Here is a 72,089-nt window from a genome sequence, read left to right as displayed (position 1 = left end):
ACTAAAAGTAAAATTTTTTATAGTGAGATAATTATAATTTTACGTCAAAAATAAAGCTCAAATAACATATTGCATGTATATTTATGAAATAAATTATTTACACTATTATCTTAAATAACTATTATATATATAAAAATTAAAACAATTCGGATATTAAAAAATATAGAAGAAGTGTATATAGTTACACCAATTTTTTGAAAGGTTTTATTGTAGAACTATACTATAACTAATGTATTAATTAAATCATCATCACTTGTGGTTTCATATATGCTTAGTAGTATTAATTACTTATTGGTTTCGATATACACACCAAATATCAGCAGGTATGAGGTAATTAAAAAATCATGCATCGTTCGAGCCAAGACCAAAAAAGAAAAAAGAAAAAAGGGCCTAATTAGATCGAGCCATTTACTTTTAATCGACATTATATATTTATTAGTTTTTTTATTTTTTATTTTTTTGGTGATTGAGTCATTTTTGCTTTTAATCAACATAGCTAGATTGGTGCTATGAATAATCAACATTGATTGAGCCATTATATATATATATATACACAACAAAAAAAAGGGGTTCCACTTGGTCTTATATTATATATACAATCTCAATCTCACCCCACTATGTGCCTGAATACGGCGCAACACACATTAAGGTCACGCCCCATCGCCTTGTCCATTTACTCTTTTTGCTATGTAAGTATCCAAGACTCAAGGTCCCCTTAGTTTAGGTTAATAGGTCATGCATGCATGCATGCGTGCAAGTGTATTTGTTTGTTTCCCCCGAAAGTTTTTTCTAGCTAGTGCCAATTTCTTTTCCTTTTTGTTTGGGAGAGAAAAGAAATTATACACAGCACTAGGTATATCCTCAAACAAGAGAAGATATATGATCGATAGAAAGAGCTGAAAATGCATATATATATATATATATAGGGATATGATATTGTCCCGTGATGTAGTTTTACGGAATATATTCCATGATACATTAGATGGGTCTCAGGGTACATTAAATGAGTGTCAGGGTACGTTTCTACTTTTTAACCCTAATTACCCCTAGATCAATCTCAGCCGTCAGATTCAAATAACTCCCTCATCTGACGGCTTCCGTACATCACAGATTAAAATCCGTGAAAGTACAATAACGAGACAAAATCATATCCCTATATATATACATAAGGAAGCAATTCTTTTGCACGAAGATCATGTTTAATTAATTAGAAGTATTGTTATTTTGTGTTTTAAGATGTTTAATATAAAATTAATAGGATATTTCATATCAATTAACAGTTTATAATATTATTTATTAAATTAAAATATATAAATACAATATAAAATACACAAACATGGCCGTCTCAGAATAAGTATTCGTGTATTTTGCCAGTAATATTGGTTTCAGTGTGTATTGTATGTTAGGTGAAGCTATTTATAGGAGTTAGTTACTTTTATGTTATTTCGGTTAGGACTGATTAGTTCGTGGTATGTCGGTTTATGACAGTTGGTCATTCACTATTTATGTACTCTAGTTCTTCATTGTAATTCATTCAAGACAAACCATCAATAATATTTTTCTTTTTTGTTCACACTCTAATCCGCAATATGGTATCAGAGCGGGAAAGGAAAGCTTTCCCACGATCTTGACCCTTCTTCTTCATCGATGTGTTCTTTCCCTTTGGCGATCACTGCAACAGAATTGGTGTTTCTCCCATTTCTGTGTGCTCTGTTCTTGATCAAGTCTTTCTTCACTTGATCATTTTTTGTTATGTCAAGTGACAATCAGACAAATCCAGCTGTCACTACAACAATTATCATAATTAGCAGCGGACCCTCTCCGCCGCTAATAGTAGGGGTATTAGCGGCGGACTCCACTGTCCGCCGCTAATTGTGGCCGAAATTTTTTTTTTTGAAATTTTATTAGCGGCGAGCAGTCCGCCGCTAATGCCCGTCGCTAATACTAGTAGCGGCGGACCCCTCCGCAATTACTCCGCCGCTATTACTATTAGCGGCGGACCCCGCCGCAATTGCTCCGCCACTAATAAATGGGTGGGATAAATCCCGCTCATCTAATTCAAAATTATTAGTGGCGGACTATTAGCGGCGGGGGTCCGCCACTAATACTAGTAATTATTTTTTTATTTTTTAATTACTATTAGCGGTGGAACCCCGCCGCTAATAGTCTGCCGCTACACCCATTATAAATACCCCATCAGACCCATTTCCCCCATTTTTCTTTTTTCTTTCCAAAATTCAAAAACCTTTTCCCCTTTTCCCCCCTTCAGCCCGACCCCCCCTTTCCCCCCTTCAGCCCGACCCCCCCTTGGCTGCCTCGACGCACCACCACCCCGATGGCGTTGACGCACCACCACCACAGTCGGAGCAGTCGACAGTGAACCACCGACCACCACCACCGGCGATTTTTGGTAATTATTGTTTTTTTATTTTAGATTTGTTATTATATAGTTTTAGGTTTTAGATTTGTATATATAATGTGTATTTAAATTTCGAATGTTATATATTTTAGGTTTTAAATAATTTTTGAGTTTATAAATATGAGTATTTATATATAAAAGTCTGTGTATATATATATATATTTTTGCATATAAAAATAGGTATATTTATATATAAAAATCTGTATATATTTGTGTATATACAATATTTGGGTATATGAGTTTTGATTTTTTTAATTTTTTTATCTGTGTGTATATTTCATAATCTGTGTATATATATATATATATTTGTGCATATAAAAATACGTATATTTATATATAGAAATCTGTTTATATATATATTTGTGTATATATAATTGGGTATATGAGTTTTGATTTTTTTAATTTTTTTATCTGATATATAATCTGTGTATATAATTATTATATATACATTGTATTGTATTATTTTATGAAATATAGATACTGTATATTATATATATAATGTAAATAATATATTTTGTAGTATATATATTGTATATATTAATCTATATATATATATATTATTTATATATATATGTCTATTATTAATGTGTTGAAGTTCTAAATATATATATAAGATTGATATTTTTTTTTATTTATATATATGTATATAAAATATATAGTATATATTACTGTGTATATAATTTATATATATTGTAACAGTGATATATATATATATATTGGATTAAGAAAAATGTATGTTTTTAATAATGTGTATTTGTTTATTTTATATTAGATTTTATTTAAATTAAAAAGTTTGTTGGTAAGTTAAGTAAAAATTTGAAAATTAAGTTTAGTAAATTTAGAATTATGAAAAAATTTAAAAAATTAGAAAAAGATATATATTAGAATAATTGATTTATTTTTTTAATTTAAATTAAATGAATAAAACTTTTATTTAAATTTTTAAAAAATAATTGTTATTGCATTTTTGAGGTGGTATAAAAAATTAAAAATTATGAATAAATAAGAAAATGGTAACTTTTAATGAATTTGTTTTATAAAGAAACATTTATAAATTTAGGAATTAAGCATAGAACTAGTATAAATTTGAATAACTAATATGAAGTTTTTAAATAATAATAATTTATTTGAAAAACTAATTATTTTATATTTATTTAAATTTAAAAAATAAATGTTTTTATATAAATAATAAATAACTCAAAAATTAAAAAATTAGTAATTTAATGAATAAATTTTTTATTTAAATATATTTTAATTCATAAAATATTCATAAAATTTTATATTTTATATTTATTTAAATTTAAAAAATAAATTTATTTTTATATAAATAATAAATAACTCAAAAATTAAAAAATTAAAAATTAAAAAATTAGTAATTTAATGAATAAATTTTTTATTTAAATATATTTTAATTCATAAAATATTCATAAAATTTTATATTTTATATTTATTTAAATTTAAAAAATAAATTTGTTTTTATATAAATAATAAATAACTCAAAAATTAAAAAATTAAAAATTAAAAAAGTAAAAATTTAATGAATAAAATTTTTATTTAAATATATTTTAATTCATAAAATATTCATAAAATTTTATAATTATAATTAATAATAAGTAGTTGAAAAGAGCGATGGATATACAAGAGCGATGGATATACATGGCATAATTTTTATTCATAAAATTTCATAACACTTAACAAATCATTCAAATTTTTAATACTTTATTTGTCGCTTAAATTGTAGATGGCGACAATCGATAAGTCTTGGACCAAAATCAGAAATCGTGGTTGCCATGAATTTTGGAATGGTCTACAAGCCTTTTTAGCAATGGCATCAGAACATAAGGATTGTGATGGAAGAATTCGATGTCCTTGTGTGAGATGTATAAATAGTAGGTTTGAAAAAATAGATAGGGTTAGAGCACACGTATTTGATCGAGATTTCATGCAAGGATATGAGAAGTGGATTTATCACGGCGAGCCTGAGGATGTTGTCAATGATGTAGCAGTTGCCGATGTTGAATCAGAGGATGAAATGATTCCTATTCTAGAAGACTTCTTTCCCCCAACAACAGAGGATGTACAAGGAGAAGATGAACAACCAACCACAAACCCTCATTTTGATGACTTATTTGAGGAAATTGAAGCTGAATTGTATCCCGGTTGTGATTGGATTTTGTCTCTCAACTTTTTAGCAAAGCTATTGCATTTAAAAGTTAGAGGAAAAATTCCTAATAACATCTTTGAAGAATTGTTGAAGCTTTTAAAGTTTGCATTTCCGAAGGAAAATAATATTCCAGCAACTTACTACGAGGCAAAAAAGAGATTGAAGAAATTAGGCTTGGGTTATGACTCTATCCATGTCTGTTTGTATAATTGTTGCCTATTTTATAAGGAGAATGCATCCAAGGAGGCTTGTCCAGTTTGCGGAATTAGTCGTTGGGTTACTTCCGAGAACGGCAAAGCAAAAAAAGTTCCTTGCAAAGTCATGCGATACTTTCCGTTGACACCTCGACTTAAAAGATTATATAGTTCGAGGATTACAGCGAAGAGCATGATATGGCATCATACTGGAAAATCAAAAGATGATGGGGTGTTGCGACACCCGGTCGATGGTTTAGCTTGGAAAGACTTTGATGCAAAACATCCCGAATTTGCAAGGGACCCAAGAAATGTTCGACTTGGGTTAGCTGCTGATGGATTTAATCCATTTGGCAACATGAGTCTTGCATACAGCATGTGGCCAGTGGTGTTGGCTAACTATAATCTACCACCTTGGTTATGTATGAAAGATAATTATTTTTTGCTATCTACCCTAATTCCTGGTGCAAAATCTCTTGGTAAAGACATGGATATATTTTTAAGACCTTTGGTGGATGAATTAAAGGAGTTGTGGAATAATGGGGTACCAACGAGAGATAGTTCGACCAACTCGATGTTCACCATGCGTGCTGCGCTTTTGTGGACAGTGAATGATTTTCCTGCTCGTAGTAGCTTGTCTGGGTGGAGTGGTCAAGGTTATAAAGCTTGCCCTACTTGTAATGAAGACACGACGTCCATTCGAGTGATCGGGAAGACGTCATATGTTATTCATAGAAGGTTCTTGCTAAGTAACCATGCAATGAGAAGGGATACTCGATTTGATGGTAAAGTTGAAAGAAGACCTCCTTCAAGACGATTTACTTGTGAAGAGATATTATCACAAGTTAATACTCTCGAACCCCGAATTCCCGGACATCATGAAAATTTTGGGGGCGTGAAACGTAGAAGAGTTGCAGAAACTTGTAATTGGAGGAAAAAAAGTATTTTCTACGAGTTAGAGTATTGGAGCACGAATATTTTAAAACACAACATTGATGTCATGCATGTTGAGAAGAATGTGTGTGATAGTCTCCTAGGAACCATCTTGGATAATGATAAATCAAAGGACACAACCAATGCGCGACATGATTTAAAGAAGATGGGTATTAGGGAATCGTTGTGGATTTATGAAGATGGGAATGGGAGGCTAATGAAACCGCATGCTCCTTATGTTTTGACTCGTGAGAAAAGACAACTTTTTTGTCAGTTTGTTAAAGGAATAAAGTTTCCCGATGGCTTCTGATCAAATTTAAAGAGCAAAGTTTCTCCAGATGAGTCTAACATTATTGGGTTAAAATCCCACGATTGTCATGTCATTATGCAACGAGTACTAGCGGTTGGTGTCTGTAAATTTCTACCGCGTGACACTGCAACAACTATTACGGGAGACGATCGTGTTCAACCTGCAATCGAGAAGACAATGAATCCTGTTGTTCATAGCAGTCAAGCTCACCAAATCATACAACAAAGGAATCTCTTGGAAGATCCTTCAAATCCTTATTATCTTCATCATGCAGATAATCCAACTAATATCCTTGTTTCTCAATTCTTAACTGGACAAGATAACTACATGTCGTGGAGTGGAGCCATGTAATTAACCATCTTTATCAAGAACAAACTCGGCTTCTTGGATGGTTCGATTCCTAAACCCTCACCTACTAAACCGAATTTATATAATGCCTAGTTTAGAAACAATAACATTGTCATTTCTTAGATCTTAAATTCTATCTCTTAGGAGATTTCTTCTAGTATTTTGTATGATGAATCTGCTGCTGCCATATGGGATGACCTTAAGATTAGGTTCCATCAAAAGAATAGTCCACATATATACAATTTGAGAAAATGTTTGATGAATCTAAAGTAGGATAGCCAGGGAATTAGCATGTACTTTACTAAGCTAAAGACTATTTGGGAACAATTATCGCATTATCGACCTTCGTGTGTTTGTAATGGTTGCAACTATGGTAGAGTCAAGAAACTCTAAGATTACTACCACATGGAACACATTATCTCTTTCTTGATGGGATTATTTGATTCTTAATTACTCTCAAGTCAAAAGTAGCATTCTTCTCATGGGCCCTCTTCCTAAGATCAATAGAGTTTTTCATTTGGTTACTCAAGAAGAGAATCAAAGAGAAAATTCAAACACTACTGTGGACCAATATACCAATATGGCATTCGCTTTTCAAGGTGACCAGAGTAGTGCGAACAAGCCAGATTCCAATGGTAATAGGTCTCACCAACAAAAGAGAAACATGCCTTTTGACACCCACTGCAACATCCATGGCCATATAATAGAAAAGTGTTACAAAATACATGGTTACCCACCAGGCTACAACAAGAACAATAAAGGAAAAGATGTTGTGGCCAACCAAGTTCAAACCAGTAATGACACAGGGGTTGCTACAGGTGATGGCACAACACTTCTTCCTCAACTCATCTCGACACAAAACCAGCAACTCCTGAACTTACTTGTTGGCCAACATTCTGGTATGACTACATCTGATCCCAGCACATCAACAGGTAACACAGGTATCGTACTTTCCAATGTGTTTTCTATTCCCAATAATGAATCTTAGATTGTGGATTCAGGGCTACGATACATATTTGTTTTGAAACTAAACTTTTCCAATTTATTTATAATTTTCACTATACTTTTATTACCTAATAATGAAAAATTGGTAGTCAATAAAGGTGGTACAGTCACCATTTCACCCTACATCACCCTGAACAATGTACTATATGTTCATTCTTTTAAATATAATATCATTTTTGTAAATTGTCTCGTTAATTGAAATTCTCTTCATGTTAAATTTTTTACTGATCATAATTTCATCATGTAGGATAACATCCACAAGAGAATGATTGGCAAAGATGAATCCAAGAATGGTCTCTACATCCTTGATTCCACATTTAGTGATTTCATTGCTCTGTCTATTAGTGCAGATACTTGGCACTCCAGGCTTGGACACGTCTTCAATAACTACCTGTATTTACTTAGAAATAAATTGAATTGTAACACTATTGATTTCCATAAAGATACTCCCTGTTACAATTTTCATTTGGCTAAACAAAGAAAACTTCATTTTCATAGCAATAATAACTTTGCTTGTAATATCTTTGATGTTATACATTGTGATATTTGTGGACCAAATCTTGAAGCCTTATATCAACTTCAAACCTCCTTGCATCAGAAGTTCAAGCTCAAAGCACTCGGGCCTTTACGTTATTTTATTGGTTTTGAAATAGCTAAAGGAAAAGATGATCTTTTTCTGTATCAACGAAAGTATACCATCAAGTTACTTAAAGACACTGGTTTTGTAGGGTGCAAACTATCCAAGCCTCCCATGGATCCGCGAGCAAAATTGGATGATAACAAGGGAGAACCCCTCACTGATCCCTCTTCAGAGAAACAACTTGTTGGAAAATTACTTTATCTCACTCTTTCAAGGCCTGACATCACATACGCAGTGAACTGTGTCAGCCAGTTCATGGCCAATCCAACAGGCTCTGAACCATTTGCTCTGTTATCTCAAAGGTTGTCCAGGAAAATGTCTCATCTATTCACCAAACTCTTCTCTGCATCTCAGAGGCTTTTCTGATTTTGACTGGGCCTCTTGTCTAATTACACGACATTCTATTATGAGATTCTGCATCTTTATTAGTGATTGTTTAGTTTCATGGAAAACCAATAAGCATCCAAAAATTTCTAAAAGGTCTGCTGAAGCTGAATATTGAGCTTTAGCTGTCAGCACCAACGAAATTACATGGCTGAATTATCTTCTCAACGACTTGCATCTTCCTCAAACTAAATCTGCCTTCATCTATTGTGACAACCAGTCAGGTATACACATTGCCAACAATCACACCTTCCACGAACGTACAAAGCACATCGAGCTTGATTGTCACTTCATTCGTGACAAAATCAACAACTCTACAGTTCACCTCACCCCAGTTTCCAGTAACTTACAACTCGCAGATGCTTTTACAAAACCATTACCATCTACCACACTCAACTCTCACATACACAAGATGTCAGTATACAATCTCTACCGTCCATCTTGAGGGGAGGGGGTAACAAGTATTCGTGTATTTTCCCAATAGTACTTTTTAGTGTGTATTCAGTTAGTTGTATGTTAGGTGAAGCTATTTAGAGGAGTTAGTTACTTTTCAGTTATTTCAGTTGTGACTGATTAGTTGGTGGGATGTTGGTTAAGACAGTTGGTCATTCACTATTTATATACTATGTAGTTCTTCATTGAGACAAACCACCAATAATATTTTTCTGTTTTGTTCACTCTTTAATTAATCTGCAATATATCAAGCTTGAACAAGGCTTTCGGTGCAAATTAAATTAGTTTTTTTTTTTGACAAAATTGTTAAGTTTATTGAGATTTATTGAAATTTTATTTTTACACATTTATTAATTAAATTCTTATTATTAAGATTTTTATTTTTATTTTAATGTAATATTATTCTTCACATGTTTTATTAATAGTAATCATGCTTATTTCCTTTTCATGAATAAACTTTATTTTATTTATAAGAATCTTTCATAAAAATAAATAAATATAAATAAACCAATATTAGTGATAAAAATGACAATAATTATAAGAAAGTAATATGATATTATTTAGAGGTGATTTATACATAAAATTTTTTATTAAAATGTAGACCTTAAATTCTGTAAGGTTTTTGCCTAAATTGCCTTATGGTTAAGCTATAATATATTATAATTCTTGTAGTGCTTTACTATTTAACGTTTCTCTTTAATTCGATCAACTTCAACTTTGCCATCTATTTTGATATAATAATTAGTTATTTTATCTTAATAATGTGTCAACCTTTTACCACTCTAATAATAACTCTTTTAACTAGCTAACTATAATCTAAATTTGTTAGGCAAATTATTTTAATAATAAAAAAATTATTAAGAATATATATGTATGAGATGATGAAAATCTAAATTTGTAAGAATTATTATTAAATTAATTAACTATTATTGAAGGCCAGGAAGCAAGTTTACACTTTACACGGCTGTAATAACATCTTTAATTCATCACCTATGGTCTAATCGAAATCAAGCATAATAGAGTCAAAAAATTTCACATACCAAGTGTAATATTTAAAGCTATTAAAGCAGAGTCACTTATGATGATATCATTTACATATACTAAAAAAAAAAGAGTAATAGATTTAGTGGTATGTTTAATATACAAACTATGATGAGGCTTTGAGGAAGTAAAACCAAATGATTCTAAGCACTGATGCAACTTCTTAAATTAGGTTCGAGGAGCTTGCTTGAGGCTATAAAGAGCTTTCTTTAGCTTGCAAACCAGATGAGGAGCATGGGGTAGTTCAAATCCTAGAGGCTGAGCCATAAACACTTCTTTTTGTAAGTCTCCATTAAGGAATACATTATTGACATCAAACTGTTGAATGGACCAATTTTGAGCTAATGCAAGAGAAAGAGAGAACAACTCTAATTGTCAATGGTTTCACAGCTGGACTATAAAAGTTTCAGTGAAGTCAAAACTAGCATGTTGATGAATTCCTTTAGCAACCAATTGAGCCTTGTGTCTATTGACTGTCCCATCAAGATTAAACTTTTCTTTGTACACCCATTTGCAACCTATGAGATTGGGAGTCCTTCCAATTGGCAAAGGAACATAATTCCAAGTACCATTTTTCTTAAGAGAAACTGTTAGGTTGTTTTTAGTATTATTTTTAAGTTAATTTTTAGTGTGTTTTTAATTTAGTTCTATTCTTGTTTGGAGCAATTTTATGTTTTTTATCTTTTATTTTTGCAGATTTAAAATAGAAGAAGATTAGAAAATATCAAAGGAATAAGATGGAAAAAAGATAAAAAGATCTCACAAAAAGATGATATATAAAATAGAAAAAATTGTGCAGGAAAATAAAGCTGAAACTTCAAGCCTGAAATCGACTATGTTTTGATTAGATTTTGGAAAAAGTCAAAACATAAAAGTTCTATATCTCTCTTTCATCTTTTCGAAACATCTTGAATCGTTCAATTCTGAGCATTATCGAGAGAGTTGTGACTAAATTACTATTAGTCGACGCAGTAGAAAATTGACTGCCCCTTCTAATCCTAAGCAGAATAGGTTTTTCTGTTCAGCGTTTTTTTATTTGTTTTATCATTTTTCAGCTATAATATAAGTGGACTTCAATAGTTTTGTGAGAAGCAATTCAGAGGGAAAAAGGAGTACGGATTTCAGAGACCAAAGTCAATAACTAAGGCATTCTATAGAGGGTTTTCAGCATTATTTTATTCTCTATCTTCTTCTCTTTCTTAAAGTTAATATGTGTGATTTTGCTTCCATGAATATGTGTAGCTAAATTCTTGATTAGGGTTAGATGAATATTATTTGACATTACTTTATGGTTTTAATATGATTTATTTTGCTCTTAATTTCTATGTATTCTATTTCATTCGTGCTTAATTACTTTTAATTATCTGGCCATCAATTAACTATTTTATGATTTCGATACGAGATTTGAGAAATGAGTGTCGATTATGCTATAATGAAATAGAACTGAATTTTGATATAGGACGAGAGTACCTGTATGGTTTAGATAGCTTATAGGGTTTCTGTGTTTAATGTGATTAAGATTTATATATCTGAGAAGACTATAAATTACCTTAGTAAACCTGCTATTGCATAGAAATTGATAATAGAAAGATAATCATATTAAGACATAATCAATAAATATAACTGAAATCGAAACCCTAATTTTTATTAACTGTTAATATGCTTAAATTGTTTCTCCTTTCATTTTTTTTTATTTTCTAGTTTTAACCTATTCTTAATTTTTATTTAATCAAATAGAAATAAAAGTTTAATTTTAACGTAGTTAACTACAATTCTCATGGGATCGACCTCACTCTTGGTGAGTCTAGTACTTGTAAACGATATGTGCACTTGTGTGTGCAAAATATCACAACAAGTTTTTGGCGTCGTTGTCGGGGATTGTTAGTCAATATTATTAAAAATCAAATTTTATTCTAATTTGGTTTTTCTTCTTAGTTTTAGTACTAATTTTGTTGTTTCAAATTTTTATTTTTTTAGTACTAATTTAGTTTTTTTTTTTTTTTTAATTTTACTAATATTTTACTGATGAGTTTGACCTGCAAGATAAATCCAGATGCTATACCTTGAGAATTTTGTCCAACAACATAATGAGCCATTCTATTATGCTTGGAGGAGATTTAAAGAGCTTAGAGAGAGATGTTATCCCACTCTCTCAAGTGGATATTTTACGTGGCTCTTCTATAACGGACTTAATGATAAAACTAGAAGCTGGGTTGATTATGGAACAAAAGCCACTAGAGCGCCTCTATTAATGAGAGGCTATGATGTAATAAATCTGTAGAATAATATGGCAGATTTTGATTACGACTAGGGCCGACCCTGAAAATATATGGGCCAAAGATGAATTAAATTTTGGGGCCCTCAAAAATATTTAAAAAAAAAATCAAAAGAAGAGTGTTATGGGATTAGAATCCATGACCTTAGACATAATGCCATCCACCTCAACCAACTAAGCTATGAATATTTATTGCTTATAATACACTTAAATTTTACTTAAATAAAAGCCTAATAATTTTTTTTTTTTATTTTGGGCCCCCGGAAAGTGTGGGCCCTAGGCGCGGGCCTAGCCCGCCTATGCCTAGGGCCAACCCTGATTACGACTGGCATTGGGATCCATCACTTCAGGGTTGGAGTCACCAATACCCACCTTATTGCCCAAACTCTCCCCAACCAACTGAGAAAGAGGAGAAACTACTATCACTTCTACAATCACTTTCATAAGAGATTAATCTCTTAACTGACATGGTGAGATCATTATGCGATAATTCAATGGCCCATATGATTCAGAATGTAATAACTTCAATGATGAAAGTTATGAAAGTTATTGGTACAATGAAGAAGGGATAATAGTTGAATACAAGGAAGATAATGAGCCTACAATTGAAGATCAAGATCCTTTTGAAGAGGAACTCATTGAATATGAAATCACAAGTAAGGGTATGGATAGCCAAGTGGAGAGTGAGCAACAAGAAAAAAGGTTGTTAGATGAAAAAGTAAATACTGTGACATTGGAGGATGAGGAAGCACATGGCATCATTGATTCGACTTTATCAATGATATTGACTAATAAATCACCAATGAATCCATATATTTCATCAACACCATATTATATTCTCTACGATCTACGAAAGACTTCTCCCAAGCTCATCATCCAAAGTCTTATGTTGTAGGTGACTTTGGTTCAAACTCATCGCTTGCCAAGCTTGAAGGTAAGTACAATAACAATTTTCAAGTTGTCTTGCATGACGCTTATTATGGGCGTCAACCGCTTATTGAAGTGGCGCTTAGGTAAGTTTCCTTTCCTTTCTCTTTAATGTCACATTGGGGACAATATGTCACTTAGTTTGGGGGGTGACTTCTTAAATTTTTATTTTTAGTTTTTTATTTTAAGTTTTATATCTTTTAATTTTTAAATTTAGTTTTTATTGTTGTGAGTCAATTTGCTTAATGTGAGTCAATTACAATTTGAAAGTAGGTAGATTGCATATGGTTTGGAAAGTTCATTTATTTTTCGAAAAATTCGTGTGCTTGGTGATATTACATTCTTGACTAATTTTAATTTTTGCTTTAAAGGAACATGGAATCATATTAGGTAATTTTCTAGTAATTGAATTGGTTTATGTATGCTAATTTGACATGTGGAAAGTTGTTTGAAAAAAATTCTAGAACTTGCTTGCTTGCTATTTGAGATGAAATAATAAATTATGCATGACTAGGAAAGTGATTTAGGCATTTTTTTGATCGATTGTGCCTTTCAAGTCATCCCTATAATTTTATCTTAGTTACCCTTTTTGAGCCTAAACTTATTCTTTATTTCTACACATTCTGAACCTAGAAAAGATAAACCTATGAATATCCAAAATTTAACCTTAATTATACCATAAGTAGATCTTTAGTTTAGAAAAATTTGGATGGAGAGTTTGTTGTATGTGTGTGAAAAAAGTGTGAAAATTGAGAGAAGATGAAAAAAAAATTTAAATAGCAACAACTTGAAAAAAAAAAAAAAGAAAGAAAGAAAAATCGACAACCTGTGTCAAATCTTAAAAAAAAAGATAAATATAAAGTTGTTGCAATCTTGTTGAAAAAAAAAAATATATCTCTCTCATGTAATTAGAAAAAAAAAATAAAAAAGGTATTGAGATGGTGTGAAAAATATTTTGGGTGACATGATTGGAGAAGCTTATGGCATAGACAAGCCTAAATGACCATTTCAACTACCTTTACCCTAAGCCTAACATTACAAGCCTAGAAAGACCTTCTGATTCTTGGTTGTGCATTAATTCATATTAGTGGAGAATAGTAAGTATTGCAAGCATATAAAATTTTGGGTTAGTGGATTGATGATTGTAATTGGCATGCGTAAAATGGTTCAACTATTAGTATAATTGTATTCTATTGTTTCATGAGCTGAATGAAAATAAAGTGAAGTATGTCAAGGGTGTTGCACGCGTGACTATTTTATTTTATACATATGTAAAATAGATTGTTTGAATATTACTTTCTATATTGTAAATTATTTTGAATTTCTCAAAGTTTTGTAGGATTTCTTAAATAGCTACATAAATATGAAAAAAAATAAGATTAAAAAATTATTCTAGTTGTCGAAACAAGTAGAAGATGTATCAGTACATTCATTTTAAGGGGATGCATTGTAGAATCACTTTAATTTTTTTTAAGTGAAATAATTTTTTTTAAAATTATATAAACTTAATCCTTTAAGTACATAAAAAATGGTGCTTTTAAATTTAATTTTTTTCTTTACAAATCAAATTTAAACATTTAAAATAAGACATTACATTTTAGCATTATTATAATTTTATAAAGATTTTTTTTTGAACCATGAAGAAAATTTTATTGAAAAAAATCATTATGTAAAGAAAATTGTATGATTGAATTACAACTATAAGTGATCAAGGGGAGATATTTAGTATTGTTAATAAACTCATTATGTAATCATCTTTTGTTAAACATATATATCTTTATATATTAAAAGTGTCTATCTAACGACATTTCTTGGTTTAACAGAATATACCTTAAAAATAAAAGGAATATTCTGTTAAATTTAACAATGTTGGTAGGTTTGATCCTCCCGTTAACTTTCAAAAATATATAAATAATTAAACCCAACAAATTAAACAATTTTTTTTTAAACGTTTAAACCCTATAATTAAACCAAAAAATTAAACAATCTTTATTTAAAAGTTAAACAATCTTCATTTAAAAGTTTAAACCCAATAATTAAACCAAAAAATTAAATAATTTTTTTTAAAATTAAAAAAAAACTACACCGATACCCACCCTAAATAACAATCATCAATATAAAATTTAAACTCTATACAAAAAAATCGTTTATAACATAAAACATTTGAATAACAATCTGTATATTATAGGTTTATATACACAATTATGACATTCTTAACAATTAGTTTTATAAAACATATCGTTTATAACATAATTTACAATTAGTCACTAAATTCTTAAACAAAAACCATAAGAACTTAAAATAAAACTAATATTTACGTGGCTTGCCACGTAACTCGCATCTAGTATATATATTATATATTATTCGACTTTATTAATATTGGCTCACAAATGATGTAAGTGTAGGGTACCTTGCATTATTAGGGACCCATAATTCATGAAATTAAAAGAATCTGCCCCATATATATATAAAAATTTATTTCTTAATTAAAGTCTCTAATTTATTAAACATTTATTTCTTTTGATAGCAAATTAAAGGCAATGCCGATCAATATTATTTCAATATAGATAGATCAATAAATATACTTTATGAGATTAATGCAAGTATTAAAAGTAGTACCTAAGGGATCACTCATACACATATATATTATATGATACTAAACTATAACATCGATCGATCACACATGGATAATATCATAACTCATATGTGTATTTATTAATTTGTTTAACGATTGAAATAGAGTGGACCCAGCCAAAAGAAAAAAAAATGGAGTCATTGTTAATATAATCAATGCTAGGATTATAAAAAAGTCTATATGTGAAGAAAAAAAAACATGGAATAAGTCTAAAATAATATGATGTGAAATGTGTCCATGAACATGACCTTCAAGCCTTCAACTGCCAAGAAATTTTCTGATTTTTTTAATTAATTAAAACTTTTTGCCGCTCTAGCTAGCTAAATAAATTAATACTCCACCCATAGTGTTATTCCTAATTATAGAAATTTTAATTTTGTATTGTTAGAGAGTTTCATATTAATAACGTAAAGAATCATATATAATAAACGCAAAATTATTTCTTTCATTATTAATTATTATTAATTGATGATTTTGAGATAAAATCTCATACATCTTATCACTCTTCTTTTTTTTAAATATAGATTTAGAAATTATAATATCATTGCTAGAGTTGTTAATGAATTTATTTATTTTTTAAAATAGACGATAGTAATATTCTGGCAACCATGCATGCATAGGCAAATTATTTTAGTCTGGTTTTTCTTCATTACACACCAATAATATACAAACGTTTCATGTTCATGGGCCATATATGCCATTAATGAATAACAAGGGTGTTTTAGCTATTACCAAAAAAGACAAAGGGTAGTTTTGATATTTCACTTTTATTTATATAAACCTCTAATGATATTAATAATAATAATATTTAGTGTGGATTCTGGTGGCTGTAGGTGGAGGATAGTTAAAGGCATTTTGAAAGTGATACACATATCCTATTCCTTCTCTTACTTTTTTGTTTTTATTTTTTGGGTATGCTTTGTTTTTCACAAAAGTACCAATTATAATTACCATTCTATATAATACTTTTCTTTAGTTTATTTTCTTATTATTATAAATTTTAGTTTTAAGCTAATATTCCCTTATTATGGAATTGTGAGACGTACGATGTTGCGTATAAAATAGTGTTTGACTAAAATAATCACTATCCATGTACTCTAATTAACAAAGAAAAAAAAATTCAATTTTTATCACCCCTATACATATATAAATATATTTATATATATATTTTAGAGAGTGGCAATGATGAGAGAGAAGGATAGAAGTGGGTGCAGGATAAGCACGTGGGCGTCTTCTCTTTAGAATTGCACGCTGGCATGGCATGTTGCTGTAGTTTATACTAAGCTCATAGAGAAGATTAAAAAGAAAAAAGGTTAAATTTTTATTGCTATTCTTCAATTTACAAAAGAGAAGAAAAAAAAATGATACATGGGATTTTCTTTTTCTTTTTTAATTTCTTTTTTTCAGATTGAGTTGTCTGGTGAATGATTGGCATATCTGCAGCTAAGAAGTATCACAAACTTTTTTAGATTTCAGGTTGTCATATATTATATATTATTATCATTATTATTCACTATATACTTTCTAATTTAAGTATTATTCTCTAATGTATTCTGGTTAGTATGCTTGTTTATAAAGCACAAATATTTCTTCTTTCTTCTTCTTCTTCTTCTACTTTTGATATGTTTTTCTTAGCTATGTGGGTTGGTTTTTGAGTGGCTTATTAGGAAGACTGAAGTGTGTTGTTGTGATTGTAGTGAATTTGATTCTTTGTTTGCATGTCAAAATCAAAATGGGGTATAGTATAGAATATAGTAGATAGATAGAAAGAAAGAACAATTTTTTTGACTGATAAGACATGGCCCTTCTTCTGGGTTTTTGTCATTTTTGACTGTTATTCTGTTATATATATATATAGATATAAATTCCCAATTACATTAAACTCATTTTTTTGTATCTTCTCACCACACCACTCACAAAAAGCTCTTGTCTTTCTTTCCTCTATTCTTGGATATCCCTTAACTCTTACCTATCTTTCTCATTCAAAAATACTCTCTTTATTAAGAAAAAAAAGGTAAAAGTTAATTAAATTCTGAATTTTTGGGGTTGTGGTGTGTTTGAGAAGAATTCTAGTTAGTTAGGTAAACTTAGTGGGAAAAAGCTTTCTTCTCCTTTAGTACAGGAAATGGTTGGTCTTGACTGTTTTCTTTTTCCAAGAGCTTTGTGATTTGATTACTGTTAAAGAAGGAACCATTCTTATTTTTTTACTGGCTCCTGGTGTACTGAAAGGGTAGTCTTTTATAAATCAGGAAGTGTTTTTTTTTTATTTTCAATTTTTGTTTTTAATTTTTTCTTTAATTTTTGATATATAAAATCTTTATTTAGATACCTTAAGAAGTGTCTGATGAACTACTCATAAGGAGAGAAGGAGAATAAAAAAGATTCAGTAGTCATGAAGTTTATGAAGCTTGGATCTCGCCCAGATACTTTCTATACTACTGAAGCTGTTAGGTAAAAACATATCATTATCATATATATGAATATATGTATCTGTATAGACTTAAAGGTGTTTGAAGAAATTCACCAATGAAAGACTGATTTTTTATTTTATTTTCAGGTCTATTTCCTCTGAGGTTTCTAGTGATCTTATAATTCAAGTCAAGGGAAGCAGATATTTGCTTCACAAGGTAATTAAGTTCAAGTTCTTAAATTAAAAGAAGTAATTAATTAAACTGTTCCTTTAATTAATTGATGTTCTTTGTTTTTTTGCATACAGTTTCCTCTTCTGTCCAAGTGTTCTAGGCTTCAGAAGCTATGTTCTGAATCTCCCGAGTCATCACAACACCAAATAGTACAACTCCCTGATTTCCCAGGTGGGGTTGAAGCATTTGAGCTCTGTGCAAAGTTTTGTTATGGTATAACCATAACACTTAGTGCATACAACATAGTGTCCACACGTTGTGCTGCTGAGTATTTGCAGATGACAGAAGATGTTGAGAAAGGTAACCTTATTTACAAGATTGAAGTTTTCTTCAACTCTTGCATCCTTAATGGTTGGAGAGACTCAATTGTGACACTACAAAGCACAAAAGCTTATGCTTTGTGGTCAGAGGAACTTGAAATTACAAGCAGATGTATTGAAGCAATTGCTTCCAAGGTCTTAACTCACCCCTCAAAGGTGAGCCTTTCCCACAGTTACTCAAGGAGAGGTACTAGAGATGATGTGTCATCATGCAATGGTGGTGGTGGTGGAGAGAGCCAAAGACATAGGACAACATCCAAAGGTTGGTGGGCTGAGGATTTAGCAGAGTTGGATATAGACCTTTATTGGAGAACTATGATAGCTATTAAATCAGGTGGAAAGATCCCCACCAATCTAATTGGAGATGCCTTGAAAATTTATGCTGCTAGATGGTTACCAAACATTCCTAGAAATGGATTTGTTCACAACAAGCATGGAGATTCCGAGTCTGATTCTGATTCTGAGTCAGCAAGTGAAGTAAACTCTAAGCATAGATTACTGTTGGAGTCTATAGTGAGTCTACTTCCAGCAGAGAAAGGTGCTGTTTCTTGTAGTTTTCTCCTCAAACTTGTCAAGGCAGCCAATCTTCTTAATGCTTCTTCCTCTTCTAAAATGGAATTGGCAAAAAGGGTGGCACTCCAATTAGATGAAGCTACTGTCAGTGATTTGTTAATACCTTCTGGTTCTTACTTAAACGGCACACGTTATGATGTAGACATAGTGATGACTATATTGGAACAGTTCCTGTTACAGGGGCAGAGTCCTCCAACTAGTCCTCCCAGGTCTAAGTTTGGGTTTGAAAGGAGGAGGTCTCGTTCAGCTGAGAATATTGACTTTGAGTTTCAGGAGAGCAGGAGGTCTTCTTCTGCATCACATGGATCAAAGTTGAAAGTGGCAAAGCTTGTGGATGGTTATCTTCAAGAGATTGCTAGGGAAGTGAATTTGTCACTCTCCAAGTTCATTGTTATTTCTGAGTCTATACCTGATTTTGCTAGGATTGACCATGATGATCTCTACAGAGCTATTGACATTTATCTTAAGGTAAAAGACAAAACTACTGATTTTCACTGATTTTTGTTTACATTTGAATAAATTTTAATATCTGAGCATGCTCACATTATCATTGTTTAGGATGTGGGTCATTATAGCAGTAGCTAACCAACTCTCTTGACCTTAAAAAAAATCTTGTCACGTTTGCATATTTAATTAGCAGTTGGGATTAGGATGACCCACCAGAAAACTAATCAACAAAAGGGGTTTCTTGATGAGTTTAGTAATGCCTGAAGTTATTTGATTCTGAAAGTTAATCTTAATTAAAAAGGTCTTATCTTTCTCTGTTTTGAAGATGATGTTATTATATTTATCTTTGCTAACATAAATTCTTAATGACTGATATCTAGGCACACCCAGATCTCAATAAGAGTGAAAGAAAGAGATTATGTCGAATTCTAGACTGCAAAAAACTATCTATGGAGGCTTGTATGCACGCTGCACAAAACGAGTTACTCCCACTAAGAGTGGTGGTCCAAGTTTTATTCTTTGAGCAAGCTAGAGCTGCTATGGCAGGTGGTAAAGTGGCTGAACTACCTAGCAACATAAAAGCACTTCTAGCCTCACATGGAATTGACCCATCAAAGCCTCCACCACCATTAAGTACCACAACCACCATAGCAGGTGATGATCAATGGAGTGTCTCTGGCCTTAAGTCACCAAGGTCCAAGATCTCAACTTTAAGAATGAAGTTGGCTGAAGATGATGGTTTAGATGAAAATTACATCAACCCTGATGGGACTGCAAGAAGCTCTAGGCTTAAAAATACTATATGTGCTCTTCCCAGTAGACCCAAAAGAATTTTCAGTAAGTTATGGTCAGCCAGCAGAACTCCAAGTGAAAAAAATTGAGTGAATTTTCTTCTTTCTTTCCTGGCTGGGTAATATGGTAATCAAAAGGGTAACATATACTCTGCTTTTTCTTTTTGGTTTCTTATAATTCATGCAAAACTCAATCCCATGTAACTTGTAGTAGGAAGAAAAGAAAAAAAAAAGGAATCCCAATGCTCATTAATGTGATCAATGTAACCTAAAGTAATAAGTAACAAGATTTTCAGGAGTTGAGATGGAAAATCTCTTGCTGAATCTTTATTAGTTGTAAATGACTAATTGTGGGACCAATTTTGTTGTGTTTGTCTATAAATCTGCAACACCTGTCTTTGTCTCTTATGTTTCAACTCATTGGATTCTCACACCAGTAAATCAAGATTTATTTTTTGGTATTCCATGTGTATGAATTGAACATAATGCATTGCTTTGAATTGGATTTCCCTATCTTTATTTCTTTCTTTTGTTTTAAACCAATTATTAAGCTCCCATCTAAATTCTTTAAGACTGTCTCTGTGTTTCTCATTTGATCAAAAAGAGAACTTATACAAAATTTAAAATGTATAAAAAAAAAATGATAAAAAAGTTATTAATTTTTTTCTCCGCTTGTATTGGAATAATTTTTTTTTTCTATTTTAAAATAGAATAGTCATACTACCGAAATGATAGAAAAATTATTTCGATATTTTAAATTACAAATTTACAATCGAACAAAAAAAAAAATAGAATAAAAACTATTTCATTACCACTAACAAAATACCACTTTATTTTATGTTTAATTTAAGATTATTTTAGGAATTTGCTAAATAAAAGAAATGTCAAAAGAGACTAGTGTAGTCTAATATTATTATGAATTGTTATATTATTAGTGTAATTTTATATTAGTTCTACATATTTAAATTTAGTAATTATTTTGAACAACTGGTAACTATGGTGTGTTATATATTGATGGTGATTAATAACAAGAGAAAACAAGAAAATAATATAAAGTTGGAAAAAGTTGTACAAGTTAGTAAAATGTCCATCAATAAGAAGTATCAATGGGTTAAAGATCCAACTTTTCTCTTGTTTTGTTTTAGGGGTAAATAAAAAAAAGATCTTACCTAACAAAAGAGTTAGTAAAAATAAGAAAACACCATATTGATTGAGTAGTAAGATGAAATAATTGAGGAGGATAGTTATCAAAAGCACTATCTACCAGATTGACTAATTTGTAGCCATGAATGATTACATATTCACTTACTTTTCCCCCACATTTGGCATTGACTTGATAAATCCAGAAACTGTTACCAATGGAAGGTCATTTTCAATGTTCTGAATTTTGATGTAAACTTACAATTGTTGTCTAAATGCATTATGCACTGAGCCATAAAAAAAGAAAGAAAGAAAGATCTTACAGTCTGAAATAGACATCTCACTAGGCCTGGTTTTTATTCTAAGTATAGTTTTCGAAGGTGGTCTTTGGTGTTTACTTACTCCTGTTCATCATCATATATAGTTATCTTCCAAAATGAACAACTATAATTGTAATTCAGATGCGTGGATTTTATGTTACCTTATCATTTTACTTTTTTACCATACATATGTTTTTGATTGTACCTCTGTAAAATTTCACCCTTTTTTTTTAATTATTATTAAAAACTTGAAAAACCAGTAACGAAATAATGATGGACACAATCATTTCAATTGTTCCGCATGATTAAGAAAATCAACAAGTAGAGATCCTTTGTTCCCAGTCCATTTCTAGCCGTACACTTTTGAATAACATATTTTCCCTTTTTATTTAATTCTCTGCTTTTCACCTTAACTAAAGCATTTTCTCTTTGAGTACTTAACCGTTGGAGAGATCAACCAAATGTGGGGTGGTTATGGTTTAAATACTATTATTATTATTATTATTATTAAGGCATAATAAGTACAAAAGCCAAAGTTGGCAAATATGGGGTCTAATTAAAACAAGTTTAAAATTAGAATAGCTAAAAATACACTTAGTTGGATGGTATTCAACCATGTATTTTTGACCATTCTATTCAATGAGCATTGATCATTTATTTAAAAAAAGAACCAATTTATATTATAACAAATTAATTATCCACTTCCCTGCTTACAAAATAAACACACAAAACTAAACAAGGGTAAAAAAAACTCAGAAAACACACTGATAATATGATAACATATAGATATAGATATAGTGATAACACATAATAGAAGCTTGTGATATAAATACAAGCACTAATTGATGATGAATAATTTTGTTGAATTTTCACTGAACATTAGTAGTAGTGGAAGTAGTAGTAGTAGTAATATTGGGCTTTGATTCACGAAGGTTTGCATTAGTGTCAATACTTTTGGTTCTTTGGAGACTTGGTGCTCTATGAAGCCTGCACCTGAACGACCCTGCATGAGTTGTTGGGGAACATAGGCAATTGTTCTTTGTAACACTTGCCTGCCTTGTAAGCCCTGACCCTGAACCCGACCCGGATCCGGACCCGGGTCCAGATCCACCCATGATCATTTCTGTTTCTGATGGAATCTCAACCTTCATCTCCATCTTGTTAGTGAATTGTCCACTGAAATCCATGATTGATTTAGTCTTCGTATATACCTGGACATATTAATAATTTAAGATAATTGAGTAGTGTTTGGAAGGAAGGAAAATAAACAAGTAAAGAAAATTAAACAGAGTATATATATGTAGAGAAGTTTGACCTGAAATCCCAAGTAGAAATTGGCAAGAGAAAAAGGGTGTTTGGATTTTAGTTTCTTTGATGAGAAGAAGAAGAAGAAATATTGAGAGAATTAAAGAAATGGTTGTGGATATTTGAGTATTATTGAGATGAACAAAAGTAATAAGAAGAAGAAAACTTTATTATGGGCATTCATTCAATATTATCTTATCTCTCTTTTTTTTTCTTTTCCTTTATTTCTCACTCACTCACGGGAGTGATCACTGATCATGATGATGATCCTTTGATATATCATGTATGATCAACTACACCTATTAAAGTGTCACACCTATACTTGTCACTTTTAACAAATAAACCCATCATGCACATATTACCATTATAATATCATTCAATATATGGAGATCATATCAACAATTTTTTTTTTTCTTTTTTGTAATTTGTTTTAATGCAAAGCCTAATATTTGGGCAATTACAATGTGTTGAATGAATGACCATGATAGAGTCTGGCAGTGGGAGTGGTACCCTCTAAGAAGCTTTTAGAGAGTAGGGTCATACTCAATTTATATATATAAATGTGTATATATATAATATATATATATACCCCACCATTTTTATGATGCATGCTTATATATATTATGCTTTCTCTATACATTCTTGTGGGTGTCAATTGCCTTATCATTTCTTGTGTGGGCCTCTTACTTTCATCATTATTCAATATGAAGATATGTCATTCCAAATTCTTCTTTCACTCTATTCTATAGATACATATTCAAATTCCATTATATGACATGAATATACATTATGTATTGGTGGTTGATTATATAAGCTCTTTATAGCTTAATTTGGCTACATTAGGGTGTGTTTGGATTGATTCGATTATAATATGGAAAAATATCATGTATATCATCAAACATTTTATTCAACCAACCAAACAAGTACTCTCCTTGGATTTATGCTTATGATTAATAAAGTTCCATATGGCTTTTGAATATTTTATTTCGAAAAAGTAGTCTTTTGATCCCTGTGATCTATCACTTTCTGGGAATAAAACACCACACAAGCTAAGCCATATCCATTGAATTAATTATGTTCAATTTTTCTTTTTCTTTTCATTTAAATACAGATAAGAATTATCACATATGCATTTGGGTGATTGATCATGTTTTGATTTATCACATCAAAACTTTTCGCATGTTAATTGCTTGTAAGATAAAAATTTGTGTTTTTACTTGTCTTTTTTTTACTATTGATTCGATCCCACCAAAAAAAAGGTTTTTTATATCATAATTTTAACTTATGTTCTGATTTTATCTACTTGCTATATACATATGATTTAATTTTATATGTCATTGCTTTATACACGAACGAATGTTTAACATTAGAGAATCTTGTTTTTTGTTTGCATAAATGCCAAACGACATCTCGTTTAATTGATATCACAAAACGACACGTCGTTTAAGTGGGAGGATTCATCTTCATGGATTGCACGGACCGTGTCCTCTTGAACGACACAATTTTATTTTCTTCAAGAAAACGACATGGCACAAGTCGACGTAGTGTTGCTTAGTAACGACATACTAAATGAAACGTCGATTGTCGTTTATCACAAATTCAAACTTCATTTATTTCCTAAAACAAAATAAGATACATTATGGAATAAACTACATGTCGTTTATAAAGATCAATTTAAAGCAAGATAGCTTTTTTTAACTTTTGCATATTAGCAGCAAAATAATTTTAACAGTACTTAACTATATAAATTCATTTTTTAACAGCAAAAACTACTAAATTTCCATTTTAGTTTGGTATTTATATTTCTGTCTAAAATTAAGTAAATACAGTAAACTGCTCAAATCTACACAAGTATAAACATGGCAATTTTTTAGTGTCCACGTAATATTAATTATTAAAATTTTATAAAAAAAATATTTAAAAATTATAAAAATAAAATAATAATAAAAATGTATATTTTTAGAAAAAGATAAATTGCGTCATAAATACCTATTGTTTTAGATTTTATACACATAAATACCTAATATTTATTTTTGGAGGTAAAAATACCTAATGTTACAATTCTCTTACACCGTTATCACCACTTCCGTTAACTCATAAATATAGACATGTGGAGGGTTCAGATGCATTATATTTATTTTTATTTTATTTTAAAACTTAATATTCTAAATATCAGAAAGTACTAAATGCTACTTGTTTAAAAATACAGTTCTCATAACAATTTTCACATGATATTGGCACTTCAATTCGATAACCATGTTCCATATACTGCACTGGTTCACTCAGCTATGGTAATTTAGTATTGCATCTCTCTTATTTTTTTTTATTTTTATAACAAGTAGCATTTAGTTTTTAATATTAAGAATATTAAATTTTAAAATAAAATAAATAAATATAATGCATTTGGGCCCTTCTAGATGCAAGAGGTGGACTTTATCCCAATTGAATTTTGTAAGAGAAAACCAGCATCCGGTTATATTACGTTAACGATAGTGCTCTTGGGAGGTACCCCAGGTAAGTTCTCTTTTTTAGTCTTTAGGGTCACTTAAATTTAGGGGTTGAACTTAAAAAATTTTAGTTTTAATTTTAGTTATTTTTGTGTTTTTATGTTTATTGCGTGTTATGAGTCAATTTTCTAAGTGTGAGTCAATATGAAAGTAAGTGGATAGCATGGTTTAAAAATTTCATTTATTTTCAAAAAAATTTGTGTGCTTAGTTAGATCACAGTCTTGACTAATTTCAATTGTGTGCTTTAAAAGAACATAGAATCATAATAGGTAAATTTCTAGTGAATGAATTGGTTAATGTATGCTAATTTTGATATGTGGAAAATTCTAGAACTTGCTTGCTATTTGAGGCAAAATAATAAATGATGCATGACTAAGAAAGAGATTTAGGCATTCTTTGGATCGATTGTGCCTTTCAAACCATCCATAAAATTTTAATATTAGTTACCTTTTTTGAGCTTTAACTGGCCGGATTTCTTTGTTTCTACACATTTTGAGCTTAAATAAGATAAACTCATTATTATCCAAAATTGACCCTAATTATACCATAAGTAGATCTTTAGTTTGGGAGAATTTGGATGGGAAGTTTGTTATATGTGTGTGAGAAGAAGAGTGAAAATTGAGAGAATGTGAAAAAAATTAATTGGCAACAACTTGAAAAAAAAAATTGATAAGAAATGTTAATTCGAAAACAAAAATAAATAAAAACAAAGTTGTTGCAATATTGTAAAAAAAAAAAATCTCTCAAAGTATTAGAAAGAAAAAGGAGATATCGAGATTGTTTGTAAAAAATTAATGGGTGACATGATTGGAGAAGTTTATGGTATAGGCGAGTTTAAATGACCATTCTATCTACATGTACCAAAGCCTAACATTACAAGCCTAGAAATACTGTTGAAAGTAAATCCCCACATTCACTATAAAACCAGAACTTTTACAATATGATTACAAAAGGCAGTAAAAAGTCTTATGTGGCCTCAGGCCTCTATTTACCTAGACAGGTTATTTAGTTAGTTAATAAAGTTTGTTAGAACTTTATAACTAACTCTCCTGTATTCCTCTACAATATATATAAAGCTGAAAATTACAACAACATCAAGGCAGAACATCACAATATCAGATCAGAAAAACAGAGCAACATATCTAAGAATCAGAACAACAAAAATACAAAGGGAAAAATAAAACTCAGATCCGGTTTTGCTCGTGAGCAGTATTGAGAATCAAAAAGAGCAGTGAGTTCGTGGAAGAAGCTTACAATGGAGTAAGCTTTGGAATCCAAGGGTGTGGTTCGGAGATCCAGAACTCAGGAGAGATTGTTCATGCACAAGGAAGAAAGAACACAACATCAGTACAAATTTAAAAGGGAAACAGAGAGAAAATAGAGGAAGATAAATCACTGTAAATAACTCGGATCACCAAATCAATACATGTGTAATTTGGAACCCCACCTATTGTAATCATCTTGATCATTGAAGATCTATAGTGGAAGAGGCGAGCTCAAGAGGACGTACCCAGATTTCTTTGGGGAACCTCTATAAAATCTCTGGTGTTTTCTTCTCCTTTCTCTTTACTGTTTTTGTTGTGTTTATACTTTTTTTCTGCTTGTTTTTCTTTAGTATAGAATCGGTTTAGAGAGGGGACTGCTGGGTTTTATTTTCCGGGTTTGTAAGAGGGTTGTTCTTCGTGTTCTTCAAAGAAGAACAACGAAGAAGGAGGCTCTGTTTGGGGTAGATTTGATCTGGACTGTGCTTTGATTTCTGGGTATGTTGGTTGCTGTTCTTCATGTTTTTCATAGAGGTTTAGTTGTTTGTTCTCTGCTAGGGTTTGGTTTAGTTGTAGCTGTTTGTGTGTTTGGGGAAATAAGATAATATATATATGTATGATGTTATGTGTTTAGGGTTTCTGAATATATAAAAGGACCTGTAGCATTATTAAATAAGGGGGATGTCGTTGGGTTGGTTCCAGGTCAGAGGGTCAAAAGAAAGCTTTGACTGGTTTTTCTTTTGCTGTGGTGTAGGGCATTTATTCCTACAGTGGTATCAGAGCCAAACAAGGCACAATCTGCAGCAAAAATTAATCAAGAAAGCATAAAGAAATCATAAAGAAAGCATCAAGATTCACATTCATACCAGCAAGAATTCAAATACACAAAACCAAGATTGCAAAGAAAAATACCAGGATTTTTCTAATATCTATATAATTTCTTTGAAATAACTTTATACATATACAATTATGAGTTCCATGAAGGTTGATATAGATAAGTTTGATGGTTCAGGTGATTATCGTATTTGGAGGAAGAAGATTAGGGCTCTATTGGCTCAACACAAGTTGTTGAAGGTTCTTAAAGATCCTGTGGAATGGTCAGCTGATACAACCAAAGATCAGCAAGAAGAGTTGTTGGAAACAGCAACTGGTTTAATCATCTTCAACCTCTCTGATGCTATAATCAGATTGGTTGACAAGGAGGATACACCTGCCAAGATTTGGAACAAGTTGGAAGAGCAATTTCAAAAGAAATCATTGATCAACAAGATTTACTTGAAGGAGAGAATCTTTGGATTTAAGATGAGTCCATCTAAATCTCTAGAACAAAACTTGGATGAGTTCTTGAGATTGCACATTGAGTTAGCAAACTCGGGGGAGAATGAGGCCTTAAGTCACGAGAATCAAGCAATTATAATTCTCAATTCACTACCGGAATCCTACAGGGAGGTTAAGACAACCATTAAGTATGGGAGAACTGAGATCACTCTTGAAGAAGTAATCTCAGCTTTGAAATCAAAAGATTTGGAAATGAAGGTTGAAAGACCAGGGCATACTAATGGGGATGTTAACCTAAGTAGGGGAAGGCCTGGACAAAAGAAACCATTGCATAATAAGGGTTAAAGCACTAGTAGAGGTTCAAGCACTAGTAGGGGTTCACATACGGCACTACAAGAAAAGGGCTTTTTGCCGGCGCATTTCGTGACATGCGCCGGCAAAAGTTGTCGACACAAACTAATATATGGAATCCCAATTTTTTTTTGGGTTTACTTTTATATGCGCCGGCAAAACATATCTATACCGGCGATGTCAAGTTAAATGCACCGATAAAACGTGAAAACATTAGGCGCGAGAATTTTCCGCCTTTGCTTTCATTTTTGGGGCGCATTTATACTTTTACCGGCGCAAATGTGCGCCGGCAAAAGTAACCAAAAATATTGGAGGGAAAATTCCCGCGTGGGTTTTATGTGATAGGTGGGGCCACTTTTGCCGGCGCAATTATGCGCCGGCAAAAGTGTTAAGTGAAACGCACGTTTTGCCTTAGGTCAGAATTAAATTTTTTTTAATACTTTTACCGGCGCAATTGGATGCGCCGGTAAAAGGTGTGATATGTATCAGGGGCTACGAAGCCCCCTTTCTTCCCCTCCACTTCATTTTCTGCAAACAGCCACCCCCTCTCCTTTTCTCTCTCAAGCCCACTCCCCTTCTCTCTTGTTTTCCCTCTCAATCTCTCTCAATCTTTGTAATTTCTCTCAAAATCTATCTCCCCCACTCAATCCCTCTAATTTCCCATTATTTTTTTCCCCAAATAAAAAATCTGACCACCACTCCGACGTCACCACCGGCGGCTGCACCACCGCACCACCACTGCCGTCCGCATCACCGCACCGCCCAACGCACCATCTCAAGGTATTTTTTATTTTTTTTTCTATTGATTAAATATTTAGATTTGTATATATGTGTATGTGTATGGTAGATATGTTTGTATATGTGTATGTGTATGTATGTATGTATGTATATATATGTATGTGAGTGTATATACGTATATGTGTGTATGTGTATGTATGTATATTTGTGTATGTGTATGTATGTATGTAGGTATATATGTGTGTATGTGTATGTATTTATATATGTATGTATGTATGTATGCATGAATATATGTATGTGTATGTATGTATATATGAATGTATATATGTATGTAAATATGTATGTATATATGTGTGTATGTATGTATATATGTATGTAAACATATATATGTATATATGTATGTATGGGTGTGTATAAGTGTATGTGAGTTTATGTGTATGTGTATGTGTGTGTATGTGTATAAGTGGGTGTAGGTGAATAGCTATGTGTATGTGAGTGTATATACTAATATATGTGTGTATGTGTTGATATGTATTTAGGTATTAAATTTTTAATTTGATTTTACTTTTTCACCGGCGTTATTTCTCGCCGGTAAAAGGAAGTTTTACCGGCGCAGTTACTATACGCGTCGGTAAAAAGTCCTTTACCGACCAAGCTTCCCAGATAAGTTTTGCCAGCGCACAACTGCGCCGGCAAAGCTTTGCCGGCGCAGTTAGGGTACTTTTGCCGGCGCAACAATGCGCCGACAAAAGATGATTTTCTTGTAGTGCGGGCAGCAATCATCATCACAAAGGGAGGTCAAATTCAAAGGGTCCTAAAGATCCTAATGGGTGCTACCATTGTGGAAAGTTAGGGCATTTCAAGAGAGAATGCTACTTTTACAAGAAAAGCAATGGGAAACAAAATTCAGATCATCAAGAGGAATCAAACAAATCAAACATGACTAAGAATGACTATCAAAATGCAAACCTAAGTGATGGTTATGATAGTGGAGATGTCTATGTGGCTGCATCATCTTTTAAAGATGATTGCACTACTACAAATTACACTATTTACGTCGGTCAATGCTACTATTCATAGCGTTGACCGACGTGAATAGTACCCAATAATTAAAACTATCTATTTATAACCGACACTAATAATATATGATTTGCGTCTATTTATAAACGACGGTAAAAAAACAAACAGACGCAATAAAACAAAAAAATTAAAAATCTATTTTACAATTTGCGTCTGTTGGTAACACTCGCCTAATGTATATGCGAGATTTAAAAAATGACGCTTAATACCATTGAGAGAGAGAGAGAGAGAAACCAACGCAACTAGCCCCTAGACCCTTTGCTCTTCTTCCTCCTCTCTATTTTCCTCGTCTCCATTCCACACTCTGTAGTTTGCACTCAAGAGGTATGTATTTTAGGGTTTCATTGCAACTTCATGAGCATTCCTCCTCTCTTTCTCTGTTTCTGATTATGGGTATACATAAGTATGCATATATGTTTATCTGTGTGTATGTCTTGTATGTTTGAAGACTTCCGATGGAATTGTAACTTGAAAATCAAAAAAGAAATTTTGTGGGTCTGTCTTTGCGGTTGTGATTAGTTCATATGTGTTTTAGATTTCGTGAAGTATCTAGGGTGTTTGAAAACGGTTCACTGAAAATGGCCCCTTCGTCTTCTTCAAAATCGTCCACTTAAACCTTCGTCCTCTTCGAAACCGTCCACTCGAGACTCACCTAATCTAGTCTTGTCTTCCTCTCTCTCTCTCTCTCTCTCTCTCTCTCTCTCTCTCTCTCTCTCTCTCTCTCATCTTGTTCTTGCCACTGCTGCCAACAAACAACCACGGCCATCTTCAACTCTCTCATCTTGTTGGTACAGGTTCTCTCATCTTGTTGGTACAGGTTTGATGTCTCAGTAACACCTTCACCTTCTCCATTTTCGTCCTCTTCTTTTCACTCTCATCCACCACCCTATTCGATGTACTACAGAACGTCATCGAGATCTATTTAATCGCATCGAATTTGGAAAAGAATGGTTGTTTCCTGGTGTGGGTATGCAACTGTACAAGCTCACAATTATTATTATTATTACTTTTTAATTATAATAAATTTATGTTTAATTTAATGTATTGATTTATGGAACAGAGCAAAACTGGAAGATTGTGTTTTAGATTTGTGTTGTGGGAGTGGAGACTTGGCTTTCCTATTGCCTGAGAAAGTTGGGTTCAGTGGCAAGATTGCTTCTTTCTCTTACAACAACAGAATAGTGTCTCTGCTTTACTAAAATTTAATTTAGACTTTGTGAAGATTAATTATTTTAATAAATTTTTATAACTTTAATTTGTTAAATATAAATTAATTAACATAAAAATGTAATGTAGGTTCTCTATCCGTTCTCTATGTGGTTAGTGTTATGAATTCATATTATTATTATTATAATGTGAACTGATCATGTTTGATTGTGTCACAATATAATATGAAGGTGACTGGTCTTGATTTTTCAAAGGAACAATTATCAGTTGCTGCATCGAGGCAGCAGTTGGCCTCTAAACTCTGCTACAAGAATATCGAGTGAGCACTGGTAAATCTTGTCATTTGTGGTTGTTCAAAACATCAACTCAATATTTGTGGTTCTTCTTCAGTTATATGATAACAAACATTTCATTTCAATATGTTTTTCTCAACTTAGTATTTTATATTGTAATTCAATGATCACTAGACATTAGTATTGATAATTTTGTTAAGCATTGCTTTGAAGGTGGGTGGAAGGTGATGTCCAGAGAAGGTTTTTTGTTGCTTTACAAGTGATGAGATGATTAAATGAATTAGAGCCATCTTCATTTTTATTTTATTTATTTACAAAGTAATTGTACAATGAATAGATTCTACCAGTATTTGGGTAAGCTTTGATTCTTATCATCTTTGTCTTTGGAAATGTAAGTTTAAAGAAGTGTTCATGAAATTGTGGAACCATTACAGGCCTTATTCCAATCGTATAGGATTTATAAGATTATTCTCAAGATGGATGGAAGTTAAATATTACCAACTTAAGTGGACTTGCAATGTCATTGCTGTCTCATTGAAATACTGAAATAAATATTAGCTATGGGATGCTGCTATTAGAGATAATTAGTGGGAAGAAGAACTCTAGCTTCTACTATCATGAGAAGGAGCTAAGCCTTGTCGATTATGTGAGTTTATAGTCGCAACTCCTAATTTACTATTTTATCAGTTCATTTTTCAAATGTTCTTCTTGATTGGTTAGACATGTTTGTTTGGTAGGCATGGCAATTGTGGAATGAAAGCAGAAGACTAGAAGTGGTTGATGATGTATTGGCCGAGTCATACTCTGCAGAAGAAGCAGTAAGGTGCATATTTTAGATTTGGATTTTTCAATTATTTATAACCATTTTAGTGAATAGGGTTTGTGTCTTATTTCCACAAATTTTGTACAATCAGTTTTGACATGATTTACTCCAATATTCTAATGTTCCATATATAGCTCAATTTTAAGAATGTAGTCTATTTGAGATTGAGATTGACAATATTGCTATGTTAAAAGCCAGCAGCAAGCTTGGGGAGTGAGCAATACCATTACAACAATAAAACTAAGGTAGCCCAGAGGGGTCGCTTAAAGTTTTTATTAATTATTATGGTCTTCCTTTTTTATATATTCTTCTCCTTTCAATTTCTTTGGTTCACTATTTTTTAATTCAGTACCGAAAAGAGAGAGAGAGAGAGAGAGAGAGAGAGAGAGAGAGAGAGAGAGAGAGAGAGAGAGAGAGAGAGAGAGAAATGAGATTTGACATCTTCATAAACAAATTAAAGAAAAGAAGCCATAGAGAGTTATGAAAACAAAAGTTGTGCCAAAAAAAATACTGAATTTCCAACTGAAAGAAAGCATATAAAAAAAGGAAAGAAAGAAAGCATAATGAGAGATGCATTTTGGAAATTATAGCACTTGGTTATGTGGACAGTGGAATAAGATGTTTGGGTAATTAATATTTATGAATATGATTCATATTATCTAGTTAACTAGGATTGTTTTAGTTTTATTGTTAGTTGGTGATAGTTTTAGTCTTTTTATTCGGGTCTCAGCATTAGTTTCTATAGGTAATTTCTGTCTTATTTTGTTAAACCTTTGAAGACTGTCTTTTGTCATTCTTTTCATAAATCTACTACTACTTCATCTGTTGTCTTTGATGCCATTACTAAAAACAAGATCAATTGACCAAAATTTTGCATTTTGCGAAGTACTATGCTCTTTGTCATGGGGAATTAGAGTTTCACTACTTTGTCTAGTAAGTTTGATGATAAATGAGAAATTTATATTAGGAAGAAGCATTGGGTAACAATAGATTTTATTTTTTGGTTACAGAAAAATGGTGGTTGGTTTGTCACAGTTTTCTTCTTGCTAAACCTTTAACAGTGTAAAGTGTTTACTTTTGTTATAGTATCATTGTAGAGATAATTTGTTGGTAAGCCTCAATACTAATTTGTTTGATGTTTTTTCCACAATCAGGTAAGTAGCTGGTAGATTCCAAACGAGGTTACGAGACGTGGCACCATTCTCAAAATGGGAGAAGGAACTTCCGAAGATTGTTTTTGATCCGCGATTTAAGGTTTGCTGAACTAAAATATTACAATGTGCTTTCTAAATTGCTCAAATAGTCAATCATGTAGTAATTGTTATTCCTTCTTGGTCTCAAAATATTGTAGGCTTAGGCGATATTAGTTAAAAAAAACTAGAAGGCAGTACTAGCAGCTTTTGCACTTTAGGTGCCCATAGACTAAAATATATAATGCACTGTCTGATAATTAAGAGGAACTAAAATAACATGAAGTCATAACTGTTTTTCAACTTTGATGTTTGTTAGTCTAGTATATAGTTAATTATTACTTATTAGCTCCCACCCACCAAGTGAATATTTTTCCATTCTTTATTTTCTTCCTGATAGTGTTTCTAAGTTTTATTTTAAAATTGACATCTTATAATTTATAAAATGAGGGAGACTGATTTTGGGTCTCATTGCAGGCTATTCCAAGCTACTCCACTAGGAGATCCTTGTTTGAGCACTTTGTAAAACACGTGTGGAGGAGGAACGCAAGGAAAAAAGAGATGCTCAGAAGGCTGCAATAGAGAGTTTTAAGCAATTACTAGATGAACCTTAGAGGTTTGTTTGATATCCCTCCACAAAAGATTTAGAGCTTCTTGTATTAATCAAACCATGGTATATACATATAAAATTGAATTAGCCATCTTTAACTACAACCACGAGTCTTGACAAAGAGAAAAGTCAACTGTTGCTTTGTCTAATAGCTAAAGTATTTTGATCATAACCTTGGTGATACTTTTCCATATCCTTTTGGATCCCTTGATACATGTAAATTTTTTGAATATGAGAAATATGATTGTGAAAAGAGCTCAAACAAAAAAGAAACAGAAATAACTGAATATAAACTAAATAATTTGCTTAATCTAATTTTTTATTAGCTCATTATCTTTGATTTTAAGGTTTTCAAGATGTAGAATGCAATTTTGGTATTATGTGATTAGTTAATAGAATCGATATGGCATTTTTAAACCGACGGAATAAATTTTTTGTGACAGTTTTAAAATGCCATGAAACATTTAGCGTCATTTTTTAAACGACGCTACAAATAAAACAGAAAACTAAGTATTTAGCGTCGGTTTATAAATGTCGAAAATGTTTTTTTGCGTCGTTTTGAAAATCACGCAAATAAAAAACTATTTGCGTCTACGGTTTATACGTCGGTTTTATAAACCGACGTAAATTCTTTAAGTGACACTTAAAAACTGACGTGAATAGTGAATTTTGTAGTAGTGTTGGATTATTGATTCGGGTTGTACTTTTCACATGACTAACAATAAGTCTTATTTGTTTGATTACAGGGAATCTAGAGGGGGCAAAGTCATTCTTGGGAATGACCAAACATGCAACATTGAAGGTTCAGGTTCTATTAACTTTAAAATTTTTGATGGCATTATTAGAACCTTAACTAATGTTAGATATGTTCCTGATTTATCTAGAAACTTAATTTCTATTAGTGTACTTGATGATCTTGGTGTTGTTAGCAAAATTGAGGTCGGTACAATCAAATTGGCAAAGGGTTCTATGACTATCATCAAAGGACACAAAAATGGTGGTCTATACTACTTGTAAGGAAGTCCCGTAGCTTGCTGCCACAACACCAAGGAGCATGTGACTGAAGACACTAAGGCTATCCTATGGCATAGAAGGTTGGGACACATTAGTGAAAGAGGGCTACAACTTATGAGTGAACAAAAGCTACTTGGTAAGGACAAGGTAACCAAGGTAGATTTTTGTGAATTTTGTGTACTAGGAAAGCATCATAGACTTAAATTTCAAACTAGCACACACAAATCACAAGGCATCTTAGATTATGTTCATTCGGATTTGTGGGGTCCTGAGAAAACCCTAACTTTTGGGGGTAGTGCCTATTTCTTGTCTATTATTGATGATTATTCTAGGAAGGTTTGGGTTTATCTGTTAAAGCATAAAAATGAGGCTTTTCAAAAATTTGTACATTGGTAATTACTTGTTGAAAACCTAACTAACCGGAAATTGAAAACCCTAAGAACAGATTATGGCCTAGAATTTTGTAATGATGAGTTTACATGTTACTGTCAAGACAATGGAATCCAAAAGCATAGGACCGTGAGGAAAACTCCTCAACAAAATGGTGTTCCTGAAAGGATGAATAGAACCATATTGAACAAAGCAAGCTGCATGGTTTTCAATGCCGGGCTCGCAAATGGATTTTGGGGAGAAGCAGTTGTCACTGCTACACTGTTGGGTTTTATGCCCTAAATAAAACTCATTTCAATATAATCAGATTTGTTTATTAATATAGATCAGAAATAACATTTAATGTTGCATGGTTCACATGATTTATTTCATGATTATATGTACATAATGTATAAATTCATCTGAAACCCTTTTCACATACTTGATCCTGTTTATTGTGCCGTCAACACATTGGAAAGTAAACATGACTATGTGAATAAAGTTTCCTAGATTTATCAGACACAGGGTTTTACTGATATGATAATCTACAACAAGAGTTTACTTGCATTTGGAGAAGTGCTATGTTCTTTCCAGAGCATTGGTTAAAGTAAAGCTCAGGTTGGATGCATGGAGTATGCATCGGAAGGGACCGATATTGAACTTTGACTTAGATTTATTAAACTTACCGTAATATCTATTCAAGTCAATATCGCCTAGTTGATCCTAGATCAAATGATCTTAATCCTGATATGATTAGGCTCAATCTTGAAAGGCTATTCGTGTTCTTTGATTTGTTAGTTAAGCCTACTTTTAGGTCAGGGTGATACGTACATTTTGGGAACACGGTAGTGCAATTGAGTGGGAGCGCTATCATAAACATGGAATCTATAGCTTCTATCTGGCGAATAGTAAGCAAAGGATGATCTCCTTCGAGCTTGACCAAACGAACATAAATGGTGGAGTACTCATTTCACATTAGCTGAAATATCATTTATACGGGGTCAAGTGTTTTAAGGAATAAATACATTGTAGGGTGTAACGGTAATCTAATCCCTTTACAGTGTAGATCATTCATATAGAGGATCATTGATCACATTAGGATTATAACAATGGATAACTAATGATGTGTCTATATGGTGGAACATATAGAGCATTCTATATACTGAGAGTGCAATTCTGAGTTCTATGCGTGGATTCAACGAAGAATTAATAAGTTAGTGAATTTTAGTGCTAAATTCTTGATCTACTTATTGGAAGCTCGGTTATATAGACCCATGGTCCCCCCACTAGTTGAGATAATATTGCTTGTAAGACTCATGTAATTGGTTTTGATTAATCAATTATAATTCACAAGTTAGACTATGTCTATTTGTGAAATTTTCACTAAGTAAGGGCGAAATTGTAAAGAAAGAGTTTATAGGGGCATATTTGTTAATTATGATACTTTGTATGGTTCAATTAATAAATATGATAAATGACAATATTATTTAATAATTATTTATAGTTATTAAATAGTTAGAATTGGCATTTAAATGATTGAATTAGGAAATTGGCATTTTTGAGAAAATCAGATACAAAAGGTGTTAAAATTGCAAAATTGCAAAGCCCAAGGCCCAATCCATTAAGTGTATGGCCAGCCACCTTTGTAGCTTTTTTAAATTGATTTTTTCATTATTTTAATGCCATATAATTCAAATCTAACCCTAGTGGAATGCTATAAATAGATAGTGAAGGCTTCAGAAAAATTACACTTTTCTTCTGACTTTTTCTATTCAGAAAAACTGAGCCTTCTCTCTCCCTATCTTTAGCTGACCACTCTCTCTTCTTCCTTGATAATTTCGAAATCCTTAGTGTATGAGTAGTGCCCACACACATCAAGTGATACCTCAATCATAGTGAGGAAGATCGTGAAGAAAGATCATCAGCAAAGGAGTTTCAGCATCAAAGATTCAGAGAAAGAGATCCAGGTTCAGATATTGATAATGCTCGCTACGTAAAGGAATCAAGGGCTAGATATCTGAACGGAAGGAGTCATTATATTCCGCTGCACCCAATGTAAGGTTTCTTAAACTTTATATGTGTTTAATTTATCGTTTTAGAAAGTTCATATTTAGGTTGTTAATAAACATACCTGTGAGTAGATCTAAGATCCTGGTAAAATAATTTCCAACAACTGGCCTCAGAGCCATGGTAATTGATTTACTTACATGTAATTTGGACTTTAAAACGATTGTTTGTATGTTCTTTGGATGGTATCATGTTGTATTGAGTGTTATTTGATGATTGATTGATGTTTGTGAAATTTTCGTGAAAATTATTGTGATTTCGATTCTGGAATTATTTTTATTGGATAGTATGGAAAAAATTAAGCAAGTTAGCCTTTTACAGAACTCAATTTGGATTTTATTTGAATTAGTTATGATTTTTTGAAGATTTGACAAAATCGGAAATGTCTTGATAGTTTCGCGATCATGAGAACTGTCCGTACAGTTTCGGATTTTTTCCTTTTTCTTCAATTTTTCATACTTTTTCATGGAATTAACTTCCAATTTTCTGTATGGTTTTGTATATATACTATTACTATTCCTAATTCAATTCTAATTATCATTTTGAATTAATTTATTTATTTTTTTAAATTAATTCAAGATATTAGTGTAATTTGAATTCGAATAGAATTAGTATTTATCTTTTTGCTTAAAAATCTATCTTATTTTTAAATTTGATTATATTTTTTTTTTAAATTTAAGGTCAGATTTTTTAAGATATTTATAATATCTTTTAAGATATTTATAAAATCTTTTAAGATATTTTAAAATATCTTATCTTTTAAGATTTTTTTTTAAATCTTTTTAAGATATTTTGACCTTATTTAAATTTAAAATAGATATTTATAATCATGTAATTTTAAATAGATATAAGATAAATTGTAGGTTTAATTTTAAATTTTTTTTAAATTTCGGATTTTTTTTAAATTTTTTAAAAATTTTCGAAATTTTTTATTTTTTTTTTATTTAATTAATTATTTTCGAAATTAAATATTTATTTAAAATTAAATAAATCCTACATCCAACTATCCAGCTAACCTTGTTGCAGGAGTATGTGGTTTTAGCTTGTTTGTAAGTTTTCAAAACCTATTATTACTTGATTGCAAATAGCCATGGTTACCTTTTGCCAGATCTAATGATCTGATGGCTCCCTTGGTCAAGATAATAATTTGTAACAGGTATATTTACAATCTTCTTTCATCTGTGTATGACCTAGCAACATGATAGGACCCATCCAAAGTGTGCCTGTGTGAGCCTATGTGTTTAATTTTATTATAGATGCATATAGGTTAATGTTGCTAAATAAAATGTCATAGTCATTGATAGATTTTATTTAGGCCCATTTAGTTTTGGGCTTATTCAATTAATAACAGTTGTTCTTATTAAGGTTAAATTCCTCTCTTTTGGGCCTTGTGTGAGAGTTGGGAGCCATAGAAGTGGGTACGACATACTGAACCCAGCACCCCCTCACACAAACCACCCCAATTGTGAAGACCCATTTGCCTAATTTGAATGACTGTACTAGGTTAATTACACTAGTTTAACCTAATTAAAATTGATTAGCAACATAATTAATTTCATTTATTTTGAAATTAATTTAAGAAAAATATAGTTTAAAGAATTATTTTTTATTCTAAGCTAAACTATATGTATTTTCTTGTATTTAATTAAATATAGAATTATAACCATCTAGATTCTTTCTGGAACTTAATTTAAATTTTTCATTAAATATTCTTATTTAAGTTGATATTTAGTTATCTACAACTAACCAACTTAAATCTGAATATCTTTTGAATTCAAAATTTCAAAATTAAGTTGAGGAATTTTAGGCATTGGTTATTAAGATTCTTTAGATATTTTTTAAGTTAATATCTTTTCGAATATTAACTTAAAATGGAATATTTTCAAATTAAGTGGTTACAACTTAATTTTTGATATTTAATTAAATTTAAATTTGAAAATATTTAAGTTCTAGATTTTTTTCTAATACAACTTAAATTAGATATTTTTTCAAATTTTGTGGAAAAGATACTTAGTCAAATAAGATATTTTCTAGATAGTTATTTCTAGACTACTTATTATTTCTAATATTAAATAGGAAAATATCATAAATTGTGAAATTAATTATTTAAATAATTAATTTTGGTACAATTTATTTTAAGTATATTTTTCCTAGTATTAAACTAGAGATTAATAATTAAGCCTTCTCTACACTTAATTATTTATTTCTTGAATTTAATACATTTAATTAATTTGAAAATTAAATATCTAAGTTGATTTTATCATCATACTTAAATATTTCTTTTTCATGACATTTAATTAAATAGAAAATTATTTTTAGTTGAAATTTAATTTTTCAACTAAATTTAAATAATTTTCAAAATATATTTTTTCTTTATTTTATTAATCAATTTTCGAAATTGCATTTCTTAAATGCTAGAATTTCGAATTTTATCTTGAAAAATAGATTAAGTTGTAAATTAATTATTTTAATTAATTCTTGGATCAACTTAAATCAATGATTTTTTCATTTATTGATTAATTTAAAATAAATTGAATTAAAGTATATTATTAGAAATTGAATTAATTAGTCAAAGGAAAATCTAGATAGATGATATTTTTGCTTGAAGTATTTTTCTAGTGTATTTAATTAAATAGAAAATTAATATTTAAGTTGATTTTCATCATCTACTTAAATATTTGAAATTTTTCTTATATATTTAATTAAATAGGAAAATTATATTTTTTGTTGTAAATTAATTTTGGGCCAACATTAAATTAGAATAATTTTTCCAGGATTTATTTTTTATTTTAATATGCATTTTTCGAAAATTGTATTCTTATATACTTTAATTTTTCGAAATGCAATATATATTTATAGAAAATTAAATTTGAGTTGTAAATTAATTTAAATTAATTTTGTAACAACTTAAATATTTTTTTCTAAATATTTATTGGAAATTATTACTAAGATGGAAATAATTCATATTATTTTCATATCCATCTAAGTAAAATTTATAAATATTAAATTAAAATTTATATTTAGAATTTTTCATTCTAAATTGGAAATTTTAATTAAATAAATATATATTTAAAATAAATAGAATAAATAAAGAGAATAAAAGAAAATACAACTCTTTTCAAATAATGAGCTTTATTATAAAGATATTCGATCTCCATTGTTGGTCTTACAAAAGTTAAATGTTTTCAATATAACCTCGAGACGCTAGACTTCGTCCCCCTATGGATGGTTATTCGTTGAACGCATTTAACACCGTAAGATTTCATTTGATAAGTGTTTTGTAAGTTTTCGTCTCTATTAGACTCTCCCCTACGGTGACTACTTAGAGATAAACTTATGAAACATGAAACAATGGTAGAGGCTCATGAAATGAGAATAACCTTGACTCTCGCCTACCGGGACAACGTTGGATTCTTATTTTGATCAAATAAAAGGTTGCTAGAATGGTTTCTATTTTAGATGAGCTGACAACTCTATTCAATAAATGATGCTTTGACTCTCGCCTACCGGGACACTGTATCAGTTTGTTGAAAACCTTGGAAATTATTTAGGATTGTATGTTTTAGTATTTTCACTAGTCATTCCTACTTGCTATATGTTTATAATTTCTGAATTGTGTATGAATTTATATTGAACCATGTTATTTTCTGTTATTAAGTTGTAGTTTAATTTCGAATCTTCATTGTTGGTCCAACATATTTGTTTATCTAATGAGATAAATCCCTAGTGGATTTTCACCATTAGACATACATAATAGTGTAAGATCTCGAAAGATAAATATTGTATATGCAACATCTAGCTGTTCATCAATTGATGACACCTTAGACTAGTATTTTTACAATATGAAACAAGAAGATTACATAATAAGATTACTTTGACTCTCGTTAATCGAAGCATCGTTGGATTCTTATTTATAAACGAAATTATCCTAATTCCTCTTAGCTTATTCATTTCGAATTAGCTTTAAAAACATATCATTGGATGAATGGTCTATAAATCATTTCATGTCATTATATTTTCTCTTAAGAAATTAAATGACGCATATGATTATAATCCCGAAATTCTATTTCCAATTGATATAAATCCTCAATCTTAGAAATCTCCTACTTGTATGGGCAAATCAGACTTAGAGTTATATTAGTAGTGCTGGTCCAAGATAGAATTACTCATTATATTTGGTATAAATTTAAGTCTTTGACTTTAATTTTAGATTCCAAATAGAAATTTTCTTATATTTCTAATTCCAGAATACAATACAGTTACACTTTCTCAAGTGTTTTATCCATCTTCTATTAATGGATTAAAACTGTATGGAATATGAGTTAGGTATTCTGTGACCAGGATCCACTTGCAGTATTCTAAGAACTCTTTGATGTAACTAAACCTATGTCATCAATAGACACTACCACATTTTTTTTAATCTATGGCATTTGTATCTTGTTCATAATGGATTTGACAAGATCAATCTCTGCAAAGAGTTAATATGCCTATATCCACTGAAAGTAGTTCATCTCATTCGCAGATGGATGTACATTCAGGGGTGGATATGAGTTTTTCGTTTTATTCTTAAAACGATAACTCTAGATTATACCTTATGCAAAGAAATTTGAAATGTTTGAAAAATTTCATTAATTTCTAGCAATGGTTAAACACCATTAAGGTATGTGGTTAAAGATCTTGCGAACTGATAGGGGTGGAGAAATAGTTAGTAGATATGCAGTTCAAAGATCATTAAATTGATTTTTGAATTATATCCAAACTTACCTCCCCAGAAATTTCGAGTTGCATATTGATGATTAGTTACTAGTCGTTGCCTAATTCCTTCTATGGTAATACAATTTCAGAATGATGTAATGGTTGTATACTTAACGTAAATCATTACCAGATTCATGGATGACCTAATCAAAATCTTAAGAAAAGCTAGAATCGTTAACCATGGTTTGTTAGCTATTCTAAATGATTAGGGGTGGACCATCCCATTGTCAATAGATAAGAAAGTGTTTGTTCAAACAAATACTACTTTTCTAAGAAAATGACTAAGTCTGAAAAACAAGTAGCAAATAAAGGAGATATTTATTCTTGATTCCAAAAGTGTTCTATCATCTTATATAACATATGATGATCCTACTGCCTCTGTTGTCTTGTCACAACCGAAGAGATCAATACCATTTAGTTTTCTTCGACATAATTCACAGTACCTTGTCGTAGTGGGAGAGTTTCTAGGAACTCACCTTCTTATGACTTGGGAGACACAAGTGATTAAAATCCATTGTGAGTTTAAACAAGTAATGGATTGTCAAGATAAGAAACTAAGAAGAAAGCCAATAGAACTATGGTTTAATCCATTCACATGGAATAACCTAAAGTTTTCTATTACAAGGACATAAAAGGAAATTTTTGTTTATAAGTCCATTCAATAGACTTAACAAAACTTCCTGTTCCTAGCATTATAGGTTTGAGTTTATCTAAACCTATGGCTTATGGTATACCTGGTAATTACTTACTCTAATGCAAGCAACTTACTTTAGTAAGATGCTGAAGCATTTTCTTTCTAATGGCAATCTATAGAAGCTTCACAACTTCTTAGGTATAGATTTTATTTATCTAAGGAAAAGTCTTGACTATTCCAGAAAAGATAAAGCCATGAAAGAATTTCTTACATCAACAGTGAGAGGTCTTAGATATGCTTTTGTATGCCTTAGACCGTACACTGTTGTTGAGTGGGAGTAATGAGTAGGTATCAGATTAATCCAGGAGAAGAACATTGGAAGACAATCAAGTAAATCCTAAGATAAAGAAGAGGAACTATATGTTAGTCTATAAGGGTGTGTTTAAAACTCTTAGACTACACCATGTCAGATTTCGAAATTTGCCTTTATGCTAGTAAATCTTTCTGATAAGATGGTGGTTACTCTGGGGGTGGAATAGTGATTTTGGAGAAGTGTAAAAACCTATCTGAAGTCTCTAGGTCTACCAGAGAGGGACTGAATGTTAAAGGCTGGGGGAAAGGTACTTATTCAGTCTAAGGAAAGTTCTATACATTTTTGGCATCATTCCAAATTGCCTTAAACTACTAGTGTTAATTTCCTGATTAACCAAAAGTAGTTGCCAAAGATATAGAATCCAGTATCCCAAGAGAGTAAACATATAGAGAGGAATTTCACATTATCAATGATTTTGTGATTAAGGAAGAGTAATGGTGGAGAAAAGGTTGTGGTTAATTCAACCTTTCAGATCCTATTACGAGGAGTTTACTACTACTACACTTGATTTGTATATCAAGGTGTTGAGATTATTTGAAACGCACTTTTTGTTTTATATTAGTGCAAGTGGGAGTTTGTTGGGTTTTATGCCCTAAATAAAACTCATTTCAATATAATCAGATTTGTTTATTAATATAGATCAGAAATAACATTTAATGTTGCATGGTTCACATGATTTATTTCATGATTATATGTACATAATGTATAAATTCATCTGAAACCCTTTTCACATACTTGATCCTGTTTATTGTGCCGTCAACACATTGGAAAGTAAACATGACTATGTGAATAAAGTTTCCTAGATTTATCAGACACAGGGTTTTACTGATATGATAATCTACAACAAGAGTTTACTTGCATTTGGAGAAGTGCTATGTTCTTTCCAGAGCATTGGTTAAAGTAAAGCTCAGGTTGGATGCATGGAGTATGCATCGGAAGGGACCGATATTGAACTTTGACTTAGATTTATTAAACTTACCGTAATATCTATTCAAGTCAATATCGCCTAGTTGATCCTAGATCAAATGATCTTAATCCTGATATGATTAGGCTCAATCTTGAAAGGCTATTCGTGTTCTTTGATTTGTTAGTTAAGCCTACTTTTAGGTCAGGGTGATACGTACATTTTGGGAACACGGTAGTGCAATTGAGTGGGAGCGCTATCATAAACATGGAATCTATAGCTTCTATCCGGCGAATAATAAGCAAAGGATGATCTCCTTCGAGCTTGACCAAACGAACATAAATGGTGGAGTACTCATTTCACATTAGCCGAAATATCATTTATACGGGGTCAAGTGTTTTAAGGAATAAATACATTGTAGGGTGTAACGGTAATCTAATCCCTTTACAAATGTAGATCATTCATATAGAGGATCATTGATCACATTAGGATTATAACAATGGATAACTAATGATGTGTCTATATGGTGGAACATATAGAGCATTCTATATACCGAGAGTGCAATTCGAGTTCTATGCGTGGATTCAACGAAGAATTAATAAGTTAGTGAATTTTAGTGCTAAATTCTTGATCTACTTATTGGAAGCTCGGTTATATAGACCCATGGTCCCCCCACTAGTTGAGATAATATTGCTTGTAAGACTCATGTAATTGGTTTTGATTAATCAATTATAATTCACAAGTTAGACTATGTCTATTTGTGAAATTTTCACTAAGTAAGGGCGAAATTGTAAAGAAAGAGTTTATAGGGGCATATTTGTTAATTATGATACTTTGTATGGTTCAATTAATAAATATGATAAATGACAATATTATTTAATAATTATTTATAGTTATTAAATAGTTAGAATTGGCATTTAAATGATTGAATTAGGAAATTGGCATTTTTGAGAAAATCAGATACAAAAGGTGTTAAAATTGCAAAATTGCAAAGCCCAAGGCCCAATCCATTAAGTGTATGGCCAGCCACCTTTGTAGCTTTTTTAAATTGATTTTTTCATTATTTTAATGCCATATAATTCAAATCTAACCCTAGTGGAATGCTATAAATAGATAGTGAAGGCTTCAGAAAAATTACACTTTTCTTCTGACTTTTTCTATTCAGAAAAAACTGAGCCTTCTCTCTCCCTATCTTTAGCTGACCACTCTCTCTCTTCTTCCTTGATAATTTCGAAATCCTTAGTGTATGAGTAGTGCCCACACACATCAAGTGATACCTCAATCATAGTGAGGAAGATCGTGAAGAAAGATCATCAGCAAAGGAGTTTCAGCATCAAAGATTCAGAGAAAGAGATCCGTGTTCGTATATTGATAATGCTCTGCTACAGAAAGGAATCAAGGGCTAGATATCTGAACGGAAGGAGTCATTATATTCCGCTGCACCCAATGTAAGGTTTCTTAAACTTTATATGTGTTTAATTTATCGTTTTAGAAAGTTCATATTTAGGTTGTTAATAAACATACCTGTGAGTAGATCTAAGATCCTGGTAAAATAATTTCCAACATACACACCTAATCAATAGAAGTCCCTCTAGTGCAATTGAAGGTAAGACTCCTGAAGAAAGGTGGACTGGCAAACCACCTGACTTGTCTAATTTGAAAGTTTTTGGATGTGCAGCTTATGCACATCAAAGTGTAGGCAAGTTAGAGCCAAGGGCTCTAAAATGTGTGCATCTGGGTTACCCCGAGGGTGTAAAGGGCTATAGATTGTGGGTAAAAGGGAAAGGAGGTTTCAAAACTCTCATTAGTAGAGATGTGATTTTTCAAGAAAATGATTTTCCTTGTAAAAATACTAATGAGCTTAATGCAGGCTCCACAGAGACTAACCCTGCAGGTACATCTATTGGAGTTACTCAAACCGGCCCAACTGAAGTGGAGCCGAATCCAGATCAGGTGGAACCAATTCAAATGTGTTTGGTGTACATCCAAAGTCCCACATTGGCTAGAAATGGGAAGGATCTTGGGTATATAAGGATGAACACTATCTCCATTGGAATGAGGCCTTCTGGGAAGGTGCCCAAAAACAAATCCGTGAGGGCTTGGCCCAAAGCGGACAATATCATTCCAATGGAGAAATAGATGGTGTCCGACGGTCCTTACAAGTGGTATCAGAGCCAAATCTCAAAATTAGCCATGTGAGTGTATCCCCGGATTTCCAAACAAAAAGAAGGTGAAGCTTGCTAGAGCCGTCGGAGGTTTAGATCTGGTTCGGAGGGATTTCGAATCTTGCTGGTGAAGGGATTCATCTAGCTTACTCAAGGGGATCTTGAGTGGTTGAATGGGGGGATTCTTGTATTCGAAGGGATTTTGAATCTTGCTGCTGAAGGGATTCATCTAGCTTACTCAAGGGGATCTTGAGTGTTGGAATCGAGGGATTCAAGTTTAGATCTATAATCGTCTAAGGGGAGGCAAAGTGGTCCTTAGTTTGAGGGGAGGATTGTTGGGTGTACATCCAAAGTCCCACATTGGCTAGAAATGGGAAGGATCTTGGGTATATAAGGATGAACACTATCTCCATTGGAATGAGGCCTTTTTGGGAAGGTGCTCAAAAACAAATTCGTGAGGGCTTGGCCCAAAGCGGACAATATCATTCCAATGGAGAAATAGATGGTGTCCGACGGTCCTTACAAAATGGAACCTCAAGAAGCATCAAATCAGGTGGAACAAGTTCAGGTGGAACATGAAGTTCAAGATGAAGAAGATAGGAATTAGGAAGACCTCACAGAATATCAGCTTACATGAGATAGAGCGAAAAGAGTCCATAAACCGAACCAGAAGTACAGTTACAATGTGTGGGATAAGAGTATTGCCTATGCCTATATGTGCAAACTTAAAGCCGAGATCTTATGAAGAAGCACTCAAAGACCGAAACTACAAGGCCTGGTTGAAAGCAATGAAGGAGAAAATGTACTCTCTCATAAAGAATAAGACTTGGAGAGTTGTACTTAGACCCGATAACAAGAGTGTGGTATCTTGCAAATGGCTTTTCAAAGTCAAGGAAGGGAGAACCGAGGATGAACCGGTAAGGTTCAAAGCGATATTGGTGGCAAAGGGGTTCACACAGAAAGAAGAGATAGACTTCACAGAAATATTCTCACCAGTGGTGAAATATAAGACTATAAGGTTGATGCTCGCACTAGCTACTCAGTTTGACATGGAGATTGACCAAATGGATGTGATCACGGCTTTTCTACATGGGGACCTAGAAGAAGACATCTATATGGAGCAGTCAAAGGGGTTTGTGGTTAAAGGCAAGGAAGACCATGTTTGCAAGCTTGACAAGTCTCTTTATGGATTGAAGCAATCCCCGAGACAATGGAACAAACGATTTGACACTTTTATGACCAAACAGGGGTTCAATAGAAGCTATTATGACCACTGTTTATACTTTAAAGGTTCGGAAATTGCAAAAGTCATCTACTTGCTACTTTATGTGGATGACATGCTAATAATTAGCAAGGAGAGGTCAAATGTCAACAAGGTCAAGGATTTGCTCAAGTCGGAATTTGAAATGAAGGACATAGGTGTGGCTACTAAGATTTTGGGGATCAACATTCTAAGGGACAGGGGCAAAGGGAAACTCATGCTACATCAGGAAGACTATATCAACAAGATCATAGAAAAGTTTTCTATGAAAGATTCAAAGGTTGTTTCACAACCGATTACCAACCAATACCTTATGTATAAATCTATGTGCCCTAAGACCAAGTTAGAGCAAGAAGAGATGGCGAATGTTCCCTACTCTAATGCAGTGGGGTCCATAATGTACTTGATGGTTAGTACTAGACCTGACATTGCTTATGCAATCAGTGTGCTAAGCAGGTTCATGTCTAGTCCTGGAAAGGAGCATTGGAAAGCCATGAAATGGCTTATGAGATACTTAAAAGGTACATCTAAGTTGGGATTGGTCTATCAGGGTCACCAAACACATCAGAACATCGAAGGGTTCACTGATGCAGATTATGCGGGGGACAGGGACACTAGAAGATCTACTTCAGCCTACTTTTTCTTAACAGGGGGAAATTGTACTAGTTGGAAAGTACAATTACAGCCAGTAGTGGCGTTGTCCACTACTGAATCTGAATATATAGCTACTACAGAAGCTATTAAAGAGGCTTTATGGTTAAAAGGGCTTATGGAGGAACTGAAGTTAATGAAAAAGGAGCCTATAATCTACTCCAATAGTCATGGCAGCATCTATTTGTGCAAAAACCCAGTTTTTCATGATAGGACAAAACACATTGAGATAAAATATCACTTTATCAGGGAGAAAGTTTCACAAGGACAGATTGGGATCGACAAAGTGCCTACTGAAGTGAATCCAGCAGACATGGGCACAAAGGTTGTGTCCCTCAATAAGTTTAAGCTTTGCTTAAGCTTATTGGAGATTGACACAGGTTGGTAAAACCCTTAATGGGTTCGAGCTAAGACCCTCAGTTACACTCAAACAACATCAATACAGTGCATATGGGGATTTAGGTGGAAATTATTGAAAGTAAATCTACAAATTCGCTGTAAAACCAGAACTGTTACAATATGATTACAAAGGCAGTAAAAAATCTTATGTGGCCTCAGGCCTCTGTTTACCTAGACATGTTATTAAGTTAGTTAATAAAGTTTGTTAGAACTTTATAACTAACTCTTCTGTATTCCTCTACAATATATATAAAGCTGAAAATTACAACAACATCAAGGCAGAACATCACAATATCATATCAGAAAAACAGAGCAACAGATCTAAGAATCAGAACAACAAAAATACAAAGGGAAAAATAAAACTCAGATCCGGTTTTGCTCGTGAGCAGTACTGAGAATCAAAAAGAGCAGTGAGTTCGTGGAAGAAGCTTACAATGGAGTAAGCTTTGGAATCCAAGGGTGTGGTTCGGAGATCCAGAACTCAGGAGAGATTGTTCATGCACAAGGAAGAAAGAACACAACATCAGTACAAATTTAGAAGGGAAACAGAGAGAAAATAGAGGAAGATAAATCACTGTAATTAACTCGGATTACCAAATCAATACCTGTGTAATTTGGAATCCCACCTATTATAATCATCTTGATCATTGAAGATCTATAGTGGAAGAGGCGAGCTCAAGAGGACGTACCCAGATTTCTTTGGGGAACCTCTATAAAATCTCTGGTGTTTTCGTCTCCTTTCTCTTTACTGTTTTGTTGTGTTTATACTATTTTTCTGCTTGTTTTTCTTTAGTATAGAATCGGTTTAGAGAGGGAACTGCTGGATTTTATTTTCTGGGTTTGTAAGAGGGTTGTTCTTCGTGTTCTTCAAAGAAGAACAACGAAGAAGGAGGCTCTATTTGGGGTAGATTTGATCTGGACTGTGCTTTGATTTCTGGGTATGTTGGTTGTTGTTCTTCATGTTCTTCATAGAGGTTTAGTTGTTTGTTCTCTGCTAGGGTTTGGTTTAGTTGTAGCCGTTTGTATGTTTGGGGAAATAAGATAATATATATATGTATGATGTTATGTGTTTAGGGTTTCTAAATATATAAAACGACCTGTAGCATTATTAAATAAGGGGGCTGTCGTTGGGTTGGCTCCAGGTCAGAGGGTCAAAAGAAAGCTTTGATTGGTTTTTCTTTTGCTGTGGTGTAGGGCATTTATTCCTACAAATACCTTTTGATTTTTGGTTGTGCATTGATTTATATTAGTAGAGAATAGTAAGTATTATAAGCTTATGGGATATATTGGGTTTTAGTATTGATGAATGTAATTTGCATTCGTAAATAGTTTCAACTGTTAGTTAAGTGCTAATTATGGTTTCGTGAACAAAATGAAAGATTGAAGTGAGTTAAGGGTGTGATTAATTTAAAATTTTGGATTAATATACATAGGTGAAATTTTTCGTACATAGCCATGTTATTTGGCTTACTTGAAAATTACCCATGTTTCGGTTGATTGACTTGTTTCATTTAAGCTGTGTTATTTTTAGTTATTAGTGCTTTACTCGAGGGTGAGTTAAGGTTAAGTTGTTAGTCCCCAGCAACAGCGCCAAAAAACCTGCTGTGGTATTTTCAACACACAAGTATATGTATCGTTAACAAGTTATAGACTGACAAAAAGTAAGGTCGATCCCACAAGGATTGTAGCTAAATACTTTAAAATTAAGCTTTTAATTCTATTTGGTTGTTCAAAATTAAGAAAAGATTAACACTAGAAAGAAAAAACAATAAAATAAGTACGCAAGATGCAAGTGAATTGATATGAAAATTAACGATAATTGAAAGTTAGGGTTATTAATTTTAATTGTATCTATCTATTATGGTCTAATATGATTCAATTCACATTACTAATTGCTATGCAATAACAGGTTTACTCAAGTAATTTATAGTCTTCTGAGATATATTAATCTCAATTACATGCAAATTTTTTACTTTTGTGATAAATTAAACATGTAAAAGGCATTAAACAGAAAAACCCTATAAGTTATCCAAACCACATAATACTCTCGTCCTATATCGAAATTTATTCCTATTTTACTATAGCATAATTGACACTCACTTTTCAGATCTCGTATCAAAATCATTAATATTTATTTGATGGTCAGATAATTAAAAGTGATTAAGTACGAATGAAATAGAATACATACAAAATTGGAGAAAAAATAAATCACATTAAAACTATAAATAGATGTCAAATAATATCCATCAATACCCTAATATTCTTGTTCATCGTAACAACTTGACAAATATCAATTAAGAACAAAAGAATAAATTGAGAAGAAGAGAATATTGAAAACTCCATCGAAAAAGCCTTCTCGGTCGTTTCAACTCTCTAATTTTCGTACTCTCTGAATGCTTGTTGAAAAATATGAAAGTCCGCCTCTTTTTATAGCCGAAAAAAGATAAAAATATATGAAAAATATTAATTTTTTGAATTTTAAGGGGGCGGGCCGCGACACTAGATTCTTATGTCGTGGACCATGTATGCGAATTAGATATTTCTCTGATTTTTTCTGAGACATGGGCCTCGGCACTAGATTTCAGTGCCTAGGCATAACACCTTAAATTTGGGCAGCAAGCTTACTGATAATATTTTGGCCATAACTCTTTTAATATTGCTCAGAATTGGACGATTCAAGATGTTTTGGAAAGATAAAAGTGAGATCTAGAACTTTAATTCACAACATTATTCCTCAAAGTGAGTGCATCATAGTCAAAAATTGGCTTGAAGATTTAGACTTTGATTTTCGATCACAAACAGAATGTGTTGAGCATCCAAAACTTAAAAAATTTTGCCAATTATATCCTAGAACTCCAAATTCTATGATAATTCATCATATTCATCTCATTTAACATGCATATTTCTTCTTATTTTTAATTCGCATTATGAATTTTACTATTTAAATCTGAAACAAGTAAAAAACAAGCATAATTCTGCACAAATAAATATAATCATGAGTTTCATCACGCCTCTAAATTACTTTATAAAATGTACCTAAAATTAGTCTACGTCTCCATTATCCACAAAATCCCTGATAGTATAAAATTTCTTATTTTTATGCTTACTCTCTTATGAAATTTGGATTCTTTATCTTTTGGCATTTGTGTTTGTGTTATCATAAAGTATAAACACTAGCTACTAATTCATGTCTAGAACAATAGCAAGATCTGTATAGAATTCCCTTAATCCTCTAGCTCCCTCAGAGGCAACTAGGTATTTGGCCTCTATGGTAGAGTTTAAGATTATGGATTTGCTTACGCTTCTCCAAATCACACCTCCACTCTAAAGTAATCATCATCATCCTGGAAATAGATTTACTGTGATCGACACAAGCCTGAAAATCTAAATTGGTGGTGTAGTCTAAAGGGTCACCATTATAAACTAACATATAATTTCTAGTCCTCTAAAAGTATTTAAGAATATATTTGACTATTCTTCAATTTTCCTTTCTTAGTTAGATATGCTCACAAGGAGATGTTTCGTTTAGTGCGCAACGTACAAAAGACTTTCTACAGCTAGTTTAAGGAATTCTTCTAATACTTTCTATCTCTTCTTATTAGACACTGCTTACTGATCCATATGTCTAATAGGCAAATGACAATTGTCTCCAGAAACAGTCTTCCCAAGCTTATCTTGACGTGGACACCCCCATAGCTTGTGCCACGTCATTGTTTGATGCCACATTATTATTGGCCCTCTCCCTGTGGTGGAAACATGACATGTCTAGTAGAGAACCAGGGCAACATTTCTTAAAAAAAAGTAGGGTTGTGTAAAAATTAGACAAACATAGGAACTACTCTCTAATTCCACGAGTTTTCAATAGTTAGGTAAAAAAGACATAAAATAAAAGAATCTGCCCCCCAAAAAATAACCTCATTGATGAACTATTCAATGCTATCTTCATGTAATAAAATTGTAATGTACTTGATTCTATTATTTTGTATCACATATTCAAAACATTTCAGTAGTTGATACTTAAGAAAAAAGTGCAAGTTAGGCCTAATAGATATATATAATATCAAAATGTGGGCAAACCCATTAATATCCAACTTTACTACTGTAAAACTTGAAATGTGGATACAAGCATTAATTGATTATATAAACTTTATTTAGCTATAACGTGTTTCATTCCATCTTGGCCAGTTGGCCCTGTCACAAACCAAACAAAAATTAAAATAGAAATACATACACACAAACACACTTTACGTACTCACCTCACTTTCTTATTAATTTTCTTTTCTTTTCCTTTTTGTTTTTGCTTAAATAATTAATGTAAATGTTCTTAGAATAGCCGTGCAATTCTACTGTTATTCACTTTTATTATTATTTTTTTATAAAAAAAAAAACTACTGTTATATCTTCTTTTTTTTTTCTTCTTCACTACTGTTTCAAGAAAAAAAATGCCTATAAGTTCAGACTAAGCAGCTTTTGTATCCTGGTCTTCAAACACACATGAATAATTAATGTAAGGTGTATCTTGAATAGTTATTTATATATACTTATTATTGTTAATAGCAACTTATATTATAATAGTTTTTTAAAAATATCATTTTTTTATGTGTTTTCTTAAGCCTCCCATATAGAAACCTGGCTTTATATGAGTATGAATAATTAAATGAAACAAAACAATTCAATAAAATTAATCGCTATGTATGTTAGGGGATTAGAAAGAAGCTCATGTTTAATTAAAAGTAAGCATATATAAGAATTTATTGGGTAGGGTGGAAAATTTTATCAAACACATTAACACGACTCAAAATCCATACAAATTAAAGGAGGTTTAGGTTTTTCTTAGTTTAGGTCATTTTTAGGTAAACATAGCTAACTTGTTTGTTGAACGAGTTATTTTAAGGTTACCACGTCTAACTCGAAATCAATGACACCATGATTTGTTGAGAATCATGAGATTCTATCTCAAAATTAATTGACAATAAATGGAGTAACTCATGTTCTTATATATGGTTCAATTCTCTACCATTTATTCTAAGTGAAACAATATCCGACTTATTATTAGTATATACATTTTTATATTTATTATATGTAAACTGTATCAATAAAGTTTGTTAAGTATGATATATGAACATGTTAAATTTGCTCTAAATATATTATATTAAAAGAGTAATAAACATGTTAAATAAACCTGTTGAGTCAAATCAATGTATTTACTTGTAATACCTAAATATACAGAATAAGATGCATAAACATAAACCCAAAGAAAATGAAGAAGTAAGAGCATGTTTGGTATTCTTTTCTGTTTTTAAAAACAAAATAATATTTTTTAATTATAATGCCAAACATACACTAATTAATTTAATATCTAGCAAGCTTTCAAAATATTTTTACTTAATATAACAAATGCGGAAAAAATATGGTATACCTTTTGAAAAGAGTATTTCGATGAATTTTCTATTTAGTTTGATATTCATGAGAATTTTTTAATTAGTTTACTTTTTGTTATATTGTAAGTTGTAGTTATTTAAAATACGACACTTATAAATTTTCAAAACATTGTCAAAATATTTTGAATAATTTATATTGCTGAAAAATAAAATTTAAATATTTTGTAAGCCATTTAAAATTTTCTGAAAATTTATTAATGATACTAAATAATTACATACCAGATACTTTCTTTCAAGGATGTATTACAAATTTTCGAAAGAAAATACGCATACAACACAAAATATATTTAAATCATTTCTCAAAATATTTCCATGCATATTCCAGAATTTAAACAAATTTCTTTCAAATAACTCTAATACAATAAAATAAAATATATTTGATTCTCTTCCCCCTAAAAAGTTGTTAAAAAAAGAAAGAGTAGTTAGTACAACATTTTTAGCTAGTGGTTAGTTTGGTTGTATCCAAGAACGTTTGCAAGACCTTTTAGTCTACACTAACTATATTTAACACTTTAGAAGAATCAAGATCGATTAGCAGAGACAAAAAACCAAAAAGTCTGGGAAGTGAATATACACTTACGTACTATCTCTATCTATATATAATATATTATCATGTAGACTTTTAATATATAGAGTCAACTATAAAAAAAAGCTTACTACTGTACAACACAATGCCACAAAAAAAAAGAGCTATATATGTTTCATGGTTTAACATGAACAAAATAGTAAAGAAAGCATTGACATTCGATTATTTAATTATATATACCTGTTAAAAAGTGATAATGAGAGACAAGTTTCAACAGAGGCTTTTAAGATGTAACAACAGTATATATATTAGTGGCCAAAAAGAACTGAAAAATTAATTAATAGCAATGTACTACTAAAATTGGAGAGATTGAAGATTAAAGCATATAACAAAAATAATTATATATATAAAAAGTTGCATAAGTACAAATACTAGAAAGTTAAGTACTACAAATCAAAGTTTTATCATGAGCTGAAAAAAGAAAAACCCTAAAAACCAAATATATATTTAAAGTTGAACATACATAGTAATTTAAGCATTTTGTAGGGTCCTGGTAGCAAAGGCAGTAACAAGCTCTGGAAACTGGAAAATATCATCCATGAAAATAGACTGATCTTGACCAAACTGGTGGAAGTTCAACTCAGCATCATTATTACTATTATTAATATTACTATTGATACCAAACGGCACCGTTTGAGATGATGAAACGAGAGGAATGTTATTGTTGGGGTTTTGTTGGTAATCGAAACCACAACAACCGGTAGCCATGAGATTATTGTTGTATTGTTGGTTATAATCAGTTTTGATCCCAGCTGTCACTACTTGAGACCCCGAAAATATAGGGTTACCGTTATAACTACCATCAGTAACAGTGTCCGAAGATTTGGGAAGAGACTCGTTGTTGTTGTTGTTGTTGTTGTTGTTGTTGGAGTAGTACTTCTTTGAGGATTTTGGGAAGAAACGTTGAATGACCTCTTCTAAAAGACCGGAATCGGATTCCTCTTTTGGAAAGAATGATTCCGGTTCATAATAATTATTATTATTATTGTCTTGTTGAGTAGTAAAGGTGGTTTTGGTGGAATTATTAGTGATTGAAGAAGGTATTATTTCTGATGATGAGTTGACCATAGTGGTAGTTAGGGTTGAATAACAAGAAGAAGAAGAAGAAGAAGTTGTTGATGATGATGATGATGAAGGAAAGTGATTATGTGGAGAGTAGTTGAAATGGTCACGAAGAAAGAGTTGCATGTGGTTCATTGGAGAAGAAGTAGTAGTAGTATTATTATTATTATTACCATTGTTTCTTTGACCAGCAGAAAAGTCAACATTAGAAGAAGAGTGTGGAAAACGTGATGATGATGACCAGTTTGAAGAAAACTGAAGAGGAGTTTGAGTTTGAGCTTGAGGAGTAGTATTACAACCCATGATGAACTGGCTCTTAAGAGAGTGTTTGGTGAAGTTGAAGGGAGGAGAGTAGAGACTGTGGTGGTGGTGGAGGTGGTGGTCGGAGGAAAGTTGCGGCGGAGGTGGTTGTGGTGGAGGAGAAGAAGGGTAAACAAAATTAGTCCTTGCCTTGAGTCCACGCATAGCTCTAGCAGCACAGTCATAAGCACAAGCAGCTTCCTCAGCCGTATCGAATGTCCCAAGCCAACGTCTCTCCTTAGATTGTGGGTCCCTTATTTCGGCGGCGTAACGGCCCCACGGCCTCCTTCTAACTCCTCGGTAACGCATTGTTCCACCGCCGCCGCCGGCAGCTGCTGCTCCGGTAGTAGTAGAGCTTTCTCTCAACGACCTCTTGTTGTTGGTGGTGGGGTATTTCTTGTTAGGGGTAATTTGGTCAGATTCGGAAGTTAGGTTTAGGACATTGGTGTTGGTAATATTTGTACCGTTTAGCCTAGTGAAAGCTTCTTCCATTGTTGTTTTGTGGATAATATTTTTTAAAGAAAGAAAAAAAAAAGGTGTAATCAATCGATGGGTAATAAAGGGGTTGAGATGAAATGAAGAGATTGTAATTTGATGGAGATGATGGTATATTTATAGTACTGTAATAAGCATTAAATGAATTTACATATACAACAGAAGAAAAAGAGTGATGATCAGTTAGTACTACTGGGTGAGTAGAGTGAGTTGAAATGTTATTATATTAATATTTATTATTAATTATTAATGTGTATACTTTTTTTTAATACTTTGCATGGGTTCACATTATACGATTTCATCACACACAATTCGAAATCAAACGGGGGATTTTGATTTTAGAACGAACGACTAGGATGTTTTATTGGGCCAACCGTCCGTTATTTATTGGCCCAATAATATATTTACTTATTTATTTTGAGAAAAAAAGAAGAAGAAGAAAGTTTTTCTATTTTTTTTTTTCATAAAGAAGAAGAAAGTATTCTTATTATCTTATTACTTCACATATTGTTCCAAAAAAAACCTTATTAGTACACATAGGTCATTATAATTACAACAAGAATATATATATAAACATCCCATTAATTAAAGTAAAATTATAATACTTTTTCTCAATATTATTTTTACATTCTCTAATTTATTTTTTTTGTTAATTTGTTTTCTTGAATTTTTTTTATTTTATATTTTTTTAAATAATCTATTTGAATATTTAAACTACATATTACAGGAAACATGTGTAGGACACCCCTAAAAATGTATTTGGGTAGATATTCCATATCTATTTTGACATTCAAGAGAGTTTTTATTTTATTTTTTTTATGATCGTGTACATTTTAATTATTTAATATAATCTATAAAATTTTAGAAAATTACGAATAATTTACAGTGCTGAAAACACAGTTCAAAGAGTAGTTTACCACACATATAAAAAAATAGTTACGGGTACAACAAAATATTTAAACTTTATTTTTAACACTATAAAATATTCGAATTTTTCTAAAAATTTATAAGTGATTTTAAATAACTATAACATACGCGATTATAAAAATAAATTGAATTAATAAGCTGTTGTGCATGCTAAAGCAAATAGGTGGTCTATTGAAACACTTCTTATTGACTTACTCTATATTATTTAAGGTAAGTTTATAGTACACGTCCCTAAAGGATTGTTTCAGTAGATCATTTATTTGTTTCGGTATTTAAGATAGCTTTTAGGTCCTATATATTTTTATGATTGCTTGCGTTGCAATTATATAGGATAGCCTGTAAATTTTTAATTTTTTTAAATAGTTTACAGTGCTAAAAATAATGTTCAAATATTTTATTGCACGTACAAGCAATTATTTGAACTTATTCATTTTCAATAAAGTAAAGTACTCAAAATTTTATTCATTTTCAATAAAGTAAAGTACTCAAAATTTTCTAAAATTTCATATGTGGTCCTAAATAAATATGTAATCTTGAAAACTAAAACTAATTTTAGATGCAAAAAAATAAATAGGAGGTCTAGTTAAAACCCGTGCACCACAAAAATTCTCTATTACATATAATATGTGGTTATATATTTTATTGGTACAAATATAATGCTCCTTATACATATAGCTATTTATATAGGTTGTTTTAAATTTTTCCTTCATATTAATATTTTGTTACGATGCATACATGCACATATGCATATGTTTTTATAAGAATATAATTGTTACTTAATTGGTTATATTAGATTTCTAACACATTAATATTCGTTTATCATTTAGTAGTATATAACGACAAGAAGAGAGAAAAATGAGAAGAAAAAAATAAAATAGGATGACGTTGTATTTAATTAATTACTTTCTTTAATTAATTTCATAATTAATTTACTATATATTATGTGGTAGCAATTAATGTAGATATCAATTCGATTGCGTTAATTAACACACTTTACTTCACTTATTTTGTCTGTTGTGTGCCAGCTAATAATACTATTGGGATAGTAATTGAATTGCTTTTCTCTAAAGCAATGAATAAATACTAGTATTATTTCTCAAAAAAAAAAAAAAAAAAGAAAAGAAAAATATGAATACTAAGTATATGAAATCCAAGTAAAATTACAATCAATCCAAACTAGAGATCTACGGGTAGAAAATTAGTAGGGAGTGCTTACATGTACTCATTTTTGTTAAGGATTTTTTGGTCTGCATCCCGGCTTGTTCTCTATTTGAAACGGAGCAGAAATTTTGAATATAAAAATAAATTTATTTTAAAAATTTAAATATGTAAAAGTGTGCTATTATATAAAAATTAAAATAGTATATATTATTTATTATTTATTAAAAAAATAATTTAAAAAATTATAAAAATAATACTAATATACTAAAAAAACAGACACATATTATTAAATATAAAATATTATATTAAAAAGATAATTAAAATATTAAGTGAGTCTTGTCGGGGTGGGAGTGTCATTCTCGTCTCCATCACGTTTAATGGGGATAAAAAATGATCTCCATCCTTACTTTGTTCTCCATTTAAACGAAAAATCTCTATTCCATTAAAAACGGGTCCATCAGAGCCATCTCATAAAAAAAATATGCATCCCTAGTCCAAGCAAAGCAGGTCATTTTAAATCTCCTTCTTTTTTTAATATATTTTTATAAATAAAAAATATTCAATCAAAAAATTTATGAAATATATTACAAAGCACAAAATCAACCAAAAACTTACTAATTAATTGATATGTAATACTATTACTCTGAAAAGTAATAAAAGCATCTCTAATAGAATATTATTATGTATATATATTTTTTAGAATATGTTTATAATATTAAACTTTAATATGGTAGTATATAATGTAATCCAAATTTAACATATGTGAAGAGTTGTGTAAAATTTATCATGAAATATAGTATGTGTTAAATTTTATATCACGGTAAGTATTACTTTTTTTTTATTTATTCTTTTATCACTTATTTAATTTTTAATAATTTTTTATACTTTTATTTATATATATATTTATTATAGTTCATATATACTTTCAATAAAAATTTAATATTTTTATTAAATTTTTGTACAATTTTCTATTAAAACAAAATTTATTTTACACTAAATTATAACATAATTATTTAATTTAATCTAAATATTGATTTACTATTTTTTAGCTAAATTTGATACAAAATTTAAAATATTTACTAGAGATAAGTAACATTTTTTGCAAATAATTATTGTTACTTTTACAAAATTATTAAATTAAAATAACCTAATTTAATTTATGAGAAATTATTTCATATACTATTTTTTAATTTTTATTTTAAATTTACAGTTTGAGTTGTTACAGTGGTTTCGTCGGTAGTTTCTATATGGGGGTTGTTATACAGATTTTGATTAGAATTTAGGTTGTTTCGTTAGTTGCTATAAAAGTTTCTGTGTAAAATTTCGTAAAAATTAAAAAAAAAAAAAAACTATTTTAAAGTGTAAAAATTAAAAAAAAAATAAAAAAACCTTAATTTATTTAGTAGAGTAATTTACAGTTTAATTCCCAGATCCAAATAAATACCTAAGTTTAATTTTTGGCGGCAATAATACTTAAGTTATATATCTAAGTACAGTAGAACCTCTATCCAAGAATACACTTGGGACCAAGAAAATAATATTCTAATTGAGAGGTTATAACTAAATAGAGTTACACTTGAAAAAAAAAATCAAAATATCAAAAAATATCAATGTAACAAAAATACCAATAAATAATTCTTAATACTATATTATATTAAAGTTATTTTCGAGTACATATAATATTTATACATGTACTATAATTTGAAATAAAATTATTAATTCTACATAAGTAAATTTATAAAATATATGTATATATTTTTTTAAGATGTAATTATTCTTATATAGAGGTATATTTTATTAATACGGGACTTAAAAAATGTATAACTAATTACAATATAGAGGTTATTCTTATTTATAACTGGCCCAAATTGGGACCTTATTTTTTTATAACAAATTAGAGGTTATTCTTGAATAAAGTATTCTTGAATAGAGGTTCTACTGTACTTGGTGGCTAAATGTTAATTAAATTGCCACGTAGCAATCTGTGATTGGTCCAGGTCATAAATTTTTAATTTTTTTTGAAAAAAAAATAATTTATATATACCAATAAAAAATTACAAGTGGATAATGACTTGACAAATTTAATGGTTAAGTATCTAAAAATATAATTTAAATATTATTATATTGTCAAAAATTAAATTTAATTATTTATTTAAAATTAAAAGTTAAACTTAATTATATTATTTATGTCTCAAATTACTTTATGTACATGCAATATTTATCTTTGTGAAAATAGGTCTGAATCTACATGTCTCCATCTAAAGTCAGGATTTTAGAGACAAAAAAGAATAGGAAAAGTTATGATTTTTCTTATGAATTTTTATGGGAAGTTGTAGAAATTATAATTAAAAAGAAAGAAAATGAAAAGGCCCTTCTTCTGGTCCATTGTGATAATATCATTCTGAATGATTACACTGGCGGCGCTCAGAAGTTGTTCCTCCTCCAACTTTGTTTTTGTTGTGTTTTTATACATTTATTATATATTTTGAAATTAACGTTTTACTTAATTGGATGTGATTTCCCATATCCCATATGTGTTGCCATTTTTCGATGGGGAATTAGGGTTTGAAAACCAAGGATTTATGGGGGTCACATGGACTTGTCTCACATAGGTTTTTCTTCTTTAATTATAGGGTTTTTTAAGAGATATGGGTTATAAATATAGCTATATATATAGCTAGGTTGAGTCAGAAAAAGATGTAGTGATATTATATATTAGCCCAAGGCTGTCTTCCTCCACTCACTTACTCACTACTTAAGTCTGTACAGAGAACATATTAGAACATAGATATATAGCTTTTGTCCCTCCAAATCATCATCATCATCATCATATCCTTTATTTAATTTTATTTTTATTTTAAAATAATATTTAATTTAATTTAATCAATTGGACTTAATTAATTATATTAATTTATCGATAATATACGTCGAATAAACCAATTTGTAGCTACCACACTTGTACTTCTACTGCTTTAAACCAATATTATTATTGAGTGTTGATTAATTAATAATTTAGCTATATATAGCTTTGATCGAACCTGAACTCATGAATACATAAAATACTGCGTCCAAATGATAATGAACTAATCATATATACATATGCACACAAATGTTTCTTAAAAGAATGTATATATATATATACCTACATAGACCTGTATAATACTGTGTATATGATAACTTGTTAAAATTAATTTGAGTAAAAAAATATACACACTTCATATATTAATATTATTACTACACCTATGTGTGTGTATCTATGAAAACTTTACTTATATAAAAGCTTTATTGGATTTTTTCTTCTCTATAAGAACATAATTCGCAAATATTGCAAGTACAAAATCTTATGATTTGAAACGTAATTTTTATTGTTTTTTTTTTAAAAAAAAATTATATTTTGCATCATTACTTTAATTTGACAATAGCTTTACAAACTTTGTTGTGTTTATCATAAAAGGATTAGTACCTTATTAATAAAAATTCTCTTTTCGAAGTAGTGTTTTGTTTATAATATTTGATAAGAAATATGTAAAGTAAAATGATTTATAAAATTATTAATAAGCATATTGGAGAATGTGAAGGAATCAAAGCTGATTTTTTTTGTTTTTGCCAAATTAAAAGAATAAATGGTATAAATGCTAATTTATTATTTCGTTTATTATAGGAAAGAATGATTATATGATCATGTACTAAAAATATAATGAGAGCAAACTGCTGATCACTTTCCTATAACTAATAATAAAAAATTTGAACATAACGAGTGGAATTAATTAATTATAAAAATAAAAAAGAAGGAAAAATTAATATATGAGTTTGATTTTTAAGAGAATTAATAAAGTAATGATTTCCCTTTTTTAAAATTGTGCTTTTTGACAGGTTATTATGAGACAATTTCCCCCTACACCTAATATAGACCGACTGATCATTTTTGCTGCAGAGCAAAGATGTTGGTCGTGTAAGGCAAATATAATAATAATAATTATTATTATTTCTTTTCCAAAGAAAACGAATTAAAATATTTATATATATCATATCAAACATTCTTTCATAACAAGTCTATTTTGATAAATTAATTTAATTAATTAATTACAGCCCTCGGTTTGTATATCTGAAACAAGTGGCTATGGTGTTTTTGAGGGTCACTTCAGCAGAAGATGAAGAAAAAAGAAAAGTGTGTATGGGATGGGAAGATGAGTAGCGGTTGGGGACGATGGTGAGAGACTTCTCTACTTGAGAAGAGTGTAGACGCCCTACCAGAAAAATAATCTAAGAGGTGACAAACCAAGATTTTAACGACAATGCACGATTTTCTGTCAGACCACAATATTATCACATCAGATATAATTACCAAATTAATATATAAATATATTATATTTTTATGTACTTAACTAATTCCCAACAAATTACAGGTTGTAGTTTACATTAGACGAATCTAAAAAATTGGAGTGTTAATTATAATTTTTTAATTAATTTTTATATTTAAAATTATTTATTGAAATATTTTATTTTTTTAAAAAAAAATTGTAATAATATTTATTATAATATATTATTTCTATAAAATTTTAAAAGAATTTAAATAATTTATTTATAATATTAAAAAATAAAATTCTTCACATTTTAATTTTATAACACAAAATTAATTAAAAGATTTTAATAAAAAATAAATAGGATATGGAGACTTCATTCCTCCCGAACCAAGCATTGTAATTGGTTAATTTTTTGTATATTAACTTAAAAAATAAAACATGTGTTTAAAATTTCCCAACATAAATAATTTCTCTTAAATCTAATTAAAAAAAATTAAATACTAAAAGTTTAAGCATACCCAAGATATTATATGCTATTAGTTTAAAAATCACTAATCATTTACGAAGGCGGCTCTCATGTTGATCATAGCTACTCATAACAATTTTCTAAGTATAAAATATATAGTGATAAATTTTAGAGAAAAAAAATAAAGATGACCACAAATAAGACAATTTAATTTTAGAAAGTAAATTAATTAGGGAAGAATAACGTAAATATCCTTTGGACAAAATCATTAGAAGAAACCCTAATTAACCGGCAGATAGAGTTTTTTTATTTTATTTCCTACCAAAAAAAAAAAAGAAAAGGAAAAGAAATAATTAATGTAAAATTAAGAAGGGGTAGTATTATTAATCCAAAAATGTGGAGACAAGGCTAGAAGTCTAAAGTGAGGTACCTATATTAACATCACGAAATACTCTGTTCCTACTGTCATCACCAAAGCGTGGCATTATCACTATGCATCTCGAGTCTTTCTCTATCTATTATTTCTCTTAATTGAATAGAGAAATGGTAAAGGTTATGGTGTAACATTTTTGTAAGTTGATAATATCATTTATTTTATTTTAATAAATATTATAGTATATTATTAATTAATTATAAGGTGACACTTTATTGTAATGCTAAGTATTATAAGAGAAATGTTAAAGGTACTATTAGTGTCTAGTATCTTCCTATGTGTTAGTATTGTTATTGTGTCCAACAAGTATTGTGTACCATATAATTTAATATAATAACTTTTAAAGAATATCTAGACGATACGTCTAGAAAGTATAAGACATCACTGTTATCCAATATCAATATACATCAATATAACTAAAGAATTAAATGCCAATTTATATAATCTTTTTATATGTATATTTTTTTTCTTTATTGAGTAATAAAATTTAAAATATAATACTTTAATGTGCATGTAATAAATAAAGTAATATTATTGAAAACCCTAAACTAGAAACATAATTTGATATTAAAATATATAGAAAAATAATGATATTGTGATAAAAATATAAAAAATGGTAGACTTAATAAAGAAATAATTGCAATATGTTTTTAAAATAAAATAAAAGATAACAATTTTTGCTTTAATATATAAACTGGACTTGTAATTGATGATGCAATTATTTTTCAAAGAACATTTAGATTATTTTTTCAATAAAAGAAATATTTTATCTATTGTTTATGAATTTTTTTTTCAGTTTGTTTTGTGGTTTCGTTTGAATTTCTTCTCTATAAATGTCAATATAGCTAGATAACAACTGTAAAATGGGTCGCAAAATATTATCTATTTTTATAAACTGAAAGTAAAAGATTTATATAAAAATGTCAGTGATCAAATTTTTTATATGAAATGTTTACTTAAAAAGATGAACTTTAATAAATTATGTAGATATGAAATTTATACCTTAAAGTATACTGATGAAAATTTACTTACGCTTCGCGCGATTTTAATAATTTTTTAAAGAAAATTTAATCAATTTATTACGAATAAAATTTTGAGTATAATATTTCTTTTTATGAATAATAAAAAATTATATAATATTTTATAAATATCTTTTTCATACGTTATTAGCAAAAATATTAATTATAAAATAATAAAAATGAAGACCTAATTCACATAAAGTTAATTATAATAATTAAAAGCTATTAAAAATATATATTCAATGATTTTTTATATTAATAATAATTAATATAATATATATTATTATAGGCTAAACATTAGATAAATTTTAAAATTATAAATAATTAATTGAGAAAAATAAAAACAACAAAAGAAAATTTTTTTATATAAATTGTTAACGCTGAAAAGTGGCCAACACTAACTCGCTAGATTGGAGAGATGAATAATTAATTTAAGTAAAAAAAAAAATAGAGAGACAATAAATTTATAGTAGTTCACTCATCATATCATGATAGTAATAAAGCTACGCCTACTTTGAGTTTTTATTTATCACAAGAATTAATTACAAGAAAATGGACTAAGTCTAAAAGCTCTAATTTCTAGAGAGAAAAGCTAGAGAGATATGATCTGATATGGGTACTTTTTTGAATGTGAAAAATAAGCTAGAAGAGTTCTTTTTTTACAGGGAAGAAGGTCATATTAAAATAATAATAAAATAATCCAAATAATATGGAAAAAAATATATTTAGGCTATTTTTGGCTGTAGATGATAATCTAACAGTGAACTTGTAACGCCCTAAATAATTAGGCACGCTATCCAAAATTCTTATGAAACCCTAATCCCCTAATCGGGATTACTAATTAAAATAGCGCAGAATTTAAACTTTTATATTAAACAGACTGAAAATAAACTTTTAATATATTTAAACTTTTCAAAATAGTTGGGATCCCAAAAATATTTACAAACTTATTACAAGTTCTTTCTTACTAGCCGACCTAAGCGACAAAACAGAATACAAAAGTCAACACTGTTAGACCCATAACCCGCTTGGTCTGAAATGGCATGAACATGTACATTCTTCGCCCTGCTCCTGAAACTCATGGCTGATCAGCTAATGCCTTACCCTTTCCTGCACAATAGAGCACCCGTGAGCCAAGCCCAGCAAGACAGTATAAATCCTAACAAATATATTATGCTCATTCACATATGTCTGTACAGCACAGACCTGATCATTATTTCATCATGCCCATTTATGTCTACGTGGCGTAGACCTATGTGTTGCGCTCACACATCTAATTAAATCTACATGACGTAGACCCACGTGTTACTCTCACACGTCTAAATACATTAAGGCCTTAGAAGTGGTTCATCTCGGTTATGAGTACCGAGTCCAACCTAATTATGCCTTGAGCGCATAATCCCTAAATCTCATTTCAATTAACATGGCATGGAATTTATACACATATATTACTAGGGTAATAACCCTAGGCTATTAGACCGTTCCTATTAGGGTAATAACCCTAATCCTGGTTACTAAACATTCATGCATATCAATCTCAATATAAGCGCCACTGCGCATACTCTACGTGCTAATCCCTGTCTTACCTGTTGTCTCGCAATAGTAGATATTCCAAATCCCAGGGTTCTCCTGACCAGGTGCCGGTAATCCTAGTCACACACAATCCAAGATTTTCACAAATAGGGTTAACCCCTTATTTCACATTCATAAAATAAATTCATGGCATTTCAAATACAGATAATCACATAGAGCTCGAAAAGAGCTTTCCAACGGTATAAAGAACGTCCCAAACGAAGTCCCGAGTCAAAAGTTATGGCCAAAACAAAATTCAGCATTTCCCGATGAACTCCAACCGGAATTCCGGATGAACCAACTGGAATTCCGGTTGTCTGGGCAGAGAACACGAAATTTCTCAATCTTTAAACCCGCAGAACTCACTCAAATCATCCCCAAACATTCCCAAACTTTCCAGAGCATCAATATATGTCATAATAAACATATTCCACAACTTAAACACAACAATTGCACTAAAAATCAAAAAGTGTCATTAAAGCACCAAGCTTGAGTTCCATGAACTCAAGCTTGCTTTTCACATCCAAAATCACAATTAATCCACTTACAGCAGCTAGCAAATATTATAGGGTCTAAAACACATATTTATGCATCACAATCCAACAATAAACCCCATAATTTCAGATTGCACAATAATCACAAATCATGCTTCAACTGGCAAAACTCCAAGTTCAAGAACTTGAACTTTAACCCAACACATACTTATTCAATTTTCAGCAGCAAAATAGCCAATAAAACATGTATTCTAATCTAGAAAATATTCTAGAAACTCAATCAAAACTTAGCAATATAATTCACAACATCAATATGCAAATCATACTCAAATATAACAAGATTGAACACCCAAACACTTAACATGCAACTCCAAGAATAATTTAATCTCTTCATGCTCTTTTAACCTAAAAAAATTCAGCAAGAACTTCAAATCAAAATCAGTAGAAACACTACCTTAAATCCAAGCTCAAAACCCACAACTTCAAAGCTTAATCCAAGCCCCAAATTTCAAGCAATTTCCACCAAATCAAATGGAAAAATCAAAGAGGGATAAAGAGAAAGAGAGGGTTCGGGTAAGGGGGTATCAAAACCAGAAAATCAATTTCTTTTTCCTTAAAAAAAATTTCTTTCTTTTATTATATGTAAATTAAGGGTCAAAATGACCATCTTGCCGCCTAGGGCCATATAACACCTCCAAACTCGTATAAGGGCATAAATGTCAATTCATACACACATAAATCCAAATAAATATTCAGATTATTCACCACTAATTAAAATGCCAAATATTTCAATCCAAATTGCATTTCGGGGCCGAACCCCGTTCGACCTGAAATACCCGGTTGTGACTATACCGCGCCAACCTGTCAGAACACACCTGAAAAAGACAACACATGCATACTATATAATAATATAGTTCCACAAGCACGTTAATAAAGTAAGTTTACTATTTTACCCTTCTTGGGGTCAAAATTACTAAAATTCCCCTGGCTCACCAACGGGGTCTTAACATAGCATAACTCATATAAATTCTCATATATTAAATTATATAATAATATAATTTCTTCAATTATACATAATTATCTAGTTAGGGCTTTGCTAATCCATTTCTTAATTCCGGGTATTACAATTACCCCCTCCTTATAGAAATTTCGTCCCGAAATTTACCTGAACAACTCCGGATATTTCTACTGCATATCCGTCTCGAGTTCCCAGGTTGCTTCTTCTACTTTACTGTTCCTCCACAGTACTTTCACCAGTGCCACTGGCTTGCTTCTCAAGACTTTTTCTCTTATATCAAGTATCTGCACTGGTTGTTCCTCGTATGACAAGTCCGGCTGAAGTTCCAATGCTTCATAACTCAGAACATGGGACGAGTCTGAGACATATTTTCGAAGCATTGAAACATGAAACACATTATGTACAGATGCCAGCGCTGGGGGCATAGCCAACTTGGACGCTACTTGCCCTATCCTCTCAAGGATTTCAAAAGGTCCAATGAACCTCGGGCTAAGCTTTCCTTTCTTCCCAAAGCGTTTTATGCCTTTCATCGGAGATATTCGGAGAAATACCATGTCCCCGACCTGAAAATCAATATCTCGACGCTTTGGATCAGCATAACTCTTCTGCCTATTCTGAGCTGCGAGCATTCGCGCTCTAATCTTATCAACTGCCTCACTTGTTTTTTGAACAGCTTCGGGACCCAAGAACTTTCTTTCACCCACTTCATCCCAGTGTATGGGTGATCTGCATTTTCTTCCATATAAAAGTTCATAAGGAGCCATCCTGATTGTTGCCGGATAGCTGTTATTATAAGAAAACTCGATCAGGGGAAGGTACTTTACCCATGATCCCTCAAAGTCAAGCACACATGCCCATAGCATGTCCTCTAAAATATGAATGGTCCTCTCGGATTGTCCATCCGTCTGAGGATGAAAAGCTGTGCTGAACTTTAACTGGGTACCCATAGCTCGATGCAGACTCTCCTAGAATCTCGATGTAAACTTCAGATCTCTATCCGACACAATGGACTTTGGGACACCATGTAGACGAACAATTTCTCTAACATATAACTCAGCATACTGATCAATGGAGAAATTCGTCTGAAAAGGTAAAAAGTGAGCAGACTTTATAAACCTGTCCACTATGACCCACACAGAGTCAAATTGTCTCGTGGTTCTAGGCATACCTACCACGAAGTCCATAGCTATATATTCCCATTTCCATTCTGGTATTTTCAACGGTTGTAGCAACCCTGCAGGTCGCTGGTGCTCAGCTTTCACTTGCTGACACGTAAGGCACTTGGCAACATACTCAGCGATGTCATTCTTCATGCCTAGCCACCAAAACATGGCTTTCAGGTCTTGTTACATCTTTGTCGACCCTGGATGAACTGAATAAGGAGTCGTGTGAGACTCATCCATGATCTCTTTCTTGATGTTCTCATCCATAGGCACACAAACTCGACTTCCAAATCTCAACATTCCTATTTCCTCTACTGAGAAATCACTAGCCTTCCCAGCCGAAACCCTAGCTCTGGTTTTTATAACCTCCGAATCTTGCTTTTGTGCTTCTTTAATTCTCTCTAAAAGAGTGGATTGCAGGGTAATATTAGCCAATTGCCCCACAACCAACTCAATCTGAGCTCGAGTCATTTCATTTGCTAACTGTCGAGAGATTTGCTTCATAGTACTCAACTGACTCTGACCTTTTTGACTTAAAGCGTCAGCAACCACATTGTCCTTACCAGGATGATAAAGGATCTCACAATCATAATCCTTCACCAATTCTAGCCAACGTCTTTGTCTCATATTCAAGTCCTTCTGGGTGAAGAAGTATTTCAGACTTTTATGATCAATGTATATCTCACATTTCTCGCCATAAAGGTAATGCCGCCAAATCTTTAGCGCAAATACCATTGCTGTGAGTTCTAAATCGTGAATAGGGTACCTCGGCTCGTACTCCTTTAACTGCCAAGAAGCATAAGCTATTACCCTCCCAGCCTGCATAAGCACACAGCCGAGACCCTGTCTCGAGGCCTCACAATATACCACAAACTTTTCCTTATCTGAAGGAAGAGTTAGTACAGGAGCGGTAATCAAGCGTTGCTTTAACTCCAGTAAACTTTTCTCACACCGATCAGTCCAAACAAACTTCTGGTTCTTTCGGGTCAGCTCCGTTAAGGGTACAACAATCTTTGAAAAACCCTCAACGAACCGACGATAATAACCAGCCAAACCCAGAAAACTTTTGACCTCTGTAGCTGACTTCGGTACTGGCCAATCCCGTACAGCTTCAATTTTAGCCGGATCCACCATGATCCCATCTTTATCCACTATGTGCCCCAAAAATGAGACACGAGATAACCAGAATTCACACTTTTTAAACTTAGCATAAAGCTTTTGATCCCGTAATCTTTGCAAAACCGCTATGAGATGCAACTCATGCTCTTCTTCTGTCTCAGAGTACACCAAAATGTCATCGATAAACACAATCACAAACCTATCCAGGTAATCCTTAAACACCTGGTTCATCAAATCCATGAATGTCGGCGGGTCATTAGTGAGTCCAAAAGACATCACAAGAAATTCATAGTGTCCATACCGAGTACAAAACGCAGTTTTCGGGATATCTTCCTCTCGAATTCTCAGCTGATGATAGCCTGAGCGAAGATCGATCTTAGAAAAGACCTTCTTCTCCTTCAGTTGATCAAACAGATCATCAATTCGAGGTAAAGGATACTTATTCTTAATGGTAAGCTTGTTCAACTCCCGGTAGTCAATACACATTCGCAGGGTTCCGTCTTTCTTCTTCACAAACAAAACCGGAGCACCCCAAGGTGAGTAGCTCGGTCTAATGAATCCTAGATTCAGTAACTCTTGCAATTGTATCTTCAATTCCTTCAACTCAGTTGGAGCCATTCGGTACGGTGCCTTAGACACTGGATCCACTCCCGAAGCCAATTCAATAACAAATTCAATTTCCCGAACAGGTGGCAATCCTGGCAAATCTTATGGAAAGACATCAAGGAACTCACATATCAATCTCGTATTCTCAGGCCCTGATGTCACAGGTTGGCTAGTGTCCACTGTAGTAACTATGAACCCTAGACAACCTCTACCCATCAGGACTTTAGCTTTCAACAGTGATATTCTCGGTATGCGTGCCCCTTGAACTTTACCCACGAACACTGCTAGGTTAGCACTGTCGGGCTCAAACACCACCATCTTTCGTTTGCAGTCAATCATCGCTCCATATTTAGACAGAAAATCCATTCCCAGGATTATGTCAAAATCAGATAATTGCAGCTCAATTAGATTGGCGGTCAACTCACAACCGTCAATCCAAAAAGACAAGGACCGAATCCACCTTGTGGATACTATCAGGTCTCCCGAGGGTAACAGGGTTCCAAACCCCGAAGCATAAATATCACATGGCTTATGTAAACTTTCTATCACTCTACTCGATACATATGAATGAGTAGCTCCCGAATCAAATAACACAGTATAAGCACAACCATTAATAGATAACTGACCTGTCACAACTGACAAACTAGCATCAGCATCTGCCTGAGTTATAGTGAAAAGTCGCCCCGGGTTCTGAGAAACATTCTTCTTAGGCTCTTCTCTCTTAGCTTGGGGACAATCTCTGATAAAGTGGCCCACCATGCCACA

General features: G+C 31.3%; 4 protein-coding genes across 8 annotated transcripts; 2 read left to right on the top strand and 2 right to left on the bottom strand.

The window, feature by feature from the left end:
• Nucleotides 1-4,244: 4,244 nt before the first annotated feature.
• Nucleotides 4,245-6,020, top strand: LOC133036747 (uncharacterized). The gene has a single exon (XM_061113478.1). It carries the CDS (start codon nucleotides 4,245-4,247, stop codon nucleotides 6,018-6,020), a length of 1,776 nt encoding a protein of 591 aa, XP_060969461.1.
• Nucleotides 6,021-16,720: 10,700 nt separating this feature from the next.
• On the top strand, nucleotides 16,721-20,909 carry LOC115712820 (BTB/POZ domain-containing protein At1g67900). 5 transcript variants are annotated; one of them, XM_030641201.2, is made up of 6 exons: nucleotides 16,721-17,040; nucleotides 17,136-17,204; nucleotides 18,054-18,179; nucleotides 18,286-18,355; nucleotides 18,445-19,731; nucleotides 20,091-20,909. In XM_030641201.2, the coding sequence occupies exons 3-6, from the start codon at nucleotides 18,121-18,123 to the stop codon at nucleotides 20,589-20,591; spliced, it is 1,917 nt and encodes a 638-aa protein (XP_030497061.1). In that variant the 5' UTR covers nucleotides 16,721-17,040; nucleotides 17,136-17,204; nucleotides 18,054-18,120; the 3' UTR covers nucleotides 20,592-20,909. The 5 variants fall into 5 exon arrangements, with proteins under 5 accessions (XP_030497061.1, XP_060969181.1, XP_030497066.1 ...); XM_061113198.1 differs by having other exon boundaries at nucleotides 16,883-17,040; nucleotides 17,136-17,284; XM_030641206.2 differs by lacking the exon at nucleotides 17,136-17,204 and having other exon boundaries at nucleotides 16,893-17,040.
• A 1,705-nt stretch (nucleotides 20,910-22,614) lies between these two features.
• On the bottom strand, nucleotides 22,615-23,602 carry LOC115712189 (uncharacterized). The gene is made up of 2 exons (XM_030640439.2): nucleotides 23,277-23,602; nucleotides 22,615-23,172 (listed from the first exon to the last, which is right to left on the bottom strand). The coding sequence occupies exon 2, from the start codon at nucleotides 23,146-23,148 to the stop codon at nucleotides 22,831-22,833; it is 318 nt and encodes a 105-aa protein (XP_030496299.2). The 5' UTR covers nucleotides 23,149-23,172; nucleotides 23,277-23,602; the 3' UTR covers nucleotides 22,615-22,830.
• Nucleotides 23,603-55,511: 31,909 nt separating this feature from the next.
• Nucleotides 55,512-57,137, bottom strand: LOC115711997 (uncharacterized). The gene has a single exon (XM_030640196.2). The coding sequence runs from the start codon at nucleotides 57,037-57,039 to the stop codon at nucleotides 55,657-55,659; it is 1,383 nt and encodes a 460-aa protein (XP_030496056.2). The 5' UTR covers nucleotides 57,040-57,137; the 3' UTR covers nucleotides 55,512-55,656.
• Nucleotides 57,138-72,089: the final 14,952 nt, after the last annotated feature.

This window comes from Cannabis sativa, chromosome 4, assembly GCF_029168945.1.
Source record: "Cannabis sativa cultivar Pink pepper isolate KNU-18-1 chromosome 4, ASM2916894v1, whole genome shotgun sequence".
Taxonomy (NCBI): Eukaryota; Viridiplantae; Streptophyta; class Magnoliopsida; order Rosales; family Cannabaceae; genus Cannabis; species Cannabis sativa.
The sequence above is the reverse complement of the archived record's forward strand: the minus strand, read 5'-3'. Positions and strand labels throughout refer to the sequence as shown.

Coding starts and splice junctions, on each gene's coding strand:
- LOC115712189 (XM_030640439.2), bottom strand. CDS start 23,148: ATGGATTTCAGTGGACAATTCACTAACAAGATGGAGATGAAGGTTGAG.
- LOC115711997 (XM_030640196.2), bottom strand. CDS start 57,039: ATGGAAGAAGCTTTCACTAGGCTAAACGGTACAAATATTACCAACACC.
- LOC133036747 (XM_061113478.1), top strand. CDS start 4,245: ATGGCATCAGAACATAAGGATTGTGATGGAAGAATTCGATGTCCTTGT.
- LOC115712820 (XM_030641201.2), top strand. CDS start 18,121: ATGAAGTTTATGAAGCTTGGATCTCGCCCAGATACTTTCTATACTACT. Junction 18,180..18,285: donor TATACTACTGAAGCTGTTAG/GTAAAAACATAT, acceptor TTTTATTTTCAG/GTCTATTTCCTCTGAGGTTT. Junction 19,732..20,090: donor CTATTGACATTTATCTTAAG/GTAAAAGACAAA, acceptor ACTGATATCTAG/GCACACCCAGATCTCAATAA.